The sequence below is a fragment of the Ischnura elegans genome, chromosome 8 (assembly GCF_921293095.1).
Source record: "Ischnura elegans chromosome 8, ioIscEleg1.1, whole genome shotgun sequence".
Taxonomy (NCBI): Eukaryota; Metazoa; Arthropoda; class Insecta; order Odonata; family Coenagrionidae; genus Ischnura; species Ischnura elegans.
Genome location: NC_060253.1, coordinates 36,112,631 through 36,184,719, shown reverse-complemented (window position 1 = coordinate 36,184,719; position 72,089 = coordinate 36,112,631).

The window sequence follows — 72,089 nt, the reverse complement described above, 5'->3', positions numbered from 1 at the left end:
AAATTTGCGACATATATGAAGCTATAGATTGATGGTTGAATGATATAAATGGCATAGTGAGACTCTGCTCAGTTTGACTATGCATTTTCCTCTCAATCTAGTCGGTGGGTATTTACCAAAAAATGCCAGATGGGATACTACTCACATTTTATGGCCATTCATTTTTACATTAGCACAAATTTTAACACCAAAAAGAGAGAGAAAAAATTATCTAAAAAATGAATTAAGTTTGAATACATACCAATTTATTTCAAACTGGTCTGCTTTAAACACAAATCCGCATCCAAGTAGATAGATGATTAGATGGATCATAGATTTTACATAGTAATGGATCACTTTGTTAAATTTTTCGGTGTATAATGAATACGAGTTGATTGAAATTAAAGATATTTTTAACAAAGCTGTCGTAAAATTCCACCAAGTAAGTCCGAGGTAAGTGTTCATATAAGAAAAATAAAACTTGAAGAAGTTTTTCCGTATAAAGTACATACAATTGTTGGATAAACAAATCCTCTGTCATTATTTATGTATTATATAAGCCAATTTAATGATCAGTACCCAATATCTGAACAAACTTTAATTATTATTGTTTTAAGAAACTGCATACCATTACTTTGGAAGCTAGAATTTAAAAGGTGACTAGATTAGCTGTTTTAAGCGTTTTTCTTTGTATTAAATTCGCGAAACAATCAAAAATATTTGACGCGCTTATTTTGGTACTTACGGAACATCTTTATATAAATGTAGACCGTTGTTTCAAAAAAAAAAATGAATGTGTTTTTGCTAAATTATCAGTGTGAATGATATGACTTACCAGCACCATGGAAATCTTTTTCGGTGACAAACAGCGAATAAACTAAGGCTCGGCGATTCCCATCTTCAGCAGAACTGAATTATATTTCCTGAATTTTTTCAAACCTAAAAGAATTTCATCCCGAAATGTTTTATTAGCGAATCGAATCGAGGTGAAAAATCTGATTTTGGAATCAGATTTGATTTTAAACGAAATAAAGAGTAGGTGGCATTTCATGTCTCATAATTGCGTAAAATAAGAAAAAGGCAATTTAAAGTTCAAGTATATAATTGCTGATCAAAGAGGGCATTATTTTCTTCTCATGGACGGTTTACCACAAGGGATAATTTTCTCAGACCTGATATCGCATTTAACTCACCGAATTCGGAAAATGAAATGGGAAGAATAGTAACGGCGAAAACAAAATCTTTCGCATTCAGTAATTTTCTCATTAGTTTAAAACAAGAAAACACAATAGTTGACGCCTACTTTTCATAAATTGGTGGGAACATTAGATTCGGAGTTCATTTACACTTATAGGGGGAAAATTTCATTGAGGGAAGCAGAAGAGCTCGAAAAGTAGGCATGGGAACGAAAAACAAAAAAAAACACGGTTCTCCATATTTTACATTATTTACACCATTCAAAAATTCCTTGAAACTGGCGGAGAAGTCCTAGCTTGAATAGAATGTAGGAATATTAGCTTTGAGTATAGATATCTGTCAAAATGTCTCGTTCATCTGCTGTTCTAGTGTGGAGCCTCCAAATTCACAGATGACAGGATGCGTTTGAAGAGGTGAGTGCGACTGACAGCCGCGAGTAAATCTCAGAGAGCGCGTATTTGAGAGGCGATCATGGCCATTAGTCATCAATGAGATGATTGATATCAGCTCCATCCCCATGCAAATAACCGCCTTATATCTACAACCGTAGATTCCTTTGCAAACACGTCCCATGATTCTCTGAAAGTACATGCTTTGCTTTCTGTCTCACTCCTCCAATTCTTTTTTTGCTTACTTCTTGTTTTGAGGAGGATGGCATGTCTCCGAATTTAAGTCGGAGGTCGAAGTTTGCCCATTGTTCTTGTCAGTCTCCCGCAACAGCTCTTCAAAACTTTTTTGCGTTTTATCCTAAGGATCGCTGTCGAACATTCCAAACAGAAGTGTACTCCATATGGGTTTTCCGCATTTCAATTCTTCAACCACTTTGTTGCGGTAGATATCAGACTAAACAGAACTTACAACTGGATGGTACTTATATATGGCAGTAGGTACGAATGAAGACTGAAATAGAGAAAAAAAAATTAGAGGCATATGGTGATGCAGACGAATGGTGAAGATCAAATTGATCGACTGAAAGTCTCAAGATGAGTATAGGAATTTTAAAAAAATTAAAGAAGAAGACTGAACAACATTGTCGACAATATCTTAAGGCACAATGGTTCAGTAAAAATAATCGTCGAGGGACATGTGGATGCCAAAACGGACAAGGAAGATCGCGGTTAATACATATGAAACGGATAATGAAGAATGTGAAAGAAAAAATATCTAGGCGCAATAATATCACCTGATAAGAGAGTTCAGTGAAGAGCAGTCAAAACTATCTTGGTGTCGCAGATACATGATGATGATCCAAATAAAATTATAAATCATAGGATAAAAGTTAATCAGGAATTTTGAGGGGTCTCATGAGAAAAAAATGAGAAAGGACATAAAAACTCACCAAGGGAGACATACCGCAGATCAAATATGTAGTTGATGATTGGCGAGGAAAAGAGGCTACTAATCGGGAGGTGTAATTACGGAGGATAAGTGGTAAAGAGGTGATAAAGATAGGAAATAAAATCAAGAAAATAAAATTGCACTATGGTGAAGCATATCCTGGAAGGAATTTAACTTTGAATGTTAGCCCCAAGTATCTCATTATCTTTGATGCTGAAGCCCCGAGTAAACATCTCATTGTCAATATTTTTACTCTCATATTGTTTGATATTTTTTGGCAGTCCATTTTCTTCACCTCATAGCTGTTCATATCTAGAACGTGATTTTCCGTTTCAAAATTATAGCTTAAATATCTGTAAAAAATAGCCACGCTAAGGCAGACCATGAATCAAGATAGAGTTATTTTTGCTTAACGTGGGGGTAAAAAAAAGTTTCTTCACAGAAGAAAACCCTCCTGATTCGGTAAAGTGCTACCTCGGTAACTCGCCGGAAAAAATTGTTTTGTTAATTATCTGATAACTAAGAAAGCATTTAAAATGTTGTTCTGAAACCTCTTCCTTTGATTAAAAAATACAAATAATCTTTGTGATTATGATGAACGTTGTCTTATACGAGACGATAATGAAGGTAGATTTAACCAAATTTACACCTTCTTCAGCGGAGTCGAGAAATGGGATTCCTTTTCCAAATTCTTGCCAAAAAAATAGCTAACATTACAAAGCATATTATTTGTCTCCTAAATATCTAGAGTAGAAGAAGTTTTCTATTTTTGTATGTCACGTCTTATTGTAGCTATTTCAAACTTTATTATTCGAGTCGCTTTTATTTTGAAACGTGCGCTGAGGCTTTTTTAAACTAAGGTGAAATATCATGCTCTGTCTGAGCATTATCTGGTAGGTAATCGAGTCTATAGGAGCAAATTAGAGGATGATAGGACATACTTATGAGCAAAATTCACTAACTCTTGCTTTACTTTTTGGTATTCCATTATAAGTTTTCCTGGATATACATAATTACTTTTACCACTTATTTTTTATCAGAGCGCGACCCGGGTTTCAATGAATTATCATCATCTTCTTCAGGTGCAAATTAATTTATAGGCGCAATTAATTTGCACCTGAAGATGATGATAATTCATTGAAACCCGGGTCGTGCTCCGATAAAAAATAAGTGGTATAAGTAATTGTGTATATCCAGGAAAACTCATACTTATGAGACTTGACGTTCATGTTAGGGAGGAAGGTTCCATTTTGTATCGCAATACTGTTGTTTCGGAGGCTCTTTCACAGAAAATAAATAAAAGCACTATTATTATACTTTGAGTAAAAATGATCTGTTTTTAGCTGACGAAAGGGACTTTCACACCATGTCCACTAAGAGGACCACAAGCCGTTAAACTAACGAGGCAATAGTTAATTTTATATTGTATTTAACTGTGAAATATGAATAAAACAGCCACTTCACTGTGTGACTATACAAATACAAGTAAACCAGCAGGCCCGTTGCTCGGGAAGAATAGTACCCAGAAAATAAAAAAGGGATTTACGTACCTATACTGCGCATGGGGTCAGCTTATGTCCCGCTTCACAGCTTTGATCGCTGTGTATCCGTACGTGTGTAGACCAAAAAAGTCGTATGAACGCATACCCCAGCAATGAAGTTTGCACCGAGAGGATTAATAGTTGAGAGAGGTATCCTTGTGCCGTGTGCCTACGTGTGCCTACCCGGCAGGATGCCCAACCTCAGAAATTGTATGACGTGGTGTAATGACGTGGCGTAAGACACAGTAATGAGACAAATACGTGAAGAACACGTCAAAAACAAATAAAAATGGCACTGTGGGCTTTGGAAGCATTAGATGCATATCCAAACAACTTTGTTCGTAATCCGTGTAGCCCTATGGAAACGCATAGCGGACAGACAAACAGACATATTCTTATTCAGCGGACAGACAAACAGACATAATCTTTAACGAGAGGTTTTTTTTTTTAATGAATATCACTTACATTAAGTTAAACATTTTAGCAATTACTGTCACATGTATTATCATAGTGTGCTTTTCTCTTATTTACATGCCATTTTTGTGCCAGTATTTGGAAATATGCATCATAATTTTGTGTTTATGCCCGACGCTGGAATTAACGTCTCGAAAAATACCGCTCTACGACTCGTCGGGAGCGTTTCTCATACAATTTTTTCACGCGAAGACAGTACTTGAAAATCATCAGTAAAAATATGTAATAGACCACGGAATCTAATGGAAGATACAATGTATGCTTGTAGACTATGCTTCATTCCAAAATATGCCGACAAAAGGCATCGGTGGGGTTAAGTCCTCGCCTGCCAAACCGAAGGTCGTGGGTTCGAATCCCGCCTGGGTAGTTGGTTCATATCTAGGGCATGGATGTTTGTGACATTCTTTGTTAATCCTCTGTTGTAAAGGCTTTAGGTGCCGTTTACGGGGAGTTGTAAATAAATAAATAAATTAATTAATTAAAAAGATAGACGAACTGGAATGCAGATTTGTACGTGGAGTTGGAATGGATGAGGTGCCTCAGAAAATGGGGGAAAGAGTCCGGTGGAACATGGTAAGGGAGAGAGAAAAGAGACGAAGAGAGAATGGGAAGAAATGGATAGGAAGGAGAGGAGGGTTGAGGGTGGGTTGGAGAGGGATGGGGGTTGAAGATGGGGTGGAGTGCGGGTCGCGGGAAATATCATCTCGGAAATCCTCGAGGATTGAAGATGAGCCGCCGTTGAGTCATGAGCGAGGGCTCGATCACTCCATCTCCCGGCAACATTACGAAAAAATAATAAATAGAGCCGAGGAAGGGATTCAATTCCTCCGTGATAATAACGCGCCATCATGATTCATGCATACACGCTATAGCTATACACACTACCTCAAGCCCCTTTTACCACAAGCTGATGTACTATGACCAAAAAATGTCCTTGAATCTACTGGCGCTTATGCCTTTAAATGTAATCTAAATTTAGTGTCATATATTATTCAATTCCACGCACTTGAAGAGAGAAAATATGTGCAACCTAATCATACAATATGCAGCAAGACCTGCAACTGTTCCGATTTTTCTATATTTGTATGTACCTACTTGTTTTCAGCATTTTTACGCACCTGATTCTCGTTAATTTTTTTGTATTTTCTAGTTATTGGGCCACTGTAAATTGGCACTATCGCTGTGTGTGGGCATATAAAAAAAATATAAAAAATATCACAATTTTTTCATGCCTTTCTAACATCTCAATGACGCATATTTAAAAAAATAATACCACGCAGTAAGATGTAAGAGAATGCAATATATATTTAGAAATTATATTATACAGATGTAATTTTTGGAAAAATAAATTGACTAAAATACAATGTGTAAGTAATAATTATTGTGTATGAATAAGTAATTAAGTGCAAGAATAAGTAAGTGTATGAATAAGTAAAACAGTGTATTGATCAAGAGCCATATTTTTTTTACCATTTTTTTGACTTATGAGTCCTTTTTTGTGAAGTAATTGTCTTCAGTTTCAGAGACATTTCTTGTGAGATATCGGCTCTTTGCTGTGATCATTAAAAAACACTGCGCATCGTAATATTGGTTTTATATTGTTAGTAGAGCCTCTGCTGTAGAAGATAATCGTGTGTCAAAGCGTTATTATGTTGTATAACTATGAACTATTTATAGCTTTCGAATGTGACTTTTATACTACCCTCACTTAGAGGACTACAAGTCGTCAAGCTGTCGAGGAAATACGTTCGTGTTTTATTAACAATAAGAAACCTCACACTTTGCCAAACACCTCTTGGATTCCGACCACACAAGCGATTTCGAACCGATAATCCTACATAAAGAAAACAACAGCCCAAGGCTTGACGCACTCGAGCAGTTGGAAATTAACGAGCAATTGTATTCTCACCATTCACCACTTTTCAATGTTTTTTCTGAGAAACCATTACGGATGCCACTCACCACTCCAAAACACCCCTCCCCGAATTTCGTCATCATACACCAACCCTCGGCTACCCCGTGCAGTGACCCATCAGCGACGTACTTCCCAAACCTACCTTCCCTTCCCTTACCCATCTCCCCCATTCCCCCCCCCCCTTTCTACACCTCCACTCCACCGCCCCTCTAACGCCTTCAAGGGTATAAATTCTATGTACTGATACTTGTAATTGCCAGATGATGATACGCTGTATCGAAAGCGGTCGCAAATATATTTTATTTTGTGAAACAGCGAAGTCTTTTCTTAACCTTTGTGCATCATGAAGGAGTTTTACCATGTTGCGCCAACCACCATCGCATTTATCGTGAGATTTTTCATTAAAATAGACTATGGAATGTAAATAAAACAGCCATCCCACTGTGAGTTTATAAAAAACATATGCACAGGTGCCAGTGTATAAAAGACGTATTAAAAGTATATCTTCCACCTGCTTTATGCGGCGCTTTCCCCAATCTTCACGCAAATACTCATGCCTGAGGATGACGCCTGAGTACAAAACAAGATGAATTAATGAAAAAGTAGTGTGAATTCAAATTATCTTTGCTTTATGCATTTATTAAAAATGAATTTTTCCATATTTAAGATTTAAATATTAAATTCATTCTCAGGTGGAGGGCTTATAGGAGGTGATATGGAAGCAATGAATTAGTGGTGCTCATCTTACTGGGAAGTAAAAACTTCACAGATGGATAGCCTCAAGGGTGTTACGTGAAAAAAATGCTCTTGAATGCATAAGCTTTCGTGGGTGCTTAATTTGACAAACACAATTCATTATTGTGTTGCAGTCTACAGTTGCATGGAGCAATGCCTAGATATGGTGGGAGGTCACACCAGTTGCACTTACGTGTATGTATTATTTTTTTGTTAATGCTGCATATTTTTTGATAACCGCGTGAAGAGTCTGTGGAGTACGTTTAACATGGTGCATTCTGGTGATAAGTCACACCCTGCCAAATATTCCAGTGGTGGATCCAAGCAGTGGCGTAACTAGGAATGTGAATTGGAGGGGGATGCGGGGGCCTAGGGGGCGACCCCCCAAATCCCCAGGAATATTTTTGAAAAATGAAATGTCTGGAAATGCATTTAAAATCATTTTGGTACTTAAATTTAACTTTAAGCATAAGCAGTTATAGACGTCAAAACTAGACAGTATTTTTTAATATATATATTTTTTAATTCTCTGAGGCTTTGGGGGGGATCTATCCCTGCCCCCCCCCATAGTTACGCCACTGGATCCAAGGAAATTTGATGTAGATGTAGATGCATATCCACCCAGATCAAGTTTGTTCGCGGCTGTTTAGAAAAAACAATTTTTGCAAAGTTCTCAGCCTGAAATCTCACCTCTTGGTATTAAAATTGCACTTTGGCATGAAGATTTATTTAAAAATCGCGGGGGGTTCTCGCACCTTTACTCATAAATCTTATAGTGGAGGCCCCAGTCCAACCTGTAGATTTATGATTTATATTTCCGCTTGAAGCTCAGTTGAATCGGTTTTCATAAATGCCCACAGTGGGGCGATAAATGAAAAGCGATCTACTTGCTATTAGTATATTCAAAAGAGTATTTGTACTCGCAAGGAATAGCATTGAAAAATTATAAATTTGATGGATAATCCCTACGAATATACATATCGGTTTAACTGCAAAAAATTATAGAAAAATATCCCGTGCAATTCCGATCGCTATACCGTCAGAGACGCGAAAGGCGATTTTTGCAAAATCATTCTAATGAGCAGAGTTTGACAACAATAATATCCATTTTTTCCTTCTTATCTTGACCTTTTCAAATAAATGGCTAAATAGTTCTTGGAGTATAGGTCCAATGTATATGATGCATAAAAGTTGTAGCCAAAGTTTCAGTTTACTTTAAACTATCATCAGGGCTATGAATGAAAGCATGAGAACAATATAAAATACAATGATATACAATATTTTGACATAAATAAATTTTACGGTAGTTTTTTACAATAATATAATTAAAAAACAATATATATAAATAAGAAAAGAATGCGCAAACAATTTTGACATAAAATTTTTAAAATATTTAGATTTTGAAAGTTTTTATGTTTTCTGTAAAAATACTACAGTAACATAAGTAAAAATATTGTATATCATTGTATTTTATATTGTTCTCATATCTTGATTCATAGCCCTGATGATAGTTTAAAATAGACTGAAACGTTGACTACAACCTTTTTGCATCATATACATTGGACCTATACTCCAAGAACTATTTAACCATTAACAATAGCATCATTCTACTAGAGGAGCGTCTGATGTAATATTTGTTCTCTAAACCTATGATTCTGAGTGGTGGTGTTGACGTGACGTGCACGGCACAGGATTGAAGTTGGTGGCGTCGCCCGTCCAAAGCCTTCTTCTATATCTTCCCTCCTTTTAAACACTCCCAATCGGCTGGAACGGCATGGAACCATCGGGAAACGCCCCCTCACCCCCAACACAAATCATTCGCCTCCACTGTCGATCAGAGAGCAAATCTCTCTCGAGCCACATCCCATGATCACGTCCCACGGAAGACACGCACTCCTCCACCCTCAGCACACCCAAGAAATAATAAAAAGATAATTTACTACCTACATCTGTATTCAGATTTTACTCTAAATGTAAGGAGCTAGAATCATATTTACTATTAATTTAAAAAAATAGAATATATATGAGAAAAGGAGAGTTTCCTTCATCATAGAAAACGAAAGGCATTGATTGCGATTCGTTACCCACCATTAGTGTATTCATAATGTACAAATTATTTGGTTTTAAAAATCCCAGTTTAGACGAATGTAAATGGTCAATTTTAACCCCATTTGAAAAAAGGCCAGATTGGCGCCCATGCGATGCCACTCCACGTGACGTCACAGGGACCTAGTTTCTATACGAGTACATAGGAATTTTACATTGTCTGAGATTACCAATGCATGCCTGAGGCACAGACTTCAGGGAAACATCTCTTAATAATCACCTATTAAAACTGCCTAAAGTCGGAAAGTTTCCTTCGTTTGATAAAGTATTATTAATCCTTATTTAAGCCAAGCGCCACCTGCTAGCAGCCTGCATCTCAGCGACGCACACATCCTCGCCCCTAGGTCACCTCACTTTGCGACAGCGGGAACCAGAATGACGTCACACGGGATTTTCGCGGTATTCATACTTAGCCGTCGCGTTTTCGCGCGCTTGAAATTTTTCACTTTTCATTTTATCGCGAAAAATAGATATCGTAATTTAAAAATTCAAAAGCGTGAAATACGTACACCAGGAGTAATAATCTTTCGATTTAGGCAATAAAAAATAATAGGAAACCACCCTATTGACTTGTTAATCAAGCCAAAAAATTATTGAATGACATTACAGGCATTTACCTGAAATCAAGGGTTCGTAAATTAAAAAAATAGTTATTTTTAACCACCTGTATAATAATAGCTTTTATTGACGTATTTGGTTTTTAATATATAATTTTCTTTCTGCTCTATATATTTAGTATTAGTGAGTTTAAATATTTAAAACCTGGTATATTAAAATCATCTTCACAACTTCTGCTATAAAATTATATTTTCCATTAATTACTCGATATTTCAAAGTAGTTATTACAACGTTTACTTGATTTTGCTCGTTGACCTCATTTTGATGACCTATTTTTGAGCGATACACGTAAATTTTTGTCCTATATTATATGGTATTTTTATTATGCGGCTAGCCAAAGACTATTAATAAATGAATATATACTATTAAATATAAGCAAAGTGAATAAAATGAGAACCAGATCAAGTATTCGTTGAAAAAAACTTTTAACCGTAAGTCAACAGACGCTAAATCTTCGTAATAAGTCCGACATTATAATTGAATTGCCAAAGGTACTAATAAAAAAACTGGAATAAAGTAATACACACTCGCGAAGTGGATGGGCTTTTTAATTAATATTTTTATTTATAGTCGTTACAACCGAAAACAGCGTTGAGAGGTTTTCAGGGAAAAGAGGCAAATTGTCGACGGAAGTGATGCGCGGGACAAGTCCAAGTTCTCTGCGGACTAGAGGCACCCCGAGGCAATGGCATTAAAAAAGGTATGAGCTAATTGAGGTATAGAGGTATATCTGAGGAAGATTTCCATGAAGTTGCAACGAACGAATTGAAGACTTCCTCTTCCCTGATTGTTGACCTAACAATTTATTAGTATTGGTTCATTGAAAATATTCTTTTCAATTACCGGCACAGATACTGAGTCTATATGTATATGTGTAAATTTTATGCTAAGATAACTCCGAGTGAGTTGTTAATCCGATGTTGGAACCATAGAAAAAGGGATTAGTAACCATAAGATGCCATTTGCAGATATCCTCTGACGGCAGAATACTCAACGAAGTGATATATAGAATCAAATATTGTAATAAAATAAAATGGATTCTGCAAATATTGTAATATGACCGATTATCAAGTAGTATTCACCTTTGGGAAAATATGACTGAGTTCATCAAAGGCTGAGTATAACATCTACACAGGTGACGAATCATAGATGCATACATATGAGCGAGAAAAAAGACAGCTAAGAGTACTAAATTCACATCTCTTTTTGGAAGCTAACTTACTTCTTTCGGGAATTAGACAGAGCATACAACACTAAATAACTTCGAATGACGTATGTTCCAACTAAGAAGAAATTTAAGCCATGAAATTTTTTTATAATAATCATCGTCATCACTGGTCAATAATCCTAAGATCCTCCTCTTCATTTAAGTCTGTGCCACTTGAATGTAAATCTTGCCAGCAGGAGCTAAGACTTTGCCGAGGGTGGGGAGGGGGTTGAGGGGGAAGTCCCTAGCAAGTGGTGCGGGCATTACCTCAGCGGCACCGCGCCGCGGTGCGGGGTAGCGCCATAGAGGGTGGATCGCATTAGGACGGACGTTATTTCGTCTACGCTTAGAGATAGGTCGAAGCAAACAGAAATTCCGCCCAGAAGAACTCTACTTTTACGTTACTCGTAATGGCAGGGCCTTTTCAGCCCCAAAACAGTCAATTGAAGGTCCTCAGTACTTAGGGCCCTTGGGGCACGGGTTCCCGTTATTTTAAAGAAACCAAATTTTAGCGCGTGAATATAAACCTCGTTTGGATCATTTTGAGACCAGGAAAAAACGTAACTTTCCTCAATTCTGAAAAATAAGGGCCGGCTTAGTGCGCAGCTACCTTGAGCGCTGCTGCTTATATTTACTCTAAAGGAACGCACTATAAATATGTATTTCTTCCCTCGGTTGCGCTCCAGGGCCTTTTTTACGGTCGTCATCGTGCTGTCGCGTGGGAGTGGGGAGCGGGGTGGGGGTGGGTTTTAGGATCGAAGGAGGCGGAGGACTGAGGGGGGTGTGGAGGGTGTAGTAAGCAATCCTTCCCCTTTTTTTCTGCTCTCGACCAATGAGACGCCATCTCGTGTTTTCAATGCCACCGCCGCGAATAATAGCCCTCGGATTACGCAGAATGTCGTTATTTTCGAGGGACTCGCTGAATGCGTGCCCTATAAGCCCTGCGCCCGCCCGCTTGGAATGCCGGGAGCTCTATAATGAGCTCCGCGCCGGGAAAGAAGAAGGTATCCTTTTCCACCGCCACTCTCCCCCGCCGCACACGTGAGAAAGCTAGCGGTCGAGAAGAGGGGAACTACACGTACTATCACATTACGTGCGTGTTATTATTTTTATTATTATACACTGCTCAGAAAAATATAAAAAATATTCTAAACTAAAGGCACCTGCTGACAAACCGTTTTGGCTTAGCAGGACCTTAACGGTAGGTACTATATCATTATCTTTTTTATTTTCTCCAAAAGTAATGATTATTATCTATGCGAGTGTATGAATGTAAGGGTGGCTACGATGTATTTATTATAAAGTGAATATATGCCTGGATGTAACATGTAAACTTGGTAACCATGGGCGGATTTCTGGGGAGAGAGAGAGCCACGGGGGCATGTCCCCTCCCATTGACTATTAAAAAATAGACAATATTTATAATACGGTTGTCATTAAATTCATTTTATTCAGTTTATTACGGAACCTCAGTCATTTAATTTAATATTAATAACCCTCATGTCAAAATAAATACAATATTTTCTACAGTAATTGTTGTATTTTGTTTTTAATCTCAAATATGAGAAGACCTGCTAGACCCTTGTGCCTCTCCAGAAAAAATCATGGATCCGCCCCTATTTGTAACCCAGCCAAAGGTAACTATGAAATTTATTTCGTAATAAGTAGATTTGTATCTTTGTAATAAATTTGTATTATTATTATTATTGCTTTAATTATTAACCGGTAAGTAATCGCGTCGGGTCTCTTAGACCGGAGAGGTTTTTTTAAACCCATTAATCCCTAGCGTTGCGTTAACGCAGCATTATTGAACTCTAATTCTCTGAACAATTTTCTACTTCGGAATAATTATTTCTTCTATTTACTGAAATTTTTAAAGTATCTCTAGTTCTAATTTTGTCATTTCTACCAACATTTTCATTCATATAATTGTACTTTTATGACTGATGGCGTTTGGCATAAACATCGATGCGCACATACGAGACGCCCTAGGAAAAATGACATACTCTAGCATGTCCATTAAGGCAGAATGGGGAATTTCCTCCAAAGGAATACAGATTACTCCCGGCGAAGATGTCGAGTGTACAAATCAAGACAAAAAAATGAAAGATGTAATCTAAGTTTAAAAAAATAACTTTTTATGTATTTATTTACCGGAGTTTCCCCAGCTTTGCGTATACGCAGCATTATGAAAATCATATAATGTGATGAAAATATTTTTTTTCCAAACATTTATCTTAATTAGGCCAAAAAAAATCGGAAAATTCGACACAAACGAAGCTAAAAGACCTGAATACAGTCTGGGGAATAATGGGTTAATGAATAAAACTTAAATTAAGTTAAATATTTTAGCAATTTGTGTCACATGTAATATAATAGCGTACTTTTCTCTTATTTCCATGCCATTTTTGTCTCCGTATTTTGAATAATGCATCATAATTTTGCGTTTAGACCTGACCCGAGAATTAGCGTCTTGAAAAATACCGCGACTCTCGACTCGTCGGGAGTGTTTCTGATACAATTTTGATGTGCGAAGACAGTACTTTCAAATCATCTGCAAAATTATATAATAGACCATTGCATCTTATGGAAACGCGATTTTTTGCGTAACTTAATCCCAAGTAACTACTTAAGGGTCAATATAGTGCTACCTACATACTGTGTCAGCAAACAATCGAGGGCTACCGGTATCCAAGAAAGCGTTAAAAATTATGAATATAAGTATTGTTTCAACACATTCATTTTAATTATATGAAAATACTTAAGTTTTTATATACTTACCTTAATACTTACTATACCACAGTTCATTAAGTGAGTACTATAATAATTGGGACTACAGGATCAACCTAAAAACTTTCCATGCGAATGGGAACTTTTTTGAAATCCCAAAACTTTCCGCAAGTTTGGTGAACGAAAGCGGGATAATATAATTCCGAAAATGTTGAAGAAATGTAAGAAGGAATTCGAAAAAGGAAGAAATGTCAAAATAAGATTTAAATAATTGTACTGTTAAAAAGTTATTCATAGGAAAATGCTTTTAGAAACATGCTTAATTTATTTTGATGTAGTTTTTGTTCACTCTCTATTTACTTGAGCATGAGCTGCCTTATTTTATGTTGAAGTTTACTATTTTTATCTCGCCGGAATTGTGACAAGGAAGCTCCATTGATAGGCATTACACCTACTGAATGAATTAGATGTGACGTTAGTTGATAATAAAAAAAATAAATGTACTAATCGAATTTTTCTATTTTCAGCTTTTTCCGGCTGAGAAACATTCACCTGTCTAGGGTGAACATCATCGAAGATATATGAGGGGATAAAAAGCCAAGGGGTACAAGTGATTTATTTTTTTCTTAAGATAGTTAGGTACAAAAATTAGGCAAAGAATACAAATGATATCAATTAGATATTAAGCAGAGCATTTGATTTTCCACTCGATGTCAGCACAGAACAGAGTATCACTCGTATCCCTTAGCAACCGAGTTTTTGTACATTTCTTCTAACAATAGGGTGGTTTCCTTCATCAAAGAAAACGAAAGGCATTGATTGCGATTCGTTACCCACCATTAGTGTATTCATAATATACAAATTATTTTGTTTTAGAAAATACCGGGTTAGACGAATGGCAATGGTCCATTTTTATCCTCATTTGAAAAGGGCCAGATTGGCGCCCATGCGATGCCACTACACGTGACGTCACAGGGACCTAGTTTCTATAGGAGAAGATAGGAGTTATACATCGTCTGAGGTTACCAATGCATGCATGAGGCGCAGAGCTCAGGGAAACATGTCTTAACAATCACTTATTAAAACTGGCTAAGGTCGGAAAGTTTTCCTCGTTTGATAAGTTATTAATAATCCTTATTTAAGCCAAGCGCTACCAGCCAGCAAGGTACTAGGCTACCCGCTAGCAGCCTGCGTCGTATCAGCGCTAAGCCTCTCCTCAAGGTCACCTCGCAGGGCGGCAACGGAACCAGAAATACGTCACGCGGAGAGATTTCCTGGCATCCATACTTACGCGTAGCGTTTTCGCGCGCTTGAAAATTTTCACTTTTCATTTTATCACGAAAAATAGATATCGTCATTTAAAAATCTAAAAGCGTGAAATACGTACTCCAGGAGTAATAATCTTTCGATTAAGGCAATAAAAAAATAATAGGAAACCACCCTATTAACTTATCCTAACTCTGTTTAAAAAATTACTTGTTCCTCTTTGCTTTTCACTCCCTCATATCTTGTTGTTATTTTCGTAATGTTAACCCTTTCTAATCCGGAAAATTTTCACCCATTGGGAACATACTGCTGGATGCAAGGTGAATGGAAAAATGTTATTGTAAATTATATTTAGAAGGTGCCAATGCCATGGTATCTTTCACCCAGATGATTCACGATTGGCATTCATCTGCTGATACTCCCGTCCACCTGTCCTCTTGGGATAATATTTATCATACCATCATATCTCATGAAGAGAAAAAATATGGCCGTTTTCACAATTCATGGAATTTTTCCATCGATTACCTCAGAAGTTTTAATACTCTTTATAGGTTTAGTAAGACACCTGGTCCTTAGGTTAGTGCGTTGCATCGAATATTAGTTTATGAATGTATTTTGCTTCGTGTATATCGACTGGAGACGCTTGGAATATTTTTTCGCTGTTGCAACACACAACTCATTTATATATATTCCTCAGGTTGAATGTTTTTCTCAATGTCGAGCGATTTTGGTGAGTATCCAATCGTGAAAAAGTATATTGGAGCCATTATTTGAGTGAAGCACATGCCTTTTCGAATGTTAGGCCACATATTTCAAATATGCATAGTTTGAAGAGGCTCCTCAACTGTACAAATCTTTAATAATACTGGAATCGAGAAAACTACGGATCATCTAGTCCAAAATAAATAATCCAAATTTGAAAATTCAGTGAACGAATATCTGATTTTTATGGATAGTTTGAATACGTTCTTGAACCGCTGATAAATTAGTTGATATTTCAATTCCACATGCTGTATGCGTTAGAGCGATACCTTATTAAAAGATGGAAACATTTTAAATAATACTGGAAGAGATCAATGAATGAACCACCGAGTCCAAAATGATTTTTCAAACTTAAAACTTCAACGAACATTCTTGGACCGTTCGTACAATTGAGACGGCGAAACCCACAAATAATTCTGTTTTACACATCCTGCGACAGTTACCCCGCGATGAAGGGATATTGCTTGTATCTGCACCGATGCTATCTGCATAGCAAGTGAGCCCATCCCCTCCAAAGGGGATCCCCTCGAAAAAGAAAAATCACACGCGAGAATGTGTACACGAATTAGGACGGAATTCACGATGCCCCAGAACGAAGTTTGACAAAGGGGCTTTGCGATGCGACAGAGGGGAGGTTGTGGGAGGGGGTAAGGGGGGGGATGGGGTGAGCTGCGTTCCGTCGCCCGGTCGAAGATGAAAGGCGCTCTCCAGCGTGCCAACCAGATTCAATATCCTGAGTAGTTTGGGCCGAGGGGGAGGAGGGGGAAGGCGCGGAGTATCGACGACGCCTCGATGGAAGTAGGAAGCGAATTCGCGCGAAGAAGGAGAGATTGGAATAAGAGGACTACATCGTTGCAGCGATCGAGATGTTCGGCAATAATGGGCCAATACACCAATTTAATTCTATTGTCAATTTTGATATGGTTTAAAAAAATAAATGGAACCGGTTATGAGGTAAAATACTTTGCACTTTTCCACATAAATATTTATTTAAAAAGGAGTCAACATGTTTCACTGCACTGCAGCATCATCAGTACTTATATAAAATTTAACCATGCCGGAATAAATAGTCACGTAAGAATGGTATTTATTCCGACATGGTTTACTTCTAAGTTAGTTCTCATGATGCTGTAGTACAGTGAAGCATATTGACTCCTTTTCAAATAAACATTTATATGGAAAAATTTAACCATTCCGGAATAAATAGTCACGTAAGAATGGTATTCATTCCGGCATGGTTTACTTCTAAGTTAGTCCTGATGATACTGTAGTGCAGTGAAGCATATTTGACTCCTTTTCCAATAAATATTTATATGGAAAAGTGCAAAGTATTTTACTAAATATCCTACAGTGGATTTCCTGTGTCAGCCTTCACCATTAATTTCATAAATTGAATCGGGTCATTCCGCCTGAATTGGGCCTGGTGTTTACCCATTAGGTAACTGATTTCGAAAACAATTGACTCATTGTCTTTGTGTCATTAGAAAACGATAACATCAATGTTTTTTGCAATGCATTGACAGGTTTGCAAGATGTTGCAATTTTGTACAGCTGCAATTTTCAGCGAGCGTCTATCTTTTTAAATGTCATATCTCTGGAAAAAAGCAAGTTGTAAATGCATCTCAATTTTGCATAATGAAATTTGAAAAATCTTTTCAATGTTTTAATGCAATTTATTATTTTTTTTAACAGATTCATATTTTAAAATCGATTTTGGACGAAGTACCGACACCGTCGTTATTTATAATTGTTTATATTGTGGATTATACTCTTCTCTCCACTTAATAAACATTTTTCGGGTCTGGGTGAACGACTCCACTCACATAGAGGAGGATGGAAATTAGAAGGTTTACAGGGAGGAAAGCAACAGAGATATGATATAACGAAGGAAAATAATCGAATTACTAATAGCAATGACATATTCGGTAAATTTTTCTTTTATTCGATACATTAAAAAAGCAATTTCTATTTGTAGTCTACTTCAAAGCTCGTGCGACTAATCGTTTGTTACATTTGAGTAAACGTTACATTTGAGTAATCAAAAGTGAAACTTTGAATACACTCGCGCTGTTCGAAAGGCATTTCCATCTACATTAACGACATCCGCAGTTGGAAATTTTTGGTGGCACATATTCATTCATGCAATTGTAATTATGCCCGATAACATTCTCATAATAATGCGTGAAGAGTTGTCGGGATCGCCTCCGGGTCAGTAACTTCATTACTGCCGACGTTTCAATGGCCTAGTCGGACAGTAATGTAGTTCCTAACCTTGTAACAATCCCGAGTACCTAATAATCACGCAGTCTATTAGCCGGGAAAGGACCAAATATTTCATCGTTCCCTCAATGCTTTTGCTTAACTGGAAAGGAGTACGACGTTCAAGTGATTAAGATGTTCGGCGGTAATTGTGAGGATGATTGAGAAATGTGTTCGACAGAAAAAGGAGCAGTTTTGGAATACATCCGCGTTGGGCGGTTCGATCGGAACAGTTCGGTAGATAAGTGGAGACGATATGTAATGGGGGAGCAGTAAAGTAAGTTGGGGAGTTGACGTGGGAAAAGGGGAAAGAGAAGCAATTTAGGCGATTGGACGGCGATGATGCATAGTTAGCAGGAAATTCTGCACAAACACGCATATAAAATGGAGATCCTTTACTATGCCCGCTATTTAAGAGGACGCATCACTCCCCGGTCGGTCTAAGTGATGCGTCTTCATAAGTTTATACACTAGGACTTTAAAAAAAATTGTGAGTAGTTTGCCTGGAAAATAATTCTGTACGTATTTCGACTGTAGTCATTTGGCCTAGGAGCGATAAAAAAATATTATTGGTAAATAAAACAAAATTAGTGAATCGTGCTTCTATTCAATATTTCCGCACAAAATAACATAATTTTGAGCATTTATCGCGGAACAGTGATGGAAGCTAAAGACTTTAATATGCACATGAGTAAATGAGAGTGGGTTGGGGCTCAATTGTTTTTGGGAATAAATAACATTTGCCTTTGCTACATATTAGAAATTGGTGAAATGTATGACGCGCAGGTTAAACTCAGGCTGAAATCCGAAATTCTCCAATATTTCAAGTCCAATCCGCTCACGCACATCGCAATACGCACAGAGTACCCGCAGAACCTTGGCTACTGAAATTCAAACTCTCGCAGCAATAATAATTTCTCTGATTTATACTTGAAACCTTGAAGATATTTTTTTTACGAAGAACCTACCCAGTAAGTCTTACGCAAAACGTGAATTCGTTCACCTCGTATAAGACGCGAGCCAAATACTTAATCCTTAACCACTTACATTACCAGTGACGTGCGGTCTGGGAGACTGCAACAAAGCAAAAGTTCATTAAACGTTGCAAAGTCTTTTTTATTGCTTAGTTTAATTTTTCTTTGACTGCTTAACTATTCTTAAAACTCTTATTTAATAGTATGCATTCCCAATACGAACCAATTTTTCCATAAAAATTGTTATTTGAAACAGGATCAAGAAACTGATATAAAAAACACTTGAGCTATTATTATCGAACTTTTTTAAATTGAGTACTTAGTAATCCACGGTATGCAACTAAAAATGCTTCCTTACAAATTAATAGTTATTATTATTCTTGATAAATTACTAATAATTATTTTTAACAACTTTTTGAATCATTTCCACCAGCATTACGTTTATCGTTTTTTTTTTCAATTTAGTGACGTGAGGTTTCACAGACCGCTGATCAAACTTATTTGCAAATTTTCAGAAATAATTAATGACAACGTTGAATTTTAAGAGTGCTATGTCGATATCATACAAAATTATGGGGGATGGGGTTGGTGTGGTGGCTAGAGTGTTGGCTTCCCACCCGGCGGGCCCGGGTTCAAATCCCGGCAGTGGCAGAGAATTTTCAGAGACTGCCCGATCCGTGCTTGAATGTTGTGTGGAGGACATTTCAAGCGCAACACTCCGTCCGTCGGATGGGACGTTAAGCCGTGGTCCCCTTGGCGCCTTTCGTTAAGAGCAGACTAACGCCGACGCCGGGTTTCTCTCCACCCTTCCTTCCACACCCTTCCCTCATGGTGCAAATGACCTCAGCTGTCGGTCGCCTCCTCCAAATACCATACCATACCATACCATACAAAATTATGACGCTCATGAGGGTTACAGATGTTTCGAAGTAGCAATTTTGAAAATATTCATAATTTTAGAAACGCAGTGCTCTCTCAGACCACACGTCACCGGTTAACCCCTTCCATCCCAGAGCTGATTCTGGAAGAAATCAAATTTCACGATTTTTCATTTTGAAAAATTGAAAATTTTACACGCAATGATAATTATCCCGGCAGCTAAATATTTCGTCATTAAAATTTACACTACAAAATAATAGGTAGTGTAGATAACTCCTAAGTAGAGTTTAACGTTTAAACATTTTTGACGTTGCTTTGAAGCAACATTGGGTTGTAAAGGGCTAAATCGAAATCGAAAATAAACTTGGTAATAAGATGAATATCTACGAAAAGAAAAAAAAATATTGCTTTGCTGTTGACGGGAAGTCCAACCAGAAACTAAAAAACCATGAACGTGAGGAGGTGATGGAGTTTTGTTACTTAAGAAGTGACTAACGAGGAACGTAGCAAGAAGGAAATAGCACAATAGCCCAAGCAAAGATGGTATTCCTCAAAAAAGTCTTCTTACATCTGAAAGTATTAGTGTTGAAATGCGGAGGCAATTTATTAGGGCTTACATTAGGAACATGCTTCTTTATGGTAGTGAGGTATGCATGATGACAACAGTGGAGAAAGCAGGATTTAAGCTTTCGAAATGTGGTGTAAGATGAATGATGAAGATCAAATGTATAAATAGTGTGAGTAATGCCGAAGTTACAAGAAGACTTGGAGAGGGTTAAAAATTTTGATAGGGAGACATGCATGACGCGCGCGTTATACTTGATGATTTAGGTCTATAGGAATGAAGGTGCCATTAGCTGTGGACCGCGCATGTGGATGACCCTGTGGTCCCATTCAGACTGCGTTCGTATCCCAAACTGCGGGGGTCAATTCTGCACGCAACCCCCCGGGGGGCATGCTCGTTAGCGAGGACTGCTTGGAAGGCACTCCTCTGCTGCCATTGGGTAGAGGTCGCCCCTTCGCCGTATAATGGGCTCCGCCTCGAGAGGCCAAGAGTTCAGGTAGGGAGGGAAAGGGCTTAGGTGCCCCGGCGACCGAAGAGATCCTCTGCTCGCTCTTATTATCCGCGGCGGATCCCAACAAATGATCCACACATTCCAATATACATGTCCCTTTCACAGCCCATGAAAACTGGACCCATAAAAAAAATATTCCACGCGACTCTTACCCTCGCAAAATACCTGACTCTCTTTTCTCCTCTAATGGGCGCCTCGAATTACAAGTTTCCCTCAATGCTGAATATTTTCCAAAAAGGACCTCAGAAACTTATATTCATTCCCTGATCGAGCACATAACTTTGCTTCTTGACTCTAACTATGCATTTCTTTGTAGGGTTATGCGAAAGAAGTCCTTCGAAATTTCTTGAGAATACGTCCTGAAATTTAAATATACTGGGACTGGACATGGTGATATCTTTACGGAGTCATCCGAAATGCACAAATTGTGCGAAAAATCCACAGAGAAAAATCGTTCGCCATGACCGGGATCTCGTTTCGATTGAATGATTTTTTCTCCGTGAATTTTTCGCACAATATGTCCTGAAATGCCTTAAATGCTTACTAGACAACCATAGTACAAACTGCATCCTAAAGGGAAGCAGGTACATTTTTCGGGTTTTCCACCGGGTGTTGTCGTTATTGAATAGGGGTCAGATGAGGGGAAAGTTGCTCTGTTATCGGTAACGAGTACATAGCAAGTATCTTTAAACTTGTTACCATTAAATTTAAAGAATATATACCGATTACTTGTAATGTACGCATTGCTGAATGAAGTTATAAACCAAATGAAAAAAGATTGAAAATTTGCAAAGGCTTTACATTTTTATTCAGCATGAGTTTTAATGAAGTGAAAGCCGAATCAATCGATTTCGTGCGCATTGCTTTCTTAATTTAATCGCTTCTTTACTACCGTTAATTTACCAATCCTTTTCAAAGGTTTTTACGAAAAGCAATTGTGACTGTAACTAGTTACTTTTTTAAATTGTGATACTTGCAAATAATTATAAGTTTTATAAAGTAATTGTAACTGAGACCAATTCTTTATTTTAGTAACTCAACCCATTTTTGCTTATGTCCCCAGCGTTTCTAAGGATAAGTCTGCCATCGTCTTAGCGAGTAGAATGTGGTGCCAGGTTTTTTTCCGTATTTACATCGCCTAGCGCCGTTCAATTAGGTCCTGATTTCTCAACTAGTGTTCTCGTTTCATGTTGTGTGGTTAATTATGCTCTTGCACATATTGCTCGGCAGGTACCTTTTTTACTTATTGATGGTTTCTTTGTCTACGCTAATTAGCCAATAAATTAACGAAACGAGATACCTATAATAAGGACCCATTTGGTGGTGGACGGCATTAGTGTGAAATAAAACTTGACCCGTATTCAATGAAGAGCTTGGCTTAGCCTACGAAAATTCGGAGTCATATACTCAAATAAACATCCGGTGAGAATCAATGAGAAGTTTTAACGCAAATTTTTCGCCGGTCAAAACTTCAATTCTAAATTGCATCGGAAAAAGTTCAACCAGAGGTATCGAATCACAATTGGTTTCCCTGCTGAAATGCTACAGTTGGTAACACGAATAACCTGTGTGCACTGATACCTTAGTGGTCTTCTTTTAGGGCGATCAAGTAATGTAATGAGATAATATGTGTTCCAAAAATGATTTCACGTCACCCAACCAAAATGTTATTTCGCGAGAAGTATCTATCGCTCAAAAAATGTACGCGCATTATTCTTCCGTGCATGGATACTGCTATAGATGATTTTCCATTCAACCTCTAGATGTAATGTCACCTACCGCACATTTTCATCGATCATTCTAAGTCTCTACTCTTGTCACTGACTGTCTGTGATTCATGACAATAATGAATAACATCTTGGAGTATGGGTCTGTGAATGAACGATTTCATGACTTTTCAATGCCATTCCATACGAGTGGAAATATTTTACTGCAAAAATTAAGAATAAATGGATTGCTATGCATTCATTGACGCCCTGTGGACATTTTTGAAAACCGATGAAAATGCTTCCTGAATGACAAAAGTAATCAAGCGCTGACTGGCAGGGCTAAGGGTTCACCCTTGTCGTTCCCATGGCTTCCTTCATTCATCAGCAAGCGGAGGGATCCCGAACATTACAAGAAAGGATCTTCAAGTCGCCTCAAAATGAGTTGTCAACCACCGCGCATTTAAATAGGTTTACAAAAGTCGCCACTCGTGTCACTGAAGAGCAAATTGATACGAGTTTTACGGGGAAATAAGACATAATTAGGGGTATTCACTAAAATGTGTACACATGATGATATGATCTATCAAATTCATTACTTTTCAATGCTATTCTTCGCAATAACCAATATCAAACTGCACTTGTAAAAAATGGACCACATTGCACTCATCACCGCGCCGCCGACATTTTTGAAATCCGATTAAAATGCGATAGAAGTGGCAACAGAAATCAGTCTATGGGATAGAATTGGGTCTCCTCTATGCAGTCCCTTTGAGAGCGATGCTCACACGAGACGAGAGTAGGAGCGCGCGAGGACGCCTTCAACTCTTTTTTTCTTTCCTCGCTTTGAACACTACGATAGTCTTCATCAGTGCTCCTCCCTCCTCATCTCTCTTTCAAATATTTGAGGGCAAAAATGTACCCTTAATACGGAATGAGCAATTTTCTTCGTATTTACCTCTGTTTATCAAGCGTTAGATAATGATAGCTGTTAGGATGCTTGCATTATATGTAAAGAAATAAATCTAGTCCACATTTTACATTATCATCAATTGTCAACAATCCTAAGATTGGTTTGACGTAGCTCTCCATTTCTCTCTCCTATCCGCTAATCTTTTTATAGCGACGTATTTATTCTCTTCAACATCCTTTATAACCTGTCCTATGTAACTCATTCGGGGCCGTCCCTTGCCCTTCTTCCTTTCCACCTGTCCTTGTACGACTGTTTTCAATAGGCCATCATGCCTCATAATGTGGCCAACTAAGTTGTCCCGTCTTCTGCTTAAGGAGGTTTTTAGGAGGCTTCTCTTTTCTCCCGCTCTTCTTAGCACTTCCTCGTTGCTTATACGGTCAATCCATTTTGTCTTCATCATTCTTCGTTAGCACCACATTTCGAATGTTTGCACTCTTGACTTCTCTACTGCGGTCAACGTCCATTTTACATCCTCTTCTTATTCTTCTTCATCCTAGCGTATGTCCCGCGCTATTGCAGGGTCCGCTGTTCTGCAAAGCTCTAAATAACTTTTTAAAAATTCATCGGGAGGAAAAATCTCAAATTTCCGAAAAACGCGATACTTTTCGATATATATCGAGCTGAATTAACATGGGAGCCTTATGGGACTAAAATTAATTCCTTAATATCGTCATGAATAAGAGTCTCTGGGTAATCGTCTCCCACTGACGTAAACTAGATTTTTTGGTTGATTTTTTGATGCCTCGATCATTCGCAAAAATCACTCGATATTAGTCGAAATAATATTTTTATATCGACAATGCTTTTCTTATGGACGAACTTTGGAATTTTTTTTCAACGTCCATTTTACATAGGCAGCATATATCCATGTAGATACAAATGAGTGAAAACACTTAAACATTTTCTCGAAACTGCTAGCTTATGTTGCCGATAATCAGGGAAAAATGAAATGAAGCCTCTTCTTAGCCCTTGTGTGTACACCCGAATATCCAAGAAGCAAAATCATGGAAAATTGAAATAATTCTTCATGATCTGAGAAATATTTTTGGTTGATCTCCCAGATCCTCGCGATTTAGCATTATAACTATATAAAATAATTGCAAACTATCATATACTGCGGAAAATAACAATTTGGCAGCAATTTTAAAAATAAATATATCCCAGCCACATCGCGCTACCTCCTCGCATTCGTTTCACTTTGCAAACTTCAAATGTCTTTTATTTTGTATTATTTATTAATTTTATCATGTCATATTTATGAATTTAATCATAAATTGACATGAGACTTAAAATGAAAAATGTTTACATTTTTTATGAGCTTCCAAATATTTGCGACTTGGATTTGGTATCCATCAATTCACTGAACCAAAACTATTCTACATTCCAAAATGCAGGGTGATGAATTACTTATAAGAAACTAACTAACCTAAGAACCAATTCAAATAACTCACTGATAAAATCATAAATATAGCATATAAAACAGTTTTTATCTTCTTTTGTTAACGGGTTTCCAGGAGTGCTTCGAGTAAGCACATAAGAGCCTAATATGTTAAACCTGGAAATTAGACCGCTAAAGCGGCAATAATTTAATTCAATTACAGTTTTCATTTGCCAAAGAATAAAGTTTTATCATAAATCTTAAGGGAAGCATTGCATCAATATTATGTGCCATAAATTGTATTCATATTTAACAAATCAATATTTTTCATATGCGTAGACTAATAAAGCTATAAGAATCTTTATTGAAACGTGATTTTTCGACGGCAATTTCCGCCAAAAAGAAATTTCTCTTAACTTGCTATGAACACGGTTTTTTGGAACGATTGGGAAAAATGAATAAATTGTAAATATGTATAGATAAAGTGTAAATACTTCTAGATAAAGTGTAAATATTTCTAGATATAGTGTAAATATTGTAGAGTTATGACATCGATTTGTGGAGGCATGTGGACATATTATGGAGGGTGAGGGTGAGGGGTGGGTGTCGCGAATGCGCCTTCAACTGTTTCTTTTCTCGCACGTCGCACACTTCCTGCTGCTGCTCCCACTCACCCATCACACGCGGATCTCCCGCTCGTCTTTCAATGCAGGGGCGGCGGGCTAATGGCCTCGTGGCATCCAGGGGCGAGGGCGGCAGAGGGGGAGGGGTATCCGATGATAACCCTTCGTTGGCGGAGTTATCGCTACTCGACGTTTGGGGTGCGCAGAATGAGGAGGAGTGGATAGGGCGGCTTCCTCCTCGTCTTCTTCTTCGGTGGGCTTGTTACGTGCCTTGGGCTTGAGAATATACTTCATAACGTTTTCTTGACAGTGCACAGATTTGTGTGAAAAATCGCAATCGTGTTTATTTTGTGATATACCAAGGAAAAAGTCGAACATTGTATACATGCTTCGCAGAATTAGTGTTATAGATTTTGAATATAGTATTAAAAGGCAGTATAAAAAATATATGGAGCATGATATAAATTATCATATCGATCAACCATGAAGTTAAATATGTATCCTTTCGCAAGCTGTATATATAACGTGTAAAATATGATTACAAAGAATGCAGAGAAAATCAAGGAACTTTAACAATAAAAAATAATAATAATTTTACCGATATCACGGGCCAGTAGTAAGATCAATGAATACAAATCATAGTTATTTTTCCTCCTATTTTCCTAGTGTTTAATGAAAGTGTACATTAAAGTGGGGTCCCTATAACGATGCACTACCGCTTCAAATATCTGAATTAAGTAGATTTCGCACCACACCACTAAAAACACTTTCGCGTACACCATGAAAATGTTTTTTCCTTGATAGACGTGACCCACAAGTTAAAATAAGCTAACTATGAGCACAGAGAATGTACACATCAAACCTTGTATTTTTAAGTCAAGAATTTGTATAGCTTTTTAAAACAAACATAGAGCCACATTCATAATAATAACTTGATTTGACTTGAATTCCTGCATTCATTTGCTTAAAATTGTAATGTTAGTCCAATGATGAGACTAATGTAAGCTAAATTTATCGTGATTCTAAAGGTACGCAGTAAATCAGATTTATGTCAATATGTCGTACGCATATTCTGCCATTAATCAGTATTTTGCGTATGCTAAGCCAAGTAATGCTAAAGGAGTCTATTGAAAGGTAATATTTGCAACAAAGCAAAAATGACGCTTTGAAAGCATATTTTTGTGGCTGCCACCGATGGAGTACAGCAAGCTTGTTCATACATTTTTCAGCATTACCGATTGCGATGGAAATTGAAAAATACAGATAACAGTATTCAACCGTTTTTCGATCTGTCGATTACTTCACGAGATACTCCTGGGGAAAGATCGTCAACCTGAAACTATAGGTCAGTTGAAGACGTCATCGGCTACTGCAGAGCAATTCTCCACCACTCCTCAATCTTATGCATGGGCCTTGTGTGGCTTGTTACTGTTTATAATATTGTGAGTGAATCCCTACCGCAATTAGAAGTTCTTTCTGAGCGAGTAAATGAGCCAGAACTTTGATGACGTCACCAAGTCATAAAAAGTAGCAGCCAACTTAGTGTTTTATTATTTCAAACTTAAAATATAATGGCCGAATGGAGTAAATTTTGCTTTCGAGGTAACTTATCATGATTCTTAAGGCAAGCATTATGACAGGCTCACATAAAAATGCCATGCATATTATACTATTGATCAGTAATTTTCTTATGCTAAGGCTTGTAATACTTCTTAATAATTCAACGAGTTGTGTGAAAATTCACCGATATTTTTATGATTAATTTAATGATTTCACGAGAAAAAAGTGAAAAAAATATATAAATACTTTACCAAATTAACGCTATGATTATTGAGTGCAGTTTTTTGTGATTTTTCAAAGGAAATTTTCAAAGTAAAACATGAAGCTAGGAAAGCATATATTTTGTGACCGTCACCGATGAAGCACAACGGATCCCTTCCATCTATCGAATAATTTTAAGGAATTGCGATTTCGAGTCCGAGTGAACGACACACGTGTGAAATTCGAAATTATCATGCTAGTGACACATACTCCGTTTCGCAGTCCAACCGTCTTGAGGGGCAACAGCACGCGAGGACGCACGCAGGGGCCGTAGGGAGTGGGACAGGGGCGGCGGACGAAGAGGCGTGAGGAAGGAGGAGGGAATAATGGGCGAGTGGTTTAGAATCCTATTCCCCCTTCAGAGCGGAGCATATCCATCGAGGCGAACAATGCCTTTATAAAGGTTTCGAGAGAAATTTACATGGGTGCTCCTGACAAGCGTGCATTATTCACAGCCGTCGGCAGAGAGAGAGGAGAGGAGAAGAGAAAAAAAAGAGAAGAGAGCGCCGCGCAGCGAGCGTCTCCAGGTAAGGGATGGAATTTTCACGGATTGGCAGACAGCTCGCTCTCTCTCTCTCCATCCTTCCTCCAATATATAACCCCACCCTCATCCCCCCGGTTTCCCTCATTTTTCTGAAGGGTAGGTACTTTTTTCCTCCTCCATCTTCCTTTCCATTTTTTTCTTCTTCTCCTTCCATCCCACTTTGGGGCCTGTTTTTGTCCGTTTCCTCGCGGATGGAATAAAATCGAGCGTGAGACGGAAGAGGAGTGGAAAAAAAAGAGAGTAGTTCTTGTGTGTGTGTGTATCGCCCGGATCGCGCGAGTGTGTGGATGATAAGGAGGCTGGAGTTGTCGTGTGACGTGAGAGCATTAGCCGCTTTCCTTTTTTTTCCGAAAACTAACACAAACAAGCCCGTGCATTCGGAGCGGTCCACGTGCGTCTATCCCCGGGGCGGGCTATGGAGGGAAGCGCGACGGATGGAGGCCTTATTGGAAGATGATTTTGTGTCGTACCCAAGCAGTTTCATGTACAATCTTTATGTAAAAAAGATTTCAATGTTATGCATGAAATTTATAAATTTAATGTCAACAAAATTATTGTACTTCTAAGTACCTGTAGCGATATAAAAGTAATATCACTTGAAATGATGAAAATGAGATGCCATAAAGAATCAAAATTTGATGTTACCGTTAATGACGAAATGTTGATACCAACAAAAGATTACCAACAAATTTACATTAGTGACTGAACAAAGTTTGGCCAGTTACTAGCATACATTTTTCAACATTTTATAGCAGTGAAACAAAGCAGTTTTCTCAAATTGATGATAAGTTGACCTTTTTGGCATTTAAATGGCATCACCAATTGGTATCTTGTTCAAAATAAAACAATAAAAGTGGTATATATAACTTTTTCATAAAAATGTAATGATTTATAAACGTTATTATCATGAATAACTTTTGAGTACTAAGTCACAAAAATATATGTAAAATGTTATCAAACATATATCACTGTGCTGCGGGGATATATGTGAATTCCAGACGATGGTTATATAACAATCAGAAGGCACATTGTACTGAAAAAAAGTGTTTTTGACTTGAGTTTGAAATCGATTCCACCGTTACGTCATCTATAGGTAAACTACATCATAAGTACTTGGTTGTAGCTGATGATGTCGCAACAGTGATACTGGTGGAACGCTTAAAGTAAAAAAAATCGTGTGCATGCTCAGAGCATACTGATGATTGAAGGTATCGATGCATTTTATTACCTGAAACCATTGAATAAAGAGTCAAAATTAACATTTCTTATTTTTATTATTTACATAATAAATGAAACAGTTGAATGTTTATGGCGTCAATTATTACGAATTTTCGACCATGAACCATTCCAAATTTCTCAGCAAAACGTTTTAGTGCAGAGCATAATATTTTAACAGATATTCAGAGAAAATAATAACTCTACGAGACTCATTAAAAAAATTCCATGTTAATATTTAATATGTACTTATAAAATACTTTTCTTTTTAATTGGTGAAATTTAGTGTACAGTCATTTTAAATGTCCCAACAAAAATAATTTGAGGCTTACCTTTGCCAATTTTTCCGTCAATTTGTCCTTCGACATGCGTCTTCATTCGATCGATCGTCATCCTTATGGCCTCTCATTTATCATCATGCCTCATGACGTGGTTTTTAGCATTGCTTACATGTTATCTATGTAAGAAGAACTACATTTACTTCGAGTTGTTTATTATTGATGATTCTTCCTCATGTAACCTCATGCGTTCAAATTTACCATGATTTACGGGATTTTTTTCCCAACCCATCTCGCTCAATGCACGTGGATCAAGGGAATTCTATGTGGTGATGTCGAAAGAAAAAAAAGCGTTTCTACTCCGCTCCTCCGTATCTTTTTTGCAGCTGAAGGAGAGGGCAAGATAAGGTACCCCCGCATGGCTTTGTTGGGACGGAAGTAAGCGGGGCGTGGGGCGCTTCCATTGGCTGACGGAGACGGGAGAAGAAGGGGTTTCAGCCGCTAACGACACCCCTGCGAGCCTCCAAAGGCGAGACGGGGTCGAACAGATTATCTCTCGCCTCGCATGCTATGGAAGGGTATGAGACGCAAGCTGTCGAAGCAGGAGTAACATGCATAGGTATTCTGGTAAAAAATAAGGAGGGTTAGGTTTAAACGATGATTGAAGCACAAATGGTAATATCCACACTATTTTATTTATCACGTAACCGATACAATGTAATACAATGTAAAATATCTATATCAAAGGGCTATAATGCTGTAATAAGGGCTATAATAGTATGACAAAGGGCTTAATTTAGATTTTATGGAAAAATTTTAAATTGCCAACAGCCCGGATGGACTTTGTAATGATGTTTTATTTTGTACGGACTCACCTTTGTTAAAGTTAAGCTTCCCCATGTCGTCAAAACCCTGACCTTCACGCCCCTCTTGTTGTATGCCTTCTGGTTTCGGCATTCACTCATTTGGTTATCTAAACTGCTTCCCCCACCCACTCCCCTCACTCCAATTCCATATGCCCCCCACCTCCTACCTTGGCCAGGGTATATATCCCGAGAGTTTTTTGTTGGATTACCTTGAAAATGGCACCAAGTGTCGAAACCATGGTCGGTTAAGTGATAAATAAAATAGTGTGGATATTACCATTTGTGGTTTAATCATGGATATAGCATTATTCCACGAAATTAAGCCTGTAACGATTTTATACGTTAAGCGATAGACCTAGATTAGGGATGCTTAAAACTAAACAGGTTGGGATGGGGTCAGGAGCAATCCCAGAGAATTCGATCTACGAGTATTCGATGGTAATTTTATGGAACACATAAGGTTACTCTCTTTTAATGCTATAGTGTGAGTATTTTGTAGGAACCTGATGAGCTTCCCGAAGACTCCACGGTAGGCGGTGGGATTTGAATTAGCGCTTAAATGCAGCATTAATAGTTTATTTTCAACTTTGAAATGGTATTCATGCATACACTAAATATTTTCCATTTATTCAAGGTTTTGAGTAAAATATATTGAATTAAACTAAATTTAATTGTTACGACCATCCCGTGATGTAAAACAAGAGCAAAAAAAAGATAGTTTAAGATCAATGTAAAAATGAAAGAAAAAGAATAGTATGCTACAGTAATTATGTTAATGTAAGGGCGCAATTAATTGTATAGTTAGAGAAATACATACTCTCCTGGACGTGAGGTGATAACCAAAGAATGACTTAAAGTGAAGAAAACTTAAATCACCAATGCTTACATAACGAGGGTTTGTTTGATCAATAACTGTCTGATAAAAAAATTTCTTTCACCCGCCGCTATAGGGCTTAAGGGATCTTTCCCCCCACCAAAGAACGCCAAGCAAAGTGCTGGGAGGCCGCCAAAATTAGTTTTATTTAACTGATGTGGCTAAGTTTGTGATTAAATATTAATTCCTCATGAATACGATACGATTAAATATGGAAATATCTGTAAACCATTCTATTTGTAGCTGTTATTTTATTCAGTGGAAGATGGTTGAATAACTTCGTTCATCCAGGATTGCCACTACCATCTATGAAAGAGTACGCATGCAGGTAATTGGAGCGATCTTAAACGCCTTCTTACTTTGAACTATCTTATACGCCAATTTTTTCACGCGTGGCTATTTTCGTGAATGATTGTGCATTAGAGAGAACGCTCATAGGAAAATAACGGACTTTAAATCTTCTGAATTACGTTTTGATTACATGCTCAAAATATTATGGTGTGAATCCTATAAATAGGAGTGTGGGCCAACAAGTAATGGCACATATTGCCATATTGATGAAGCACTCCTAAGAAACGACGCCTGCGTTTCAGTCGCGGTGAACGAAGTCATCAGCAAGCGGAAATTTCACGCACGGCGAACATACCTTGCGCCGGGTATCGCGGCAACCCGCAACCTGATAACGCATTGAGAATTGCCTGCAAGAGTCCGAAAGGCGTGACTCTTTTTCTTAACCCTTAGTGCCGGGGACCGCTGTCGCGCTCCTCATGCAATGCCACTCTTAGATGCTGATACTTAACTAATCATACAATTGTCAATATTCATTTTATTTTAACATTAACTATTTTATTTAAATTAAAAAAAAATCAACTCATATAACCAAAAATTCGTCAAATAATATAATAAAAAGGTGAAACCACATATAATAAAGATTTCCTTAAGTTTTTGAACATATACCTTTACTTGTTTTTGAGACCTAATTGTTTTCCCTAACCTACTGCAAAATCAGCAAAAATGTCTCGGCACTTTTGGCATAGTGCGTAGAAAATCGGTTGGCATTCAAAGGGTCAATTAATAGTAGCGGGCGTAACTTTGTGGAAATCCTTTATCGTAGGCATAGAAGAAATAAAAACACAAAAAAATTCCACATGGTAATTTATTGTGACCGACCATGGTTTCGTTACAGCGTAACATAATCTTTTTCTTAAATCCACCCATTGTATGGCCGAGCACAGCACGACAAACACTCATGCCATTCATTGGGACAGGGCCAGAATTCTATGCCGCACTAACCAATGACTGGGATGGACTCACAAAGGAAACCAACGATATCTGGCTGGAAAAGAAAACGATCAACCGAGACAACGGCTACAACTTACGAACCGCCTCGCGACCGATTTCGAGGCGTATGAATGAGGGAAGAGAAAAGAAAACGACGGGAAAATCGGACCAATTAGCAATCACCACAGATTCATTCTTGGCCCACATATTCTGGCCACAATTCTAGTCACGCCACTCTTCCTTTCGAAAACCGACTCGATTTTCAAAACGTCTGCATCAATGGAGACTTTCACCGAGTGGACAGCTCGAGTTCAACTACAAGACCTCCCCAACGTCTTCCTGTAATTAAGGGTGTTCATTATTCTCTAAAAAACGAAGTAAGCACATAAAGATACCTGGAATCAAAGCTAAAGTTTTTGTTTCAGCGATGTACGCTGAACATTTAGCAAAAATAGAGCAGAATTTATGTACTAACGCGTGCTTCAAATTTAACTCCAGATTTAAATTCTTCCTTCAAACCTTCAAATTTAAATATTTCCAGAAAGTCGATGAACAGTCACAAAAGTGCAGTCTTTCATTAAATAATGCGTGTTTCTAATTTCAGTTTATTACTGCTAACAAATTTCGTACTTCGTTTAAGGGCCAGTTACTGCTATTGCGTACCCAGCTTTACGGATAAGTACTTAGATTTTAGAGCCACCTATCAAAACGAAAGATAACAAGAGGGAAATGGCCTTACGTCCCATCCAGCTTTACGAGGACTGGCACGAGAACTACTCCCTGAAACCACTCAAAAATAAATTGAGAAATAAATGTATTCTAAATAAATCAACCGGTAGAAATGTTCTCGAGTTTTATGTAGGATAAATGGTCCACGACATCCCACGTTTTGAGCTGGAATTGATCCCCATCAAGTGGACGGTACGGACATTTAACCTAACTACTGGGAACGATTTGACAGAGACTAATCCAATCAGGGCAAAGTTATGAGAAAAAATCGAACCATTAATTTATTTTCTATATCTGATTGAGTAAAACAGGGCCGACCTAGTATCAGCAAAGGCGCTCAACAAACGAGGCATCTGACACGTTGCGATTTCCGAGTGGATTTGGTGGTTCAGCTACTATGTTTCAACGATGATTAGATACAACTCAGTTTTTTTAATTTAATGTTCACTAATAATATACTTACCCAAGAATGGGACGAATTTGATAGGTTCTTTGTCTCTATCCCAAATTGTTTTCTCCTCCTCCCACTGAAAACAAAAAGAATTAATATTAATCTATGAAGATTGATAACACACTCAAAAGTTAGTATAAAAATGCGTTAATTTAAATAAGTACCTGCATCTATTCCCATGCTTTTATAAATAGAATTACTCCTGGTGTATTTTTAGCAAAAATAATATGTACTTTATTTTTCTTAATCCCGGATAGCGTGAAAGAGCAAATTTTTCCTTACGGGTTACTTAGTTCTTATTGTTATTATTTTATTGTTATTGTTATTATTATCCTTTTATTTTCTTCAGCTTTCACTGAGTTGTTTTAGTGTAAAGATTACGGGTTCTAACCAAGGTAACTCTTTACTGTTGAATTGCGTTGAGAAATTTTCTCGTGATATGACAGGTTGAAATTATTACAGCCTTTTGCAATTTGAAGTATGTATTTGGATGGAGGTCGAGTATTTTGAAACTATTTTGTATATATTTTGGGATGATACTGGTATGATGACAATTGGAGCTATATAAACCTATTCCATATTCTTTTTATTTCTATTGCCAATTCTTGGTACTTATTTATTTTTCCGGCTATTGTCTTTTCGATATTATGCGACAGTGGCACAGCAATATCAACAATGTAGCAAATTCTATATTTCTTGTCAATCAACATTTATTATTGTTATTATTATTACTACTATCGTCGAGTTTATACAATTTCTCGGCTGGTTAAAACCTGCTGAAAATACTCACCTATCCTGAGTGAAATTTTGGAATAGGCTCGGATGTTAAGGAAGAGAATTCACCCTATCCTATACTGTCCGATCATGCCCGGCCCAGCAATCTCACAATCTGGCAAGTCTGTCGTAAAACAGACAAGTCTGGCAAGTCTTTTTACTCTGTGTTGAAAATTTTTCTGACAATCCGGCAAGTATTTAAAATTGCTGCTTTTTGTATTGTAAAGAACAAGTTTTTCGGCAGTCCAATAGTTTGAAAACCTTGATGGATTGAATGAGGCACTACTCCTTTTGCAGAGATATAGATATGTATTATGTGTACTTTTTCTGATTTCCATATTCTCTTAATTTCATCTTTAAGTTCTTCATACTTTCCCATTTTGTTGGTGTAGGCTGTAGTTATATCATGCGAATCAGGTACGGCAATGTCTATCAAGTACGTTTCATTGTGAGTTTTATCTTGTACTACTAGATCAGGTCAATTGCTATGGACTGTTTTATCGGTAATAATTGAACGGTCATGATAAATCTTACAGTGGTCGTTTTCAAGGATGGTTTTGGGTGTGTACTTATTATTATTATTTATTTATTTATTATTTTTTTAATTTTTCACAGCATTCTTGCTGGTTTTAGGCGCGGTACGGGTATCACCAAGCACTCTCGTCTTTTTACTCTGTGTTGAAAAATTTTCTGTCAATCCAACAAGTATTTAATTGCAGCTTTTTGTATTGTAATGAACAAGTTTTTCGGCAGTCCAATAGTTTGAAGACCTAGATGGATTGAATGAGGCACTACTCCTTTGGCAGAGATAATGATTGGTATTATGTGTACTTTATCTGATTTCCACAATCTTATTATTATCTTATTTATTATTATTATTATTATTGTTATTACTATGTGATTATGCTACCCCCATTCCATTATTTTATGATCGGTAGTGGTTCGTAAATATTGATTTGGATGTAAAAGAGACGATGGCAGGCTTTTCGCCTCCTTCGTATCCAAGAGGGGGTTTATCGCGAGGTCAGAGTAAAGGCCGTCGGCACGGTTTCCTCTCCGTCGGCATGCGCTCCCCTCTCCCTCTACACAAGACCCTTTAAGGGGTGTGAGAGAATTAGGGCCTGCCACCCCCTACTCCGCCGCCGCGATCAGCTGTTCTAAGGAGGGGTTTGGATCGTTTCTCTCCCTCCGTCTACTCCGTCTGCGTAATGGGGGCGGCCTTCTAATGAATGGCGCGTTCGGCCTTGACGCCCCTTACCCCTCCCCCCCTTTCCCCTCCCCTTTCAACTCAAACCGACGCCGGCGCTGATGAATCCACCCCTCTTTACGGCGACCGAGATTCAATGAGAGAAGGGCGCCCTCCGACGGTCGTACACACTACTAATACCCACGCAATCAGAGTCTACCGCTTAACTCACCGGTAGAAGCGCTCCCGGCCAATAGGGTGGTTTCCTATTATTTTTTTATTGCTTTAATCGAAAGATTATTACTCCTGGAGTACGTATTTCACGCTTTTAGATTTTTAAATGACAACATCTGTTTTTCGCGATTAAATGAAAAGTGAAAATTTTCAAGCGCGCGAAAACGCGACGCTTAACTATGAATGCCGGGAAATATCTCCGTACGTCGTATTTCTGGTTCCCCCTCCCGCCCGGTGAGGTGACCTTGAGGCGAGGCTTAGCGCTGATGCGTCGCAGGATGCTAGCGGATAGCTGAGTACCTTGCTGGATGGTAGCGCTTGGCTTAAAAAAGGTTTATTAATACCTTATCAAACGAATAAAACTTTCCGAACTTAGCCAGTTTTAATAGGTGATTATTAAGACATGTTTCCCTGAGCTCTGTGCCTAATGCATGCATTGGTAACCTCAGACGATGTATAACTCCTATCCTCTCGTGTAGAAACTAGGTCCCTGTGACGTCATGCGGAGTGGAATCGCATGGGCGCCAATTTGGCCTTTTTCAAATGAGGATAAAATTTGACCCTTGCCATTCGTCTAAACCGGTATTTCAAAAACCAAATATTTTGTGTTTTATGAATACACTAATGGTGGGTAACGAATCGCAATCAATGCCTTTCGTTTTCTTTGATGAAGGAAACTACCCTATTGCCGCATGCTTCAGTTTCTGAGTTCTCTGTTTGGTAGTGCTTCTATTAAACACCTTTATACCCAGGTTTTTAAATTTTCAAAGCCACTACATCCGTTACCCGGATCAAGTGTCTATAAGTAGATGTGACGAGTCAGTGTAAAGGAGACGTATTGAACACGTTCTTTTTTCCCGATATATAAACCAATGCTAGGAAGATATTTATATAATGATGGTAACCTAAAGACAGGTCCGACTTCTAGGTTACCTAAAGCTCGTAATATTTTATCTTTGCTTGTAAAGAATATGAAATAATATACATAATGATAAGATTATAATTATAACTTGCTTATTGCTGATGCCATGATAGATGACATTGTAAATCCGCTTAAAAGAAGTTATTTCTCGGCATAAAAATAGTGGGCAACAGTTGTGTGATATAGACATAAAGGTGTATTACCTCAATTGATAACGCAAATTATACGAGGAGAACTACGGGATGTATAGATGAACATAGAAATTATTTTTATAACATTTACAAAATGTTTATATCTGCAGTGAATTTCCTTATCACAGTATGCTTACCACTTTACTTTCTCGACCATCCGCCCCAAAAAAAGAGACGCGCTCTAGTTACCATTAATTCTTTTTTCCATTGGATTCAAGACGGACGGAGTCGTGAAAATGTGAGAACCGTTACACATACAAAACGATTGCTATGGATTTCCCATCGATGCATGTGACTGGGTGGAACTAGCTGCATGTATCAATAAAACAATTTGGGTTTATACCCTTGAAATAGTGAGCTCCTGAAAATAGTGATAAAACTTGCTACAATAAAAACCTGGCATGTTGGCGACTGCCTTTGTTTTATACCATAGCCATACGTGTCATCTTTTCATCTCGTTTCATGAATGATAATATGATTTTCTATCGATAAGTTGAGTGATTTGATGCATTTTCCGCATCATGATCTGTTTGCCCGTTAAGTTGAACATATATCATGCGCTTTCCTTTAAGTTTATTTAGAACGGCACAAATGGCCATTTTGGCTAATATGAAATTTCGTTGAATGTTGTTATGAATCTGCACTCTAATTTACATGGTAAAAGTAAACAAAAATCTACATTGAGATCAAAATAAAAAAATTGAAATTTTTTTGGTATAAAGTATCTTAGATAAAGACATGCTGTCTGCAATGTTTATTGACTTGCCTCCGAAGTGGGACTTTTCAGCATCGTTGCTGACTTGTAGTCAAAGGATATTAGGAATTTAGGCTTCCAATTTGCTATTTTTTTCTCTTGAAAATATGCTGTAAAATCGTCCTTTTCTATTGCTGGAAAATAAATACGCAGTCATTCTCCTCAAAGGGTGAGTACACTATATTTATAGGTTTATCTATTAACCAGAATCAGACTTGCTTTCATGCAAAGAGAGCGATGAATATTATCAGTTTTCATGCCTTTTATCAGTCCATTTGCAGCTTGTGAAAATTACATTAGCTAAATATTCCATTTTTCCAGGCCATGTAAAATATTCTGCTATCAGTACACGTTTGTGCGTAAGAAATGTGGAGCATATTTATTTCCAACATGCTCTATGCATTATGATGGTATCTACAAATATGATGAATTATCGTTTTCTCCCTTCCTCACATATTTCTTTGCACCGTGGTAAGTACGTGCCAGCAAACCCTACTCTGTCTCTGTCTGAGACTTCCTTTCCCCCTAAATAAGATTGGAGAGAAGGGGTGGGGTGTCGCGGCGCAGTGCGGGCGTCCGCCATCTTCCTCCTTCCCCTCTCTGCCGATGTGACTCCTGCCGCTTGCCTCCTCCGGGAAAAGACGAAAAAGGGAGACGGAGGAAATTTCGCAGAATGCCCGCCTCCTTATATCTTCCAAGATGCATGCGCCAACGAAAGTAGAATGTATGCACATACGGCATCCCATGGATGAGAGCCAGCATTTCCAACTGTTTCCTTGACGCCGTTTTCAATCCATTTGGAACCCCATCCACATGTTCATTCGTTAGCAACAAACTTTACTGTATCAAGTGTTTACCCAGAACAAAATTTAATATTGACACCACTAAGATGTCACTGACTTGTCAATTCTACAAAAATAAGAATTTATAAATTCTGGTAGTTTGATTTTTTGCATTTTGTTTTCCTGGAATTGGAAATTGTTTCATATCGTTGTGAAGATATATTCCCTAAAAAGAATTTCTGCGATGATATCGCAGACAATTTGTGCTATAAAAATCATTTTTTATGATTTTAAGTAACAGTGAAACAATTCATGTATTTAAGTGAAATGTGAAAACATAACTCTACCATTTGGAGTAAACGCATCTAGGCCTGAATAATTGGGTTTTAATACATAAAAAATGACACAAATTAAAGCTAAGGTAAGGGGATGAAAGTTAGTTTTCGGAAAAGAATGAATCAGAGAAATGCTAAGAGGAATTTTTGCGGTAATATTATTCAAACGTGATGTTATATTACTGAATTTCCTCGAGTGATCTCTTAAGTTGTAAGCTAAAAAAAGAAGGATACCTAAAGATTTCTGCATTATATTTTACACGAGAACTGTTGGCAAACTCTTCGTATTTCCTCATTATTTGTTATGAACCACAATCATGGCACTACTGAGGATGAATAGAATTCAAAATAATGGGGGTAAATGGTTTGTATGCATTATAATACTGCATTATATTTCAAAGTATTTCATGCTGCAGAAAATGGCTTATGTGTTTAAAGGTTTGAATTCACATCGGCATCAATGTAGTTCCTGAGATACGAATTTTGCCATCTAGAAGCTACTTACGTATTTTTTGGAACCCATTTCATGATTCATGTGATGATTCAAGCATTCAGCACTTCCTCGCTAATCCTCAATCTGGCATCGGCCACACTCGGTTCGTTGCTGTTTATACTCAGTAAGCTGTTCCATTTACCAGTTAAAGATTCTCCTTGAAAAATTGAATGAACCAGAACTGGAATGACGTGATTAACTCATGAACTTTTGGGTTTTCTTATTTTGATCTCGCGAGAGAATCGCTGAATGGGGAAGATTTATTATTTTTTTCGTCACGACTTATTTCCCCCGTCCATCTACCCAATTGTTTGAATGAATTGCTGTTTCGGGTCTTAGTTAACAAATGGTCGAGCCAACGATTCGGTCTCTCTCCGCTCTCATCAACAATGAGTTTGTACCCTTATTGCAGGTATTTCCCTTACCATGTTTCCATACTTCGTCATTCAGTCAGCCGAGTCTTCCTGCCGCAGCTCCGTGGAGAGAGAGAGAGAGAGGAATGGCTAGGTGGAATAGGGGAGGGCATATCCCGGGGGTGAGGGACGTAGGTGGAGGTGGAAATTGAATTGAAATTCATGGGGAGGGGGAAGGGACTCTCCCTTCAGCCCCGCCCCTTCCCTAGCTGCTACACCCCTTACAAACCCTCTCTCTTCCCCCCCCCACAATACCTTTCAGACGCCCACCCGAGAGCAGCCTTCGTCTCCGTATCGGGTGCTGCAGCGTCGGCACAAAGGGTGCCGGAGACGCGCGAGATGAAAGGTGGTGGAGAAAAGGGGATTGATCCAGCACACACACGCCACACGTGAGAGAGAAAAATCGTGCACATCGCGTGCCAAGGGACACTCACCAACATCTCAACGTGGTCATTCTATTTCTTTTGCACAAAATTTACCTTTGCCTCCTCCTCCCTTACACCAACAACTGCCGAACGACTTCAATCATAGAAATAATAAAAATAAAATTTTATCGGAAATATAAAATATATATATGACAGTAGGCAGTCACTGACAAACTACAAGACTACAAAGATCGATGGAAGGAACATTTACTTCGAATGCCAAATAAAAGAATTCCAAAACAAGCAATGGAATATCAACCATTTGGCAAAAGAAGTATAGAAGACCAAGGAAATAATGGCAATGTGGAGCCTGAATAGGCTTAGTAGCCTAATCCTGGAAGGAAGAAGAAGAAGAAAATTATATCGTATATATTCTGGAAGAAATCGCCCCAGAATAATCTTCAACTATAGCGCAAGGAAAATCGGGAGAACTTGTTTTGCTCCCGAGAGGCAAATGTCCCTAAATGGATTCGATATTAGCAAGCCGCTGTAACTCATTACAATGAAAACCTGTTCAGCAAATTACTTACCACCGATTAATGAGAGCAATTTCCATAGCTAGTATGTATGATAAATCAATAAACTATAGTCGTGTTTAGTTATTTTGAAACAGTACTCTTTCGTTTACCATTGTATGGAATCTACCACATGATAAATCCTTAATGAATGGGACTATAGCAGGGGATTTTTATGTTGGCTGTATGGGCTATGGATGCGCGCGCAGAGCCTCCAGCTCACAGAATCTCAGCTGTTTTATTTACTTTTCAACTTTTGTGCAGGTGAAATCTCTTGGAAACGATGAAAATATTATTTTTTGTTTTTGGATTATAATAAAACATCATAAAATTAACATTCTTTTAGAAATATTTATTAGCTTTAATGTACATATTTATTAACACTCAATAACCATTGCGTCTGAAATACCGAGTGAAAACAAAACATATTTTCTAAAAATATCTTCTAAATTAATGCAGAGATTTCCAAGAGAGAATTAACAATACTTAACTAAAAATTGACTCAAAAATTAAAAATTTATAAAATAGTAAATTACAAAACTAGAAAATTGAAAAATAGGTCCTGCAGTTTTTATTCAACCTTTTCCAGCACAACTTTCTGGATGCTGGGAGTTATAACGAATTTTAAATTTCGACACATGTTCCATTCGCAGTTTTTTAAAACAAGTGGTCATTCGTTTTGAGAATGGTGAAATAGTACTAACTGTAATGTACGTAGAGCTAACTATTCCGTTTCCTCATTTGTATTTCCATAGATTCTACGAATATGGAAATAAAATAAACTGGAAACGTAAGTTCTTTTATCATTGCCATTCAATTACCGCTTCCATGTAGGCCCATCTGTTATGGCTGACACCTCACTCACACATCATCAGCTTAAGTATTATTCCCTTGAATTAAGTACTTCAAAATTATTATACACCCGGCATGATATCAACAAAGAACTTGTTCAGCACACTCTCTGTACACCTTCTCCCTTCCACACTTTTGTTATTTCTCCCTTTCCCCCAACCAATATTTTTCCAGCATCATGTCAACCCTTGACGAGAGTCTAAGGGCCACTGAATATTTAGCAGCTTTAGCAATTTTTAATATGTCCTTAGCTTGTGTATTTCACTTATCCTGAGTTAGACGATATTTAAAAAAAATTATAAGTTTAAATTGGGGTATAAATTATTCACGCCTTGGATAAAATGCACCACCAAGCATTTTATTTTCTAATTCGGGATTCTAGCGCGGATCTCCTTATCACTCGGCAGGTTGATACCGATTACAAAACCAGTCCATCTTTCTCGCGTGAATTCCTGACTACGTTTTCTAAGCAGCATGATTTTGTCTGCAGTTCAAATCGTGACACAAGAAAGGGTAGTTGAGCTTACGAAGCCACTGTTCGAGAGAAAATCCCTGAATTTTTGACATTGTAAAAGGTAATAATTTCAAAGTATTGAATGAAGCTCAACTTTATATGTAGTCACGTAGTTGAATCCGGCAAGGTAAATTGTTTTTTTACCATGTGGAAATAGCCAAGTTTTTATTTCTTCTAGTCCTACGATAAAGGATTTCCGCAAAGTTACGCCCCTTGTATAATTAAATTATGGTAAAAGATTTGTTATCAATGGCGAATAGAATTGGTGATGTAAAAAGCAAAGCACTGGTGTACATGACTGCACGCTAAGTTACTTTCTTACATGCATTACTACGAGAACTAAATAAAAAACAGCGGTATCTCATTTTGTCGCCGATAATAGCTGAATGAATGGGACCATAGCAGGGGATTTTTATGTTGGCTGCATGGGCTATGGATGCGCGCGCAGAGCCCCCCCCCTCCAGCTGGCGAGTGAATCACGCGGGAACAGTGTTGCCACGTCTCTTCAAACCGCCGCGGCCCATCGAGGACCGCGACACATCCCCGCGCTATCTGCCACAATCTGAGTGAGCGGGGCAAATTCTTGCCACCCTCCCCATCGTAAAATCCCCCATGTTGAGCCCCCCTTCTCCTATCTGCCCCACCCACAGCCTTATCCCCCCCCCCACAGCCTCCTCCCAAATTCCCCAAGTGCATTCTGCATCAATAGAGAGAGAGAAAATGGAAATGTGTCGCTGAATGTCTAAGCTTTCAAGGTAGGTAAATGGCTGCGAGATGAATGCCTTGAGAAATTCAAGTTCATCACGAATTTATTTGGGATTAATGTCAAGCACAGTAAATGATTAGGTACAAACAAACTGAAAAGTTCTCCTCACCCCTATTTTTAACATGCATCAGAAATCAATAATGAACTTTATACGTTTTCAGATGAAAGCAGTCCATGCAAATTTCGGGTGTTTCACTCTTACATTTTGAAATTACATTACGTGTCTCTGATGAGACTAATAAGAAAAAATACGTGAAAAATTAATTAGTATCAACAATAAAGTAATTGGCTAATGGCATTTTTTTAGCAAAAATTATAAAACTGGTGCATAAAATGCAGGAAATACATATGGGGATTTGGAGGGTGCGGCGGCTAGATTGCTGCCTCACTTCCCTAGGGGTCCAGGTAAAACGCCCGGCGGAGGTGGAGATTATTCACAGAATACCTTTTCCTGCATTAGTGCTTTGTGGAGGACACTTAAAAGCACAGCACTCCGTCCGTCGGATGAGATGTTAGGCCGTGGTACCCTAGGTGCTTTCCGTAAAGAGAATGCATACTAATGTCGGCGCCGGGTTTCTATCCAGCCTTTTTTTATCCATCCATCCCACATCGCCAAAATTACCTCGGATGTCGGTCACCTCCTACAAGGACCATGCCATTATGGAAACAACATTGATAGGATATATAAATTTGTAAAAGGCATATTAGCTTAAATCCTTTATGTTTTTCTATTTTAATACCCTTGATATTAAATTATTTCCTTCGTAGAGTATTTTAAAAATTTTCAATAGTTTAAATTTGTATTTCACGCCATGTTTTTGATAAACCCAATTTAGCATCGTGAAATGAAAATACATTCCCGAAACTTCTGCTACTAACAGATTATTTCCATCACGAGACCTAAGACCAATATATCCATGAAGTATAACTGATACTTGGCACCATTGGAGAAATAATGGCATCGATTTCGCTATAATTACTATCTTAGACTTGATGCGGCAGGTTAGGACAAGTTAGAGGATGTATAAGAGAAGAAATACGTCACTATGAAAGGGCTCGCGGATTGCAGAACTGCGTCAAACCAATCTTAGAATTCTGGACTTATGATGAGGAGTAATAAAATGGAACTCATAGTTTGTGTGCTCGAGTGGGGCAAAGTGATTTTGACTTTTTTAAACTTGATAGAAACGTGTAAATAAAAAAGCTTTCTTACTAAATTTAATTCAAATCATTATGTTAAATAACCTAGCCTTGTACTAGGGGCCACAAAACTATTACGAAACACATCGACTTTATAGATTGAGGGAATAAATTACTTGAAGATGGAATGCCAAAATTGTTAAACACTACCAAAGATAATATGAAATACGGGCTAATTTGTATTCCATTTCCTTTTATACCCGTGAGATACACATGAAGTGTGAGCATATAATGGCGGAGAGAGTTATTAGCCACCCCTCGCCAAATATCCTAGAGGTGAATTGTAACGTATTTTGAAGATTTAAGTATGCGAACGAAAAATGAGAAAAATAAGGTATGAAGCTCATGATTCTCGGTCAGATCTTAGTACTTTCTAGCAAATCGCATTTAAAAGACTTAGTCCTATTCGATCGTCCATATTAGTTGACGTCTAAAACGCTTAAAAATTATTCTATGTACTTTTAATATTCATGGTACTAGGTAGTGTAGGTAGAGTAGGTCCTGGCATCAAAGATTTGCATCTTTAATTTGAAGTTTTCGCCCATGGCGACATCACAATTTAGTGACGTTTCCAAACCGAAACTGATGGCTTCCGGCAGTAGTGACGTAGCTAGGATTTTGAAATGGGGGGGGGGGGGAGTTTAGCGGAGTTTTCGGGACCCTTCCAGGGTGTATGGAAAACACCCCAGGTCAAAGGGGTGTCTTAGGGTCCCTTTCCGGAAAATTTTGGGATTTTTGATGCTGAAAACATGATTTTTATGACTCAAAAACAATAATTTTGAAAAACAGTAACATCTTCCTCGTTTTTGGAGCCTCTTTTAAAGGCTTAATGGAGGAGTTGTAACCCAGAAACCGTAGTTAATCCATTGGCTTCCGGCCGTCCCTTAGAAACACCTTGACAACTGAAAGTTTTTTTAATGATAATTAAAAAAAAGAATCCGGTCAGAGATTTTTTAAATGATTTGCATTTATTTTATTTACCAGTCAAATATAATGAAAAAAATCTGATTTAATGCTTTTTGTCACTCTGAAGTGTCAGTTATATATAAAGCCTGAACTTTTAAACTGCTCATATTACAAGACGCACATGTCAAAAATGGGTGACCATTTTTATAAAATTCTAATTAAAGAAATATCTCGGTCTAACTACCTTAAAATCTCAGTGCCCACTCAGTACCTAGTGCAAACTTTCCGTAAGCTTGGTTCCGAATTCGCTGAGGTCAATTCATTGGCCGTTTCTTCCTATACTTCTTCTACGTCTCTCTCTCTCTCTCACAAACACACACATATGAATCCGCCTGGAGCTGTTTTTCTCTCCCATTTCACTGATTCCCTCGCCCTCTCAATGTGTTGCGAGGAAACGACGAAACAACACCCGCTTCCGGCGCACCAAAAACTCCAAATCTCTCACTATCTCTCTCGCCCGAATCTTTTTTCCCGCAAAACTTAACCTCCGTAAACTCTCCACCGTTTCCCCACCCGAAAAAAATACAAGTTAAAAAAAAAGAAAACACAAGAACGAGAGTCCGCGCAAGAACCGAGATAGCCGTAATTTTTTCTTCTCTCTCTCTCCCTTTCTTGCTCGATCCCATCCGAGCTCTCTTTTTCGACAAAGCCCATGGCTTTTCCCTCGGATTTGGTTCGGTTCGCGTATCACAAGCACATTTCGCTATCGAGCGACGTGGCCCGACATGACGTCTCTGCCCCCCGCCAACCCCATCCTACTTCTATTCCTTCCCCAATCGCCCAGGATAAGGGCCGCCTCCTCCTCGAAACGCCCCCTATATCCAGCCACCCTTACAACACCCCCTTACCTAACCCCCCCCCACACACAACATCCGAATGGGAACCATCTCAAATTCCCAATCCGAAGACTCCAACCCTCTTTATATATTTTTTTTTCTTCCCAATTTTTTTCTCCTTCATCTCGTCACCCCCTGCCGTACACCCTCCTAGCAGCAGCACATGTGGAAGAGTAGGGGGGTATTCGTGCCACGCAGGGTGCGTCTCCCTCGCCTCCTCCCGGCGTCCCCAAGGCGGCGGCATTGTTGGCGTGTGGGGGGAGGGGTGGGGCGGATAAGGGTTTGTATCGCGTGCTCCGTGTGTGGGAATAAGGGTTGCATCCCCCCCTCTTTGCCTTCCATCATCGGAGAATAAGAAGTACCCCCGCTGTCGATCCAAGAGAAATATTCCTCTTTTTTCGTCCTAACAGCTAACCCCTACTCCCCTTATAAAAGGCCCGCCAGTCGGCTTGAGATTGAGTCAGGTTTTCGACTCATCCTATTCGCGTCTAAGATTGAGTAACACCGACCCCATTCGCATCTATGCGTGGACCGCCCTTCGAAGATGCATGCATAATTCACCTCACCTATCTCTACACATAAACATATTCAATTCACACATTTATGTCTGAAAATTCATAATTATTGACTAAAATGACCTTCCTCCACTTTATTTCATTCAATGACTAAAGAAAATTTTTCCGTATCGAAATAAATGCTTGTGATTTTCCACGATCATAATATTTATTACGATTAATGTGTCAGTGTTACTACATAATCTTCAAGGTGGTTTTATCTCGAAACCTAGGCTGTAAAAAGTTTTATATTCATGGAATATTGAAAGTATATATTTCAATATGGAAAAATTCCTCTCCACCACGCTTGATTCTTCGGATCTTAATCTTCCAAAACATTGAAACGCGGACTTTTTTCTTATCAGTTTTTTATGCCTACATTTCATGCAGTCTTTGCGGCACAGATATATCAAATATATAGGAAAATATTTCTTGACTTATTTACACAAATAAGGAGGCAATGCGCGTGGTTACCATTTTCATTGAACTTTAAAAAAATCATAATTACGGTAGTACGTAAAATAAATTATACGTAACAAAAATATTCCATGAAGAACCTTCAGTGGAGAATATAAGAATTGTGTTGCTAAATCCTGCCTCAAATTGGTATTCAATGTCACTACTAGAGTGTTCCCTTTCGCCTTCCGTCATCGAATAAGAAGAGAGGTTCCCCCACTGACGATCCAAGAGAAATATTCCCCTTTCGTCGAAACAGCTAACCCCCACCCTATCTCTCAAGGTCCGTCAGTTGCCTGGAAATTGATGGTAGGTGGGCTTTGAGTCACCAAGTCGATTACTATTTCTATATTGGTACTCATTCAGTACGTAGAATTTTTTTACAGTATCTGTATTGCATGAAATTTTGTGGGGGCATTGCCCTTCCCATGCGGTGTAGATGTAGTAAAAATTGTTTATGACGAATGAATGAAACATGTAAGCATTTTTTCACATAAAACATTGAATTTAATTTTGAAAAAGATGACGAAATCACATACTTAGTCATACTTGGTTAGTTACTTAAAATTCTTACAACTGCGGAACATATCTACAATTCTGTATGCTATTTGGTACTGTAACTATCGATGCTTTTCGAATTTTTTGCCGCCAAGTTTATACTTACAGCATATCAGATTTCGTCTGCATGTCCTTGCCCCAATATTGAAAGCCTCAGTAAATTGTATGCAATATGAATGCAATGATAAATAGTAAAATGCTCATTTCTATTTCATTTATTCATTTCTAAAATTTCTTTTAGAACATCAATATTGCATGCAATTATGTGAGGCTAAGAATTTTGAAATACATACATACAAAATTGGCAAGTGATAGAAATATACGGGTATTTTATTAATCCTTACACTATTGGGTGCATAAATTGGGCGAATAAATATAAGGTGCAAAGAAACTAGACATTATTTTCAATGCCAAAACTGACTCTATTGTAAAGGCTCCAACAAATAACTTGCACAGACACATCCCAAGTGCACAACTTGCATTTAGTTCCATAACGCTCTATATCCTTCTCTTCCCCGCTTTTCCTTCCATCAACGAAAAATGAGTATAGGTACTTCCGCTGTCTGTCAATCCTGTTAAATAGAGTTGATTTAGATGTACATAACATTTATTGCATCGTAAACAGTGAAAAAATGGTCAAAGTTGGTACAAATTCACGGAAATATACCGGAAATAAACAAATAGCATGGTTACAACCTGTGCCTAGAATTTGTATTCCATGATTTCGTACGCCCCTTCCCCTTTTCCGTCACCGGAAAAAGAAAATTAAGGGGTCCCAGACTCCGTCCAATAGCAATACCCTATTCCCCTCTTTTCCAGCTATACTTGCACCCCCTTCTTTAGGGGCCCTTTCTAGTTGCCCGTAGATTGAGTTACACCCTACCATTCACTCTGTACGCGCCGATGAAAGGGCTGAAGAAGTAGGTCCTGTACAACACCCAATTTATTTTATCCATATTTGCGTAAAAAGTGGGAGCATAACATTTTTTCCAAATTGAAAAATATTTAGGTTTAGGATTATTGTAAGAAATGGTTAGATTTTACAGTGGGATGTTATATATTGGATAAATGCTTCAAAATTTTGTGTTATTAAGAGGCTGTTCAATGGGTGACGTAAAGTACGTCATCTTTTGCGAAGAATATTCATACAAGGTGCTGCCTAGGGCGCAGTTTAATCGGTTACAAAAAATGCCCGCAGCGCGGCGTTGAGAGAAGAGCGATCCATTTATTTTCATGATGCATATTTGCATAGGATTATTTGCACACAAGAAGAATATCATTTCTAAGTTTTGAACATGATAGATTATATCATTAGTAATGTAATTTTGTTTAACAATTGAAATTTAAGCTTCTTTCCCCGGGAAATCCGGTCATTCTGCCGTCAGCGACGCGAGTGGCGACTTTTGGAAACCCATTTTTTCGCCATACACCAAGTGGCCCACAGAGAACTCTTCCATTTATCGCGTCTTGATTTTTAATATTCTTGAATCATTGGCAGATATTTATCACTGTAGGTTTGAAACTGGAAATCCCATACTCGCCAGATTCTTTGGCGTTGTGCTAGGTCAAGTACTGCGTTATTCAGGTTAAAGATCGACAAGGTTCTCGAGTGATTGCTTTGTGAGTGGTGACAGAGGACGGGGGCCGGAATATTGTCAATACAAGAATGGTTCCGGTTTTCTCTCGTCGAACGGGATACTCGTTCCCATCTGACTGGAAATAAAGAATGCTCAGGGTACCGTTGTGATTCTTTGGCCTCACTCTGTGGAGTCGGCTTCGAAAGCCCGGGACAGCTGAGCCATTGTGCGCCTTGCTCCGGCACCTGCTTGTCAGGACGTGCGGACGACGTGAAGTACAATGCCGATGGAAAGGGTTTAATGAAATGCAGAACATCTCGATTTGAATCCTACAAATGTGGTTAATGGAGTTCCGAACTGCATGTCTCGTATAAACTGGAATTAGAGCCGTGATAGAATGGTAATAGCGGCCGCCCTCATGCAACAAGTAGTAACACAAGGGAGCTTAATTGGGCTTCTTTTATTTATCAAGTATAAGCGGGGTTCGGTCACCTGTTCTCAATCGAGGGAAGCTTGCATAGTTTGGTGTGACAGTTTATGGCAAAGTTTTTGCTTATTTCAAGGGCAGTGGCGTAGCCAGGAATTTCGTTCGGGGGGGGGGGGGGGTCCAAAACCAGGGGGGAAAATAAAAAAAACAGGGTACTAAGTAGAGGGTTTTAAACTAATTTTAACACTTTTAACAATCGAAAAATATTCATTTTTTAAAGAAATATTTTGTAAATTCATTTATTTTAAGTAAGAAAAAAATCTTTGTTTACATATTTCGGGGGAGGGGGGGGGGTCCGGATCCTCCAGACCCTCCCGTGGCTACGCCACTGTTCAAGGGATAATTTTATGAATAATCTATATATATAAAAGAAAGTCGAAAATCGTGTTAGTTAGAACACTTATAACTCGAGAACGGCTGCACCGATTTCAATGAGATTTGGTTCTTTGGATTCGTCTCAGGCGGGGTTAACATATAGGCCATTAAAAAAGGATAATTTCACAAAAAAAATTCATCTCTTTCTAACAATATGTTTTTAGGAGTTAGCAACGCAACAGCAATTGATAAGTCGGTCAAAACTACCAATTAAATTGTTTGTTTTGTTTTTACCCATTTAATAACTGAACTTCGTAACAATATAATATTTCAATTACTAAATATATTCAAAATATTGAAATTGCATTTAAAATATTTAATTCTAGCTAATTTTAAGCCCAGCTCGAGTTGACTCTTCACTACCGTGTTTGTAAACAAATCTCCAAGCAATTGTTGACAAAAGGTAATGTCCGTGTTCCTGTCGAGGAATCGAGCAGTTTGATTACACTTTCTCCGAATATTTGCAATTTTTTTTGGAAGGTGAGCTCATCAACAAAGAGTTCCAGAATATGATTGATCACCACAAAAATCAAAAATGATTGATTGAGTGAGCAATTTCGACGGCCTAGAACGAAGATGTGGATCACTCAAACTAGGTAAATCAGGATCAAATAATTGGTACTCTGCATGAATTCAAATCTTTTAACTGAGTAATAAACGAAGACGAAGTCACCAACCATCTAACTGAATATATAAAGTCCTTGGACGTACCTTGCTTACCACGGCACGATTAACAGCTAAAGGAAGGCTCTGTGTTAATGATATTTCGAAACCTAAACTCACCATAGCTATCCAACGGAACGCGTTTGGTTATTTAAAAAATTGATAATGAATGTGACTCACGCGACTTTACTCAAAGGAAAACTCAAAGATGAGGAAGTTCTCATTCCTCATCTTTCCATGATCCCAACATATATGCCCTTTTGAGCTTAAATGTATTCATTTTCCAAGTAGTGTTGCATTCGCGATAACGATTAACAAATCGCATGGTCAGTCTTTCAGTTTTAGTGATGTTTGTGCTCATGTGCTAATGAAAACCCATGATTTTCTCATGGTAAATTAAACCTGCTATGTTTACGAGTCGGTAAACCATCCGCTGTATTTCTTCCTTCGCTTCAAGGGCGCAGCTAATACTACGGGTCTTTAGGGTATGGAAAACTCGCTAAGGTAAGCGAGAGGTGTGGGGGCCCTCCCCCAGACATTATTTCAAGATAAATGGTTCAAAATAGCAGATTTTGCGGCTGTGTGAATAGTTAAATATGTATGTTTTGTTTGTTACCTATCCGTCCCCCTAATATTAGTAACAAAGTTTTTTATAAATAAGTTCTCTGAGCTCTTGGGGAGGTTTTACCCCCCAAAACCCCCCTCGCTGCGTCACTGCTTCGCTTCGCCATATTTATTTAGCGTCATCTGTTTTATATTGCACCTGATAAAAGAAAAACTGTTGTTTATCATAAGGTGCTTGACGCACTACATTAAACCCGAATGTGTAGGACACACCGAAGTGCGTTTACGCAGTGCATTTTTTCCAAACAGAGATACTGTAACTGGCGCGCCTAAAGTCATTTGATACGAATGCTGCTGCTTCATAGGGGCTTTTCTTACACGATTTTGAGCATCAGTCAAGCGTCGGTCTGGCGTTGTGTTAACCTGCCCCGTGAACGGGCTAAGTTTACGCAACAGACTTGGACTTAAAAACTTTTTTTTACGGTTAAAAGCCAGCATCAAATAGCCAGAAAGTGAATGCGTATAATTTTTATTTCATTAACTGCTTTATAAAACTACAATGCCCAAAATTTCTTAAGCTATTTTCATGCTCATTTACGTAGTTTTATTGAATTAGTATCTTATTTTATTATAATAAACATGGTTATAAACGATACAGCCGCTCTTGATTTATAAATGTGTAACTAAACTGTTAGTTCATTGATTGTTAGGGGGTACGAAGTCCGCCGGGTCAGCTAGTAAATGAATAAAGGAAATTTGAGTATTTATCTTCCTACATTAGCACTGTCATTATTTAAGTGCTAAAATAAACATCAGAATTAAAGTAAATTAAAGGGCTACACGGCACTACATAAGAGCACATGCGATCCACGAGCAGCTTTCATGAACGATCTAAGATTCTTAATTTGCCGTGAACTGGGATAATTTGCAATTGATGCCGTTGACTACCGCATACGCTGCTAAAATACGCTCTATGATTTCATTTCGATGACATTTCATCGCATAGAAGCGTCGGAACTGAGAGGTGAAAGATTAATATTATTGGAAAACGCTGGAAGTAGTGCATCAAATCAATAAGCAAAGCAATATTTGTTGGTAAACCACTTTTCTTTAAAATCAGCAGATTCAAAAATAGGCTTGCTTCATTATTAAACTCCTACATATTAAAATCTCGACCGTGTGAACATTACCCTGGTCCCTGTAAGACAGGATTTATTTAGGATCGGAGAAAGCCTATACCAGTCCCCGCATTGAGGTTTTACCGACAGATATATAATATAGGAAATAAAGTTCATAATGAATAGTACTGAACTCCGCCGTAAATTTTACATCGAATATATTTATAAAAAATGGCACTGAGCTGCCAGGGCCTAGGCTGCTTGATACTAAATTGAATGAGGAGTGTACTACTGTGTATCATTATGAAGAAGAACAGCTTCCGCAAAGTTGCACCTAAAACGATTCCTCGTTTTTTCCCAGTTGATGACATCAGGCAGACCTAAAAACCTGTCTATCGCCTGCATAAATTGGGCCTCTGTGAACACTCTCTGGGGGCATTTTGACTCAATGTGGGGTGGGTCTCGTATTGGACCCCCCTTCGATAGGACCGCAATGCAAATGAGTCCCTGGACTCTCTACCTTCTCCCCGAGACGATGCCGAACAGCGGCAGAGTGGAGAGGGCCTAATTTCACCATCATCGGCGGACTGAATGCCTCCCAATAGAGTGCCAATTGCGATATAAATCCATTGGATGGCCATTTTCTGCATATCATTCGTTCTACTGTATATTATCCACGAATATTACGAAAGAAGATCCCCAAGTCGGCCTCTAAATGAATGGTCACCAAGGAGGTTGTTAATATCTGGAGGCTTTGTATTCGAGTTTTAAGTGTGGTCAGAATTCCGCCATCTCGTTTTGACATTTTTCGGACTATGTCTCAAACAGTATAGATATATAATCAAGTATCCCATTCCTTATATCGCCTCTGATTTATAAAATGAAAATGCAACAATTACTTCTTGATTGTCGTCTGAGTTTTCCGATCGTTCGTCATACTACTGTGTATATTAAACTGTCCATATAGTCATATCGTGGTGATAATACATCGTCGTGAACATACTGTCGTACTATTTTTGCGACCGGTCCTCTATCATAAGATTTACATTGGCTGTATTCTTATTGATTACCAGTAGAAGTGCAGGGGAATGGATATTTTACACTTGTGAAATGTTATTTTCGTCTAAGCTAGTTTCACAGCTGAACCGTGGTGATTGACAATAATTTTTCCTTGGGAAAAGATATTCGAGGCATATTTTCACGAAGCCCGATTATCCGTGAATTTAGCCACCTATGGATTAGTTTGGGTTGTGCTCTACCCACACCTATCCAAACCAGCTCACAAGTAGAAAGAATGAGCGAGAGTATGAAAACAACCTCTACTCTGAGTATTTTTACGTCTAAGGTATTAGCAATATTTCCACTATTTATGAGAGTTTCATTTTATCTCTCTAACGAAGGCTATAAATATAACTGCAATAACGAGAATAGAACCTCAAAAATAATTTTTACTACAGGCAATAATGCTAATTTTTTCATACTGGCAAATGATAAGAATAATGAAAATTTTCTATTTGAATGTTTTTTCACGACCCGGGTTTCAGTGACTTAATTTGTTAAAATAAAGGTTATGAGAAAACATTTTACTGTTAAAATTGTATAATTTATCCCGCATAATTTGAGTAATGCATAATTAATGCCAATTATTTCGTGCAATTTTTTTGTACAGGAAATTGTAAATTTCTTGGAAGTATTAATAGATAGACGTTTAAAAGCAATGGCTATGGCATATGCGCCGTTGGGAGAAGATCTGGCATGGACTCTTCGGCTCACGAAGTAAACATGGCACTCCGGCTTGGGTGGAAATATTTCCGTGTGGGTGCCCGTAGATTATTGCAAGCTTTCTTCTCCAGCCGGTGGTGGCTATAAAATGTTCCCATTGGCGGCAAAGCTATTCGGTCGAGACAACCCCATATTTGCATTTTATGACCGGCTAGAAAACCTCGAGCACTCGGTAGTATATGGGCTGTGTGTTAAGAAAACGGGGTCCAAGTTCTTGCAAAAAGAAAATATATTGCTAAATTCTGACTCAAAAGCATCTTGGCTCTCTTTCACCCTATAACTCCAGCTTGTTACGAATTCCTCCTCAATGATATTTAATCTAGGTTCGAAGATTTTAAATATATTTAATCTAGTTTAAAATTCGTGCTGCCTGTGATTTTAAAATTAATAACTGCGTGCTGCGTGTATTTAGCTGACCTCCTTAGTAAGAAAAAAATGTGACATTATATATTTTGGAAATCACATCCATGTTTTTAGCACATTGTGTCATTATGAAGGCAAGAACTGTCTATGAAATGCATGCTAAGTTATGAAAGGGGATAGAAATACAGAAATGTTGGCACTGCGGTATATTTTTTTAAACAACTCTGTGAAGACTTTTCTCCAACTGAAGCCAAACTCACTTCTATAAGCAAATGAAATGGAAAGGAAGTAACTTTTTGAGCAATGCCATGCGATATTCAGGGTTCATAGATTTGGAGCATTTAAATTTGGGAAAAAAGTCTCAATCTACATCTTGCGGGCGGGGTTGTTACTTAGTGAACTCGAAATTTATTTCTTGTAGTGATTTATTATTTTGATGGTTCTATTCAATAGCGGCTGCTTTTCAATTTATAATTCATGATTCTTTTGAGTTTCAAAAGAAAATTCTGAATTGAGGGTCAAGTAATTTATTACTAAAAAGGGGTTGATTATTCAGGAACAGTTCAAGATTATGGGATGAAAGTAATTTTAGGATGAATAGAGGATGAAATATAGAGAATGGAGAGGAGAAATGGACAGCTGAATTTCATTGACGGCCTGATTATTTCGGATTTATTCCTATTACATACCGTTTCTAAAGCGCTTCACTCTCGCCTAAAATTAACGAGATTTTCAGAAAGCTGAATCATGGATATTACTACAAATAACTTCATATTAATAAAGTTAACCGGCGAATAATACAAAAAGTTTGATAACACAACCAGTCAACCAGGTTCAAGTGAAGATGATACGAAATGTACTGAAATTGGCTGTGTTTTAAAAATTCCCGTAGAAAATTTCCTCACAGGTTCATCGCATTGAAGGAAAAAAACAATAATGAATAGGCAATAAATATCGAAAATAAAAGGAAATGCTCAACGAAATTACACGTATCCTTTATTAAAGTTCTTTATTCTTCGGGCAAAACGAATTTCAATACCTACCCGTTCGGTAAAATGTCTCTTAATTTATCTCCTCTGACGAATTAGCCTCCTGCTTGATAGAGACTGTTTACTCTCTTCATATCAGAAATAAAGGGTGTTTTTCTACAATGATCTAAGCAAAAGTTCCCATATCCCACACCTATATTCTAAAATAACCGTGATTTCTTTGCCAATGGCAAAAATTAATTCGAACACCTATTCGTTCGGCAAAATCTATCATAATTGATCACCTCTGTCAAACTACATTTAGACTTTTGCTTGTAAAGCCTGTTATCTAGTTATATTAAAAATGAATGGTATTTCTCTATAATGATCTGCGAAAAACTTTCCTCAACCAACACCAATTTTCTAAAGTAACCGTGATGTCTGTGCCAGTGGTATTTTTTCCCATTGGTCGAGCCTAAAATCCCCTTACTGATCGTGGAGGGCCCGAGCGATGGTTTCCCAATGGAGACGTCAGGTCTCGACACGAAATGGGATTGGAAGGCGTAACGACGCGGTCGGACGCCTGAAATGGACGGATACATATCGACAGGCGAGTGCGCGTGACAAGAGATTTGGGCTGACACCGATATCGAGCACCCATCGGTCTATTTCGGCAGAAAGCCAATATCTCCGTATCCACGTGCTTAAGGCCATTGCGAAATGACATCCTTCACTGCGCCAATACCGGATTGAGTGACTGAGCCCTTTTTAAATAATAACGGTTTCTCACGAGCGCCTGCTTCGAGAAATTCTTGGCTTCAGTTTCATGGCGTTTTGCTTGCTTTGGCAATGGTTGCACATTGCTGCTTTTTAACTTCTATAGAATTAAATTCGACGATCGAGTAGGTATTGCTCGGGGGAAAACGAATTTCCATACCTGTCAGCTCGGCAAAATATCTCTCATAATGTATCGCCTCTGTCGGACCTGGAAATTAAGTAGGTTTAGAATAATGAGTACCCTTAAAAAACTAAATAACTTGGTACTCTAATGTATAATTCAAGAAATTGTAAAGATTAATTAGAGAACAGCAAAATTCCAGTGAATTAAGCTTTGAGATAAAATGATATCGTTGTATCATGAATTCAGAGCTAAAAAACGATAACCTCTAATTTTCCCGATTAATAAATACTTGCCCATATTTATCATTTATTTAGGCATGAGAATCGATAGGGAATGTCGAAGACACAAAAAATTCATTGAAGCTATGTGATGAATTTCAAAGTTGGCTGCGAAATTTGTAGACTAACCTAAATTTGTACAAGCTAACCGACGCGACTCTCGCAACCATGACAATCGGTTTTCAGAAAATCGACTCTTCTGGTCGTCTACTGCGGATTGCCTTGAGCTTCCGCTAGGACTGAAGCTAGCCGCTGAGGTGACAGGGGATTCGTGCGTAAGGCGAGAGCAGAGGTCAATGGTTTTTGCAGGCCATTATTCGCCCAGGGGCCCCCAAAGAGGCCTGCCTGGGCCGTTGGTGTGTCCGAGGAGGCCCTCCCGTTGGTCGGAGGGCCGGCGAATAATGTGCAAGCCCCTCCCCTACGCCCGCCACTGCAGACTTCGAACCCCTCTCTCCCCACAAGGGCGGTTGCTATTCCCCCCCTTCAACCTCCCCGCCCCTCTCGTCCTGCTGGGGTAAACGGGCGAAGGAAAGTGGTTAAAATGGACGGTGGAAAAAACGTCCGTGGTGGGAGCGGGTCAAAACCAGGGATGGCAAGTGAAACGAAACGACAATGTTTCGTTTCGATCCGAAGGGAAACGAAATTACGAGGCCTAATTTAAGTTTTCTTCCCGCACGAAACTAAATTTATCGAAACTCATATTTATGTTTCGATCCCATAAGTTGAGTGGAGGGGGATAAGGGAGAATAGTTGCGACCCATTTCATTAGGTACAGAATATGGAGAGGTTGAAACATCGAGCTTAAAAATCAAATTTCCAGTTTGTGTTCACCGTTCTCCCGCTTGTGGTAAAAATATAAGTCCTCCATGCAACTAATGGTGGTAGGCCGAACCTCTACTTCAGTCAAAGATATGTACTTCGTACTCGGTGTGGGTCGAAACTAAACTGTTCGAAGGTGAATCACGTGGTCCATCCGGCACGAAACATTATCTGCCTTTCGTTTCGTCCCAGAGTTTTAGTATAGTTTCGAACCGAAGTAGTTTTGACTCCGATTTCGGTTCGAGTTTAGCTCCCCGGGTTTAAATCCATTTCGTTTTGTTTCTATATTTCGCTCCAGGGAACGAAGCTATTGAAGTTATACTGGTTTGACTTTCATTTAGTTTATATTGTCTTCCCTGGTCAAAACTTTAGTCTCCCTTGGTCTCCTGAATGCGCCGAACTCCAGCGAGTGGAGTGGAAAGGGCACCTACATAATTAGGGGGAGAGGCGGAGGGCTTCGGACATTCGTAGTCGTGCATAGACCTCGAATGGAAGGGAAAACCCAGCGGGGAGCAACTGCACCCTCCTACAAGCGAAAATAAATTATGTTCAAAACAAAAGTAATGAACAAATTTTCTTTTTGAAGAAAAATGATATTATCTAGTATAAGACATTTAACCAAAATAAAAATCATAATTTTTTCATGCAAATAATTATGAAAACTAATAAATTGCTGTCATAATTCCCTTAAAATTTTGGTTTCATTAACATTTTCTGTGTTACAACTTGTACGACCACGGCTAGTTTTGCACCCCCCCCCCCCAGTTTTACTTCTGGGTACGCCCATGCTCGAATGGGGTCAAGCGCGAAGTGAAAATAGCAATTGTAAAGAAAAAGAAAACTTTGATATATTCCACCAATTTATTTTCAGGTACAATTAGTTTCGATGGAGCGGCGTCATCTTCAGGTACATCTACATACTACCGTGCGAGTCACCTCTAGGGTGTTTGGGGGGGATTTGGCATTTGGTGTCGGCAGGGGGCAAAAGGAGAGATGGAAAATGAATCTATGAAAATGAATATGAATCTAAAGAAAGGAAAAACCTCGACACGGAGCCCGATGGAAAACACTCCGACGAACCAACGTGAGTGTGGACGTGAGTTACCACAGTACATTCCTATCTTAATTCTTATTGGGCTTATGCTCCTGCTGTTTGACTCCAGCTTCGGCAGCTAGGTCGCGTCCACCCCCGTCCTCGTCGGCTCTTGGTGGCACACTAGTGATGGATGCAGATCGCTTTATGAAAATTTTTTATCATACTTCGGGGGCAATGATATAAACATAATAAAAAAACTTGAAAATCGGACTTTCCAAACTCACAAGAAATTTACAAAATTTAGTTCCCGTTATTTTTTAATATCTCGTACTTATATACAAGATACATTTTTTATCGAGAATAAAACACAATTCGCAAAATACGGACCAAACTTTAAGGTTGCATGGATTGAACGAACAAGTTGCTTTTTTTCGGAATTCGCGGCGCAAAATTTCAAACACGTAAAAGGAGCGGAGTGTGGGTGAATGAAGAATTGAGTTGGAGGGGGTAAAAAGAGAGAGGAAGGGGTAAATTAGGGGAGAAGGGGTGGAAATGAGTAGGGTGGGAGTGTGTTGGCGGTATGAGCAACAGGTGAGGAGAGCCGTGTGTTTGTTGGTGGCGCCCCCCTTTGAGAGACTGAGGTGAGGAGTGGCGCTTGAAGAGGCCACCGCGACCGTTTAATTTGACGAACCAATCAGCCTCTCTCCCCTGCCTCTTTCCACCTCCCCTCCTAACTCCCTCCGTCGTTCACGAATCGGCGCGCGAAGTGATTCGCAGTTGTTGGAATTTGGATTTCCACGAATACTGCAAAAGAGGTACCTCGAGTTGGCCTCAAAATGAGTTGTAGTTGTCACTCACCGGGCATTTAAATGGGTTAACGAAATTCGCCGCATGCGTCGCTGACGGACAAAGTGATCCGAGTTTTACGGGGAGAAAGGTATAAGTAGGAGTGTAAACCGAAATTAATATATGAATTGATATAACATGTGTAAAAAAGAATATATTAATAATAAACAAATGATAAACGATATTAATTTTTCCTGGTGAATACAATTGATGATGTAATCTTCTCGGGTTCTCAGCCAGGTTAATTCTTTCATATAAGCCGACTTTTCGAGAGACGATTTGTCTCCCATCTTCAAGGCCGTGTTACACTGTGGAAGTCCAATTTCACACGAAAGACAATCAATTGTTATGATCGAAATTTAAAACCTTTCGAATTTGTCACGAATTCCGAAAACAGCAACTTGTTCGTCAAATTCATGCAACCTTAAAGTTTGGTCCGTATTTTACCAACTGTGTTTTATTCTCGATAAAAATTGATAATTAATAATTGTCGTTTTTTATTGAGACAGTGAAATTATTTTCAGTGTGAAATTGGACTTCCGTAGAGTAATACGTAAACACAGGCCAACAAGGCGAGGAGCCAATACAACCAATACAACAACCCGATCGCCTGAAAATGTTTTGGATAGAAAAGGAAGAGATAGGAATTTTGGTGAAATTGAAAGGATTACATCATTGTCTCCCTTTTTGAATCTCTTGTGCTCCGAATTTTTTGTTTCATATAAAAAAGGATTTATCTATGCAGTCATTAGGGTGTATTATTCATCCAAGTTCTGATACGTACGGTATGTAGACCTCCATATGACGCCCTAGATCATTTTTCTACATGTTTTCAGTTATAATTTTTTTCTGATGATCATGTTGTCTGCACGAATCGCTTTACTTGCTGCACGTTGGTGATAAATCACTCCCTGCCAAACACCCTTGAGGTGACTCGCAGTGTACTTCGGGGATGGAGATAATTTCAGGTTAATAGTTTGGCATAATCTAGAATTAAGACTATCAAATGATGCAGGCGCATTGTGGACCGCGGGTTAAGGTGCGTTTGGTGGGGACATGGAGCAGGTAGTCCGAAGATGGGCGTGGTACACCCTCCTTAAGGTCCTTAATCCTCAACCCTTTCCTCGACGCATTCGCCCTCGCTGGCCCGTGTCTTGGACCCTCCCAGCGGGGGGCCTCCCTCCCTAAAAGTGACCGCTATGACTGCAATTTGGAAATCAATCAATCAATCCAATAATAAAAAAATTGACTGTTTGCATAGTACTCCTGTCAATCGTGCGATCAAGTACGTCTTTGAAGCGTGATTCTGCGATGAAAAATAACGATTTTGTTAACTTTGCTAAACACGTGGCTGTGGACCACCGGAAAATGGCAACAGCGCTTTGGAATGGGCAAAGTAGCGGGCTGTTTGAATGAGTTACGAGCATGATTTTGCCATCTGGTACCGCTCATTTGCACGCCAAGGCTTCAGTTAATTTACCTTCAGTTCCACATAGTCTCCGATTAGATAACCTGCGTCGAGATAGGGTCAATTATTCCCTAAGTCGCATATTGAAGGGTTAGAGCAGTCGAACTACTTCAAAAGTCGAAAAATACCCGAAAGGTGGATAAGTTGTGTGAATTTTAGACGGTGACTGCGAGTCCCTTTACGTATTATACTATTATGCAAAATACACCTACCAGGGGTAACAACAACCTTGACCTCTTGGCAGCGAGTGCGAAATTAGAACTGAGGCTGTTATTATTGACCACAAGGCACATATTTCATACCTCATGGTTCATCTACATCTACATAATACCCCGCAAGCTGCCTAAAAGGCGTGTGGAATGGGGTGTCAGGATACCAGCCGTCTACGTATAAAAAATGAAGTGCTCTACAAAGTTGTGACTAGCATTTATTTAAGTCTTTTATGGTCCGGGGGAAAAACGAATTCCTATATCTATCCGTTCGGCAAAACATCTCTCTTAATTTATCGCTTCTATCGGGCCTGGAAACATAGTTTGTCTTTGATATTTTGTTCTACGTGTCGCCCTTAAAGACATCTATTCTCAATTGTTCAAGCAATCTAAGCTTAGTGCACAGCGCACGAGTCTCCAGCGGCTCCCAGCCTAATTCGCTTAACATCTGCGAAACGCTGTCTGTACGCCCGTAGCAGTTTTTGACGAAATGCGCAGCCTTCCTTTGTATTTTATTCAGTTCGCGCATTGAGTCTTTCGGTACCGGATCCCATACACTCGCTGCATATTCAAGATGCGGACGTACAATTGCGAAATAGCACCTTTCTTTCACTTGCTCATCCGAAAATATTCCCACAATACGCTTGACGAATCCTAATGTCTTCCGGGCCATGCCTCAGATATTCCTTAAACGTGTTCCCCACGAAAGGTTCAAGGTTATGGTAACTCGCAGGTACTTCAATTCGTCTGTTGTCTCTAGGTTAATACCATGCACAGAATAAAAATGGTTATAGTTGGTCAAATTCCGCAAGAAATGTACCGACATGCATTTGTTCAGATTAAGTTAAAATCTAGAAAAAATGCGTCAACTTGTCTTTTCGATTCACCAGATTTTAGAATATCGTTATGAAATAGCGCGAGCTGTGTTTCGCATGATCTACCTTTTCTGAATCCGTGCTGAGAGTCACGGAGGAAGTTACGTCTGTCCGAGAAAGTCATGATATTTCTAACGACGATATGCTCAAGTATCTTGCCTATGATCGATGTTATTGAAATTGGACGGTAGTTGCCTGGGTCATGTCTGTTTCCCTTTTTAAATATGGGTGTAACGCTTGCAATGTTCCAGTCTAGCGATAACTTTCCTTCTGATAGTGACTTCTTGATATTATCTCTTTCTAAGGAGTGATTTGTGGAGCTAACTCCTTAGTTATTGAGCGTTGTGGAGCTTAATTTTCTTTAGCTTCAAGTTCCTTCAATTTATTACATGACGTAAAGGACTTTCTGTACATGTTGTATAAATTGCTCTGCTTCCTAAGTTCCCTTCTGAAATCGTTATTGAATTTATTATTTAATAAATGTATTTTTGATATTGAATTTCAGTGTACAATTAAAAATATGAATACTTTCTTTTGCTCTCCTTAAAGGTTGCAATTTTTGAGATAATTGTTTTTAGAACCTAGCCATCGCTCTACATAAGCAACAATACAAGTCATCTAATCATTTTGTGAGTTTTAACACTGCCGTTATAGTCTCTATTTGATCGTGGAAAAGAAGATATTCTGAATCAGACTGGTCTACAGCCTATCTCACTTAATTTATTTATATAATCTGATTTCCTGTAGTATATTGGCGCTCGTAATATATGGCTAACTTCGTCGGAAAATACACTGCTCTTTAATTTATCATATATTAATATAGTATTCTACCGATTAAGGTAGGTTTCCATGGAGTACTAAAGAAGTGATTTGGAAGCCTCACTTTCCGTCGAGCGCTTCCTTCTTCAATTCACTGTATGGCTTACTCCCGTTTAATCTAGCTAAAAATCCTTTTCTTTTCCTTCCTCCCTCGTTTCCCTAGCATTCTACCCTCTAACACCATTTTCAACATCCCCGCTAAGTATTCGCTCCATCCATACATTCTGACTCCTCCGTACCTCATCTAAAAGCTGTCTCTCCTCGCCAACCATATCCAGCACTTCGTTGTTCCTTTTACTCTCCGTCCATCTTACCTTCTCCATTCTTTTCCATATCCACATCGTATGTGAAGTATGCAACAGTCACCCAAGACTATCGTAATGATTTTTTACGTACCTGGTAGCTCCTCTTTGCATGCGTTCTAACTCTGTTTTTTAAGCCTATTTCACGAGGATCCCAAACACTGGCAGCGTATTCTAAATGGAGTCTAATGAGTGAGAAGTAGCTAATTTCTCTCGCAAAAATGAAAAAGACACGTGTAGATCTTTCTTGTGTGAAAATAAAATAAATGCGGGACAGTTATTAAAATCGAAAAATGATACAAAGGAAACTCTTCTGGGGGCATCGAATCTACACATCTACACAATACCCTGCGAGCCACCTCTAGGGTGTTTGGCAGGGGGTGATCAATCACCAGCATGCAGCATGCATTTGGACTCCCACATGCACACCACACCGTCCAAAAAACGTCCTGTATAATAACAAACTATACTACTATATGCTGTTAGAAATAGAATATACAATAGAAATTCAGAAACAAGCATTAAGTTTTACATAGGTTAGTAGGCTACACTACAAGTCATGCAATCTATTTACGAGTTCATTTGCTGCCGTTATAATCTCTTATTGATCGTGGAAAAAATGACATTCGGAATCTGTCTGTTCTGCAATCTATCTCTCTTATTATATTTATATGATCTGATCTTCCGTAGTACGTTGGCGTCCGCAAGATATGGTTAACTTCGTCAGAAAAGACACTGCTCTTGAATTTATCTAAAAGGTTTAGTCTATTTTTCAATCTACGGTCCGACAGAGATTCCCATCCGAGTTTATGTAAGAGGTCAGTTACACTAACAAGACTATCGTAACGACCTTTCACATACCTGGCAGCTCTTCTTTGCACGCGTTCTAACTCTGTTATTAAGCCTTTTTCATTAGGGTCCCAAACACTGGCAGCGTATTCCAAATGTGGTCTAACGAGGGAAAAGTAGCTAATTTCTCTCACTTTGTCGTCGCATTTACCTAATATTCTTTTAAGAAAACCCATTTTACGATTAGCTTCACCGGTTATTTCTGGAATATGTTTATTCCACGATAGATCATTATTGAGTCTAACCCCTAGATATTTCACGGATTCAACTGCCTTTAACTGGGTGCCCCGAATGAATTCAAACGAAAAATAATGGGCAAATATGGCCATTATTTTAGCCCTAAGGCTTTCTGATTATTCGTAAGAGGTAAGAGGTACCTGTACCACGAATTCGTAAGAGTATTCGTGGTACAGGTAAATAGCGCTGTAATAATAACGCTATAGCAAATAATTGTTGAAAACCACCTGCCAAACACCCTAGAGGTGGTTAGGCTGTGTGAGTTTTAGACGGTGATTGCGAGGCCCTTTATATATTCTCCCCAGAGAAAGGAAAGACATTTTTTTTAGGAATACGTTAACTATGGCACTGACAAGTATTCTTTGAATTTGTCACACATAAATGCTCACATCTACTACTCAGTCCTCTTTCAGCCATTGCAGCAAAGTTCTTTGTAGATATGGACTCTAAAGCGCTAAAAAATGCACCCCAATAATGACCATCCAAAATGTCGTGCAATTTGCATTATACAGGAAGGGTTGCAGGAATGAAGGCGATGTCGGAAATTCCGATCTGGAGTCTCAGCCTAATGAAAGTCGGTCAAGACTAGCTTGGGTTTCGAGCAGGTAGCAAAAAATTAGCTAGTCTAAAGGATAACTCCAAAACAAACATAATTTTTCCATGGGCATATGAGACAGCAATTCATACAATGAACTTAATCCGTCTTTGCCGAAATTCTGAGCATTAATCGGAACAGTACAATAGTATCAATACTGTACATTGATACTAACCAATGTTGCCCGGATCTTGGTAAGATTTCGATCGAATAAAAATCTAGCTGGAGGAATCTAGCTGGAGGAATCGAGCTGGAGGTGGAGTATTTATAGCTGTAAAGAATTCAATCGTCAGCCAAGCGATAACCGTAACAGAGACCAGGGTTGAATCTTGAATCGTTGAGTTAATAAATGAACAATATAGTTGTCCCAAGCCGCCACGAAGGAAGCGTTCAGGAATGCATTCACGAATTTTAAAAGAAAAACACTAGTAGAGCAGTTACGGAATAACTCAAGAGCATCATGGTCTTATGTCCGGGAAGTTGAAGGTAAAACGATCGATTTTTTCCACGATCAATAAGAAATTGTAACGGTAGCGATAGACGCATAAGTAGATTAAATGACTTTTAGTGTAACCTACTAACCTATGTAAAACTTAATGCGTGCTGCATGCTGGTGATTTATCACCCCCTGCCAAACAGCTTAGAGGTGGCTGGCAGGTTATTATGTAGATGTAGATGAACACACCGTATTCAGCTTGTTAATTAAACACCTAGACACGCAAAACTTTAATGAGAGGTCAACATGGATTCAGGAAGCGCAGATCATGTGAAACCTCAATAATCATCTATCGTGGAATAAAACATATTCGGGAAATAACAGGTATTAAGTAAATTAGGTTTTGTAAAAAAAAATACTAGGAAAGGGCGACGACAAAGTGAGATACGACGGCCATTCAATAAGTTTTTAGAAAAGGTAATAAAATCAATTTATACTGGGTCAATTGTTTTACATTGTTCATTATAGTCTTCTTTTATCAATATAAATTTGTCAAGCATTTTTTCAAGCATTTTGAGCCGTCTTGCAAATTTAGAAATATGCATTAATGTTTAAGTAAGTTATAAGCTACAATATAACTCATGTAATCTATTTGTGAGTTCTAATGCTGTCTGTACTGTCTCTTATAAATTGTGGAAAAAATTCTGAATCCGTCGGTTCCACAGTCTATCTCTCATACATTATTTTTATGATTCGATCTACGTAGTATGCTGGCGTTGGTAAGATATGTCTACCTTCGCCAGAAAATACATGTCTCTTGAATTTATCAATTAGGCTAAGTTTATTTTTCAGTCTGCGGTCTTATAGAGATTTCCATTCGAGTTTATCGATGAGGTATTAACACTAACAAGATTAACAAGAAGTAAAGAATTTTACCGTACCTGGCAGCGCCTCTTTGAATGGATGGTCATTAATGGGGTGCATTTTTGTCAGCAGTTAAGATTCCTCATATACAAAGAACTTTGCCGCAATTTTATTTCATTTCTCTGGAGAAAATATGTAAAGGGACTCGCAGTCACCGTCTAAAACTCACACAACCTATCCACCTTTCGGGTGTTTTTCGACTTTTTGAAGTAGTTCGACTGCTGTAACCCTTCAATATGCGACTTAGGGAATAATTGACCCTATCTCGACGCAGGTTATCTAATCGGAGACTATGTGGAACTGAAGGTAAATTAACTGAAGCCTTGGCGTGCAAATGAGCGGTACCAGATGGCAAAATCATGCTCGTAACTCATTCAAACAGCCCGCTACTTTGCCCATTCCAAAGCGCTGTTGCCATTTTCCGGTGGTCCACAGCCACGTGTTTAGCAAAGTTAACAAAATCGTTATTTTTCATCGCAGAATCACGCTTCAAAGACGTACTTGATCGCACGATTGACAGGAGTACTATGCAAACAGTCAATTTTTTGATTATTGGATTGATTGATTGATTTCCAAATTGCAGTCATAGCGGTCACTTTTCGGGAGGGAGGCCCCCCGCTGGGAGGGTCCAAGACATGGGCCAGCGAGGGCGAACGCGTCGAGGAGAGGGTTGAGGATTAAGGACCCTACGGAGGGTGTACCACGCCCATCTTCGGACTACCTGCTCCATGTCCCCACCAAACGCACCTTAACCGGACCGCGGATGAGAGGAAAAAAAATTACACCGATAACATGCATTTTGAAGAGCTGTTTCAGTGACATGGCCAGGAATTTATTCTTTTATGTTTCCCTTTTCCCCAGATTTATGTTGGTGGCAAGGCCTGCGGAGAGCGTTGCATATATTGCTTTACGCCCTCTTTTCACGGTCATTTTATTTATACCCGTCGTCATACTCATCTCTTACGGAGATACAACCAGGGAGCAGCTATGTTTCAGCACCCGCCGCCAGCGGCGCCTGAATCGCGCGGAAGAGACATCTCTGGCGACTTCCGGTTCCCGCCTTTCGCTGCGGCTCAGGCGAATACTACCGGATACCGATCTCGAGAGTGGCGCCAACAAGTCGGAAGGGGCAAGCCGGTGGCGCCTAAAATAATACACACCCATTGCACTCTACCTTCCACAGCGGAAATGTAAAAACATTAGATGCCAAATATGTCACCACATTTCTCTATAATGCCTCGTTCAGATAGCGATTGTTTCAGCGATTGTTGGAACTATCGTGTATTCAAGCAACGATGGTTAAAACCTGTGCTGCCCTCCAGTGCTGAAATCTAAAGTGAACGAGAATTGACGGTTAGCAAAGCTGTTGAGGTATGTAGGGTTAGGATATTAATGTGTTCAACGTGCATTTAACGAATATTCTTCTTTCTTACTTGGAAAAATACATGGAAAAATATACCGATTGGAGCTTCACAAACTTTTCGCTTTTCTCTTGTCGCTTCCTCTTCCGGTTTCGCAGCGCCCAACCATCGTGAAGTGGCAACGTTAGGAACTACGTGTACTATTGTCCGGACATGCATTCACACCACTATTTCTGCCAACTATCGTTAGGACGATCGCTGAGACTGTTTTGAATGCATTTCAACTCGTTCAATAGTGTCGTTCACTCAGACCCGATATCTCAACTTATTAAAAGGATTAGAAATATGAAAGGTAAAGAAAAGTTACGATGAAAATACCTCTTCTCATCGTCCGCGTTAATGCTAAGTTAATGACCTCGTCATCAGAGGTCAGCCTAATCAACTAGTTCCGAGAAAAATAAGATAACAATTACAAGAGTGTGTCTAGCAACAGACCAAAAAGACAAAAATCGCGAGGGCATGTAATATATGAAGTCTGTGACCCGCTCACCAGGAGTCGATAACGTCATTAAATTATTTGAAATATGGATAAGCTGTCTATTTTTCGCAACAAATAGCTCGACACGCAGGCGTCGGATCGAAAATAGAGAGAAATAGGAATCTGTTTATTTTATTTAACAAGCTATCGACACAATAAAATAACTTGGTGAACGCGAAACTTGGCGCCCACTTCTCATGAGTTGGTGACGTTGTCAGAGTCTATTTTCATCTAGTTGTTCTGACACAACCGCTCAATTAAGCAAGAAAATCATTAATAAAATGTGTATAGCCACGAACCAAAAAATATCAATGCGTGAGGCCAATAAATAGCTGAATTTCATCACCCGCTTACCAGAAGTCGATGACGTCATTAAATTTATTTTAGAATGGGTTAAGATTGTCGTTTTTTCGCGATGAATAACTCGAGACGCGGTCGTCCGATCGAAAAATTTAAGAAATATGAGTCTATTTATTTTCCTAACTATCAAAATGGACATAATATTTAAAAGACTCGGTGAACGAGCCCATTTCGAGGCAGAATAGGGGGCCTGACTCTAGCCCCAGCTTTTGATCCGCCCCCGATGCGGCACTAGATTTATCGGAGGCGGCGGTTGGCGCGGCGCGCCCGGCACCCTCCCCCCCTCCAACCGGATGGTTTCTCGGGACGACCGCAGTCGAGTGTTTCACGGACGAGGAGATTTAGAGCATCTGCATGGAATCCGGGCGAACGTTTATGTCGAGGAAACTGCACACCCCACTCTTCATATCGATCGGACGACACACAAGACGACGTCAACGGCGCCTTTTACGCTTCGTAATCTCCCCCCCCCCCTACGAAACAGAAGAAGGGGAGAGTGCGATGCGGAGAGGGGTTTTTACGAGGCTGGAAGTCTCCCAGACGAGAGGACGGGGAGGAAGTGAAGGAGGAGAAGGCGGCTGCTTGAGGCACACGTCTTATGGGGAGGCGTCTTAAGGAGGCATTCTTCTTCTTGTTGAGGCTCGAGACGACAGTAAATGCGCTCCGGGCGGCGCCGCCGATCCGTGCGGATAGATGGCATCACCGGCGCTTGCCAAGTGGCGCCCCACCCCTACTCATAGGCTCACTTGGCACGCGGCGGCACATAATCTAACGAATTGGTTTTTTACCCCCTTTTTTTACAACGGGGGTAGGTATTTACGCAAGTGGCCGAGCCACGCGAGTCTACACAGCGTGTGAACTTCCCATTGAAGTCGAACTAGAGAATTTGAAGTAGAGCTTGAATACAGGTAGACGGAGGATTAACCCAACGCGGTGAGAGTTAACCCTGAAGCTGTAACCTGAGGTCTGAGAGACCGCTGCGTTTCTAAAATTATGAATAGTTTCAAAATTGCTATTTCAAAATATCTATAACCCTCGTGAGCGTCTTAATTGTGTGTAATAAGGACATAGCACTCTAAAAATTCAAAGTTCTTATTATTTATTTCCGAAAATTTGCAACTGAATTTGAGAAGCGGTCTGTGAGGCCTCACGTCACTAGATTTGAAAAACCAATAAACGTAATGCTGGTGGAAATACATAATTCAAAAAGTTGTTAAAAACAATTCCTAGTGATTTTTCAAGAATAATAGTAATAAATAATTTGTAAGGAAGCATTTTTAGTTGCAAATCGTGGATAATTAAGCACTTGGTTAAAAAAAAGTACGATAATAATGACAACTCAAATGTTTTTGATATCTGTTTTTTGATCCTGTGTCAAATAACAATTTTACTGAAAAAGTTGGTTCGTATTGGGATTGCATAATATTAAGTATAAGTTTTATAAGAGTTGAGAAGTCAAAGAAGCATTAAACTAAGCATTAAAAATGACTTTGCAACGTTTTATGAATTTTTGTTTTATTCTCCCAGACCGCACGTCACTGGTAGTGTAACAAGATTTTCACGTCACTGGTTAAGGGTTAATGAAGTTCTTATAAAAAATTACACTTTTTCCACCAATGTGCTGAGTAACGAATAGCGCGTTTCGATCGTTAAGTCATTCTGAAGGACACAATGTTGTTGACGCAATAATGGCGTACTTGAGACGGAAAAAGTGCCTTCTCTCTTTCATTAACTCTAGCACTTGGTCTTCACTTCGTAAACTGTGTACTTGAGTCCAAGAGTCGAACGCGTTATATCTTACTTAATAAATTTGTTTAGAAAGTGCAATATTTTTTCATTAACCCAAGATGTCATTCCACAGATTTATTGAGTAATCTAACTATAATTGAGTAATTATATCTCGCCTACCTCAGTTACTAAGTTCAAGGTATATTACGTTGAGACGGTACGTTACGCCAAAATGATATAATTAGAAATTTATATAAAAGAACAAGTAACTCCTCAGACATACAGTTCGAAAAAGTCGATTTGTAGCCGCGAAAGTGTCCTCCCAGACCCCTCCCTCTATAACCTGCGCGCTTGTGTATTCACTTACATAACTAAAACGCGATATCACTAAGGGACTTATTTTGGCAATAATGAGAGGAGCAGCTGACGCTATGACTTCAGTTTGAAGTTCAAAACTTGTTAACCGGACCATAGATCAGTAGCAAGAGAGAAACCGGTCTCAGCCGTCCTTCACCTGGAAGCCAGAGGTCTATGCCAGAAGTAAATTCCTTAAACACCATTTTCACGCTTGCACGCATGTCAAAATGAGTGAATAACACACTGCTAGGTGAGCCAGTAATCGCCCTTCATGGGTACAAAAAAAATTGATCGGCGAGAAGCTAAAAAAAACGAGGAACACCAACTGGTATGCATCGAGTTCTCGCTGGGAACGGGTTTTTCTACGGCGGGTTGGCTGACGCAGAAGTTGAGCCAGTCAGTCCGGTGATCTAATGTTCTTGGAGATAGAATACAAGCGGAAAAGAATTAGGCTCACTCGTGCTCGAGTATGTGCATGTTAATTAGGGAGGGTGGGATGATAGACCCTAGGAGGGGTGGATGTATATCAATGACAGGCACCCAGAAGACATGACCGCATGAACAGAGCCTAAAGCACGAAAAAATACCATCGATAAAGCGAAATAAGTAGTAATTTTCTAAATGTTTACATAATTCACTTCGGAAGAAATTCTTGTCGAGGGAAAATAATGAAAAAATATTAAAAGTTGATATTGCTGTCTTTCTATCAGTTAAGTTATTTACAGCTAACGCGATTCTCTATTCATGTTGCTGCTATCTTATTATTTTTCTCCAAAGTACATTCTTATTCTTATAATAATTAATATGTGTGAAAAATCGCAATTTGCTGTTTCTTTATCGACGAAAAGATGTTTTATAAAAATAGTGGCCAATAGGAAGGGACAGCATAGTCAACAATAGTACTTTGGAAAATTGATCCAACATTCAAAGTATATGTCATCTTCATGATTATGGGCATAACATAATCCTCTAATTTAAGGTATTTAATTAACTTAAGGCCACAAGAAGCAGTCTTTCTGTCAGGTATTTACTGGAAATGACGGATGGAACTCCTAATTTTTACGTAGGTTTAAAGTCAATACTTGTATGAGCATAAGATAAGTATTGAATTATTCAATAAAATATTTATAATTTCTACTAGAAGCAGATATGATATTTGTCATACCCAAAAATCACTACTAAAATTATGATTAAGCCCGCAGTCCATTGCACCCAATACGGAAGCCTAATTTTTTACTGATATAACTGACTTCACATCACGTTATTATCATGGTAATTGCGCTGCAGTCGATTCAAATAACTGGAAAGGGTTAACTGATAATAAATACACATTCTCTGTACCCTTATTTTGCCTTTAACTTCAATCGATATCGGTTATTACAACAAAACTTTTTTAACAACTTGCAAGTGAGTAGTAAGTATATTTTTTGAATCGAGCTCTCACAAATTATAAGTTGCCTCCTTTCATGTCTAAGAATATATAAAAGTAATAGTTTTATTACTTAAATTTTTCCTAGAACAAATATTTTTCCTGGATTCGAACCCAAATCAAGTGAATACGTGCCAAGTATTCCTTCATTGACATTTTTTGTCAGGCGACTCAATCCTTCTTGTCCTCTAAAACCATCAACACCTAGCAGAGGAAGAATATATCTCGGTAGTTCAAGGAGAGAAAAGTCTGCCTTGAATTTGGAAGATCCGGGTTCGAGTCCCGGTCAAAGAAAATGATTTTT